A 72,089-nucleotide genomic window follows, 5' to 3' on the forward strand; every position below is an offset into this window, starting at 1 on the left:
ATGCATAAGTTACTTGTATTTTGATGGATTATAGAGGAATATGAAATATTAATGTGTGTTAAACATCATTTCCTAATTGATTTTCTTGAAAAACCCTTATAAGGACCATTTTGGAAAAGATGTAAATATGGGGTAGAAATGAGAAATTAATGGAAAATGTGGGCTACCATAAGAGAGAAAAATATTCGGCTAGGCTTGCGTGAGATAGAAATTGCATATGTTTCATTATACGAGCCTAAGGACTAAATTGCAAATATGTCAAAGGTTAGGGGCAAAACGGTCATTTGGACTGGGTAGATATTAAACTTGGAATGTATAATGTGGGGTATTAATGAGTTAATTTTGCTGATATAGACCCTGAGGAACAAATTTTGGAGGTCGATTGTGGTAAACGCAAGGTTTCAGAATAACCAAAACACATTCCCGAAAAGAGTACTAGGTAAGTTCGGATAACTTAAAGTAAACACCAAATATGCATAATTGCATGATTTATGAATGCATGATATTTTCATTTATTGATGGCATGAAAATGCATGAAATGCATATTTGATAATGAATTGTTGATAAACGTCTCGGTTGAGGTTAAAAGGGAATTCGATGGATAAATCATGTTTTACAGGTAAAACGAGATCCTGCATGTGTTGCAGTAAGGATTTATCCCGGACGGGTAATCCGTGATCTCGAGTATGGAAAAGAATCTAGCCTAGACGGGTGTTCCTTAAGTGATCAAGCCTCTTGAAGAATATGTGTGCATTGTGGATTTAGCCCGAACGAGTAATCCAATTAGGATCTGAATTTAGCATTGACTGGTAATTCAGATCCGAGCTCATTAAGGGTGTTTGTCGTTATAAGGGATTTAGTTTGGACTGGTAATCCTGACATCACCTTATGAGTTTATATAATGGGGGATTTAGCCTGGACTACTAATCTTGTCATATGATGTGAGGTTCGCAAGAGTGAATATATGGAAAGATCATTTGAATGAATTGACAGATAATGGGTATTTCATAGAGATTTCCTAGAAACTCAACGAGATTAACATGAAATACATGTACAAAATGAAATGTTGAATGATGAGCTCATGTAGTTATATTACATGATACATGATTATATGACTAACTCATTGATTGAGTGCGTGTGATAGGAAATCATTTTATATTGGATGATTTCAAGATTTAAGTATGGATGCATGCTAATTACTCGGTAAGTTTACTTTTCGGTTATTCGAGCTTACTAAGCATGAAAATGCTTACCCCTTCTCTTTTTCCCCTGTCTCGCAGAGCTTGAGGACTCATAAGGACTGGAAGACAATTGGAGAGTCAACACACTACCAACTAGACCAGCTTTGGTATAGAGACTTTGTTCATTTTGTTCAATGGCATGAATAGTCTTTTTGAGTATTTTGTTATATGTGTCATTTGATTTTCCAAATGAGGGCATGTAAAATATATTTATCTTTTTGTATATGCCATGAAAATTGGCTAAGTTGAAGTAGGCTATGACCTACAATTTATACATGGTTTTATTTACAAATGATGGGTTGCTACAAATTGAAAATGAGTCAAATGAACAAGCCAAATTTTGGATGAATTAAAATGACACAAGAACCCATAAGCATTAGATTGGAAATACCCTTTCATGTGTGAAACCAATGATATGAGGTTTCCATACACTAACTTCACCAAGACCATTTATAAGTGTATAAATATGTTTTATTTTGAATTTGGTATTTATTTAGAAAAAGAAGTAGAAATGAGTGACTAAAGGCTTGGAAAATAGCCTATTAAGGTCTACATGGTTAGACACACGGGCATGTGTCTAGGCCGTGTGTGACACACGGCTCATCCCCATGGGCATGTGGTATAGTCGTGTGTCCCCTGGACCTAAAACTTTAAGTCAGATTAGTACACGGGTAGGACACACGGGCATGTGTCTGGGCCGTGTTAATTTAACAAAATACTCAAGTTTTGGACATGGGGTGAGCCCACGAGTGTGTGCCTTGGCCGTGCCTAAAAGTCAGTATTGCCCACGGGTTAAAGGCATGGACGTGCCCTAAGTCACACGGGTGTGTGAGTCCACACGGCCTTTCTATACGGGCGTGTGACACTTCAAAGCTAGAAGATTATTAAGTTGCCCAAAGTTTATTGAATGTTTTCAGTTTTGTCCCGAACCGCCCAAACGTTGGTTATAGGCTCCGATGGCCTGTATAAGGGACGATATGCATATGTTCTAAAAGTTTTAATTTTGGACGAAATTTGGTGATCTGGTTTTGTATCTTTATGAATGTTTAAGTCTAGTAATGTCGCGAGCCCTGTTCCGGTGTTGGATACGGGTGAGGGGTGTTACAAGCCACTCATTAAAGAAACTTGAAAAGACTAAACCCTGCTGTTTTTAGCAAACTACTTGTAACACCCCAAACCCAGCCTGGATGTTATGGCTGAATCCGGCGATGTCACATGGTAGTGTTTTTGAAAATGCATTGATACCTTAACATCGTTCTAGTTATTATATTTTACTTAGTCCAAAAAAACATGTACGACTTGATTTAATTTAAGACATTTCTCTTACACGGAAGCTTTCAAAACCAAATAATTTTCGAAACCATTTTTATTTACAAAAAAATCTTAGTTTGTTTTAGAAAATTGTACTTTTTGCATTGCAGTTTATAAATCCAAAAGAAACAGTTCAAAAATTCCAAATTAAAGTCAAAGATCCGTAATGGCTTTAATTACATCAAAATTCCCCAAATAAAAATTAAAACCAAGATAAATACAAAACCGTAATTTATCGTGAGGCAGAAGCAGTGGTCACCGTCGAGTCCTTTGCAGCACCGATTGTCTACTGCTGAGGATTACTTGAACAGATTAAACAAAGAGGGTGAGTTTTCAAAAACTCAGTGTGTAATCCACCACAGAAATCACATAACAGAATACACACCAGATATCGTAAGTAAAAAATCCGGCCAAAGCCCTTTACAGAATTAGTTAGGGCCTTAGCCCATTCAGATACAGAATCAGAACAAAATAGATTATCAGTGTCCTTCCCACCAGCCTCTACACATCTACTCTATCCAACCCTACACACCATGTGGGGATAAAATTGCCCACCCATCCCAACACACCACGTTGTATCGAATGTGGCACATAATCAGATAGTTGTAGCTCTACTACCAGAGATTAGGCTTAAGAGCCTTTCAGAATACTTCCTCCAACATAACATCAACCCAACCCCGATGTAATGCAACATACATAAATGGCATGCTAAAATGCAGTTTATCAGATTATTCAAAACAATTCAGATTTACATGCTAAGTATCACACATTCAAATCATACTTGACATAATCAGATCACAAAATTAGGATCTAAGTAATGCTTATCGACCCTACAACAGGTCCCAGTCGACTTGGGCGACCCATGCAACCGTACAGAATTCTCCAAAAAACTGGACTCACACGCCTATGTGGTTTTCCCATGTATGCCCACACTCCTGTGTGGCCCACACAGCCCAAACTGGTCTTGGCTGTATGGATCACACAGCCTAGCCCAGAATTCCATACGCCTGTGTGGCCCACATGGCCCAATTGGTCAAGCCCGTGCCTCGAACATGGCCTCACTGGCCATTATACGGCCATGTCATGCACCCGTGTCATGTGCGCATAGCCTGGCTCATCGATCACACACCCATGTACTACCGCACAGCTTACCACACGGCGACCACACGTCCATGTGGCTTCGATAGAATCATTTTTTGGCTTTTGCCGATTCTCATTTTTTGTGTTTTCGGGTACACACCTAAATATGTTTGAAGCTAAACTAAACTCTGAGCACTCCAGAACCTAAATATTGAGCAATCCAATGCCACAATCAGTCTTACTTGCAATTAATCAAATTCTGAAGCTAAAATACTTATCCCTACAGCGATGAACACTTACCACAAAGTTTTGAATTGACTCGCTACGAACAAATACGAAGAAAGCCACGTTGCTCGTGATGTGCTACTACCAACAACATCAAAAACCCCCAAATCACGGTTGGAAAAACGTAAGTTAAAGAGAGCAAAACTCCTCTTACTTGAACAACGCAAAACACCAAAAGTTGAAATATCGTGATCGAGTAAGGAGATTGATCGAAAATCAGAAGTAAAAGAGAGGAATTGATGAAGGACAGAAAATGAAAAAGAAGAAGACTAATGTTAGACTTTCAATTTAACAAAGGGAGAGCTGAATTTTCCAAAAAGAGACAAAAATAAAAATAGAAATTAGGTTTGATAACTCCCCACTAACACATGACCCCTTCTTTTCTCGAGCAAACTCTCCACTTTCTGAGCCCAATCTCGGCAAAACTCTTTACTAGAACTGAGCTAAAGAATATTGACATCCCAGGGAATTGAACATAAGACCTTCAGCAGACCAATACTTCACTTAACCACCAAACCAATAGGCCGATTCTGATATAATTCTACCCATACTTAAAAATAAGTATATAAAACCAGGTTAAGGATTTATTCAGAAAAGTACCAAAATTTTCCAAAGTTAAGGCTTGAACTTGGGACCTCTCACATACAGCTAGAGTAGTTAACCACTGAACCAGATGCACAGTTGTGTCATAAATTCAAAAAAATAAAAAATATAAATTTTGGGGTATTACAACTTTACCCCCTAAAAGAAAATTTCGACGTCGAAATTTACCTGATCAGAATAGATGAGGATACTGCTGATGCATCGCATCCTCAGGCTCCCACGTAGCTTCCTCAATGCTATGTTTTCGCCATAGAACCTTCACTAATGGGATGGATTTCCTTCGAAGAACATTAACGTCGCAATCTAGGATCTATACCAGCTCCTCCTCAAACGTCAGATTTGATCTAACCTCTATTTCGTCAATAGGAACTATGTACATGGGATCAGAGCGGTAGTGCCTTAAGAGTGAGACGTTGAAAACATCATGAATGCAGTCTAACTCTGGAGGTAGCTGCAATTGATATGCGACTAGCCCCACTAGTTTCATAATACGGTACAACCCAATAAATCAAGGGCTCAACTTACCCTTACGACCAAACCTTAAAACCTTCGTCCATGGTGAGACCTTTAGAAAAAGAAAGTCCCCTACAGAATACTCAATATCCTTTCTCTTCAAATCAGTATAGGAATTTTGCCTATCAGATGTTGCCTTCAGTCGATCCTAAATTAACCGAACCTTGCCCTCAGTCTCAGAAACCAATTCCGGACCCAGTACACGTCGCTCACCCAACTCAGTCCAGCACAAGGGAGTGCGACACTGACAACTATACAAGGCCTTGTAAAGTTCCATCTAGGTGGTAGACTGGTAGCTATTATTGTAGGCGAACTCTGCCAATGGCAAGTACTCCTCCCAACTGCCTCGAAAATCGATAACACAGTTCTTAAACATGTCCTCTAGTATCTGAATCACCCTCTCCGACTGACCATCTGTCTGAGGATGGAAAGTAGTACTAGAGTCAAATCTTGAACCCAGGGGCTCATGAAGTTTCCTTCAGATTTGAGACGTGAAGTGAGGATCCTTATCAGAGATGATTGAGACAGATACCCCATGTAGCCTCCCTATTTTAGATACGTAGAGTTTAGCTAATTTTTGTAGAGAGAAGTCTGTCCTAATCGGGATGAAGTGAGCAGACTTGGTCAATCGATCCACAATGACCCAGACAGAATCCTTCTTAGTGGGTGTTAGAGGCAACCCACTAACGAAGTCTGTAACACCCCGAACCCGAGACCGTCACCGGAGTCGAACACGAGGTGTTAACAGACTTTTAAAAAAATCTCCAGACACTGCCAATCTGCGTAATAGTTGCTTTAAAAAAATCATATCTTGAGTTCAGAACCTTGGAATCCAGTTCCGTAAATTTTTCCTGAAACTAGACTCATATGCCCATCTACATAATTTTTTCTAGAATTTTTGGTAGGGCCAATTAGTACAGTTTATTAGTCAAAGTCTCCCATGTTACAGGGATCGACTACCCTGACCTTTGCGCATTACGACTTGGATATCTCCCTGTACAGGGCTCCAATACTGATGCCGTTTGTTTCTGTAGAAACTAGACTCAGATAGGAATTTATACATATATGGCTTGACTCCTAATTGTCTCTGGTTAATTTATAATGAATTTCCAAAGTCGGAACAGGAAATCCAGAAACTGTTCTGGCCCTGTCTCACAAGAACCTGAATATCTCTTAACATACTGTCCGTATGATTGTTTCGTTACTTTCCTATGAAAATAAATTCATCAAGGTTCGTTTACATAATTTATTCACTATTTAATTCCATTCCTACTATTTTTAGTGAATTTCCAAATCTACATCACTGCTGCTGTCAGCATCTGCCTTTAAGGTAGACTTTACCTATTTCATAGTTTCCATGATTCAACTAGCCCTTTTTGCATAAGTAGCACAATTTATGATAGTGATTAACCATTCCCATGGCCAATCCTTGTCAAGCCTATCCACACCTCTCAATAACCATATCCATACCAAATGATTATAACATTACACTCAAACATATATAAGCCATTTTCGCATGGCTATCCAAAATTATACAAGTCCAAAGGGTCCATGACCCACAACAAACGGGTAGTCCTATACATGCCATTTCGAAGTTCAACCAAAATTGTACCAAAAGGGGGGGCTTTGATAGTGTGGGCGACTTTGACTTCAAGATCCCGAGTCCGATAGCTGGAGAACCAAATCTATAAAACAGAGGAGCAATGAAACGGAGTAAGCAATTTATGCTTAGTAAGTTTTGAGCAAGGAATTCCAGCACAACAAAAGTATAGCATTCATATAGCTAAACGGATAATTTCATATGCACAAATTTTGGATATCATACTTGCTTCACATTACCAACCCTTATGTACATACACAAAAGATCAACTTAGCCAAAGGCCAGTAGCTCGTTTATCAACTGAGCGAATGCTTATTTGTAAGGGCTCAACTAAATTCAAGCACATACGAAACATACCTCAATGTTGGGATGTTTCTAGAGTATTAACTGAAATTTTTACAGCAAGATCATTCATTCCCAAATCACGTACCTTCGGAATTTAACCGGATATAGCTCCTCGTTCAAATGCCTTCGGGACATAGCCCGGTTATAGTAACTCGCACAAATGCCTTCGGGACTTAACCCGAATTTAGTAACTCGCACAAATGCCTTCGGGAATTAACCCGGATTTAGTAACTCGCACCAATGCCTTCGGGAATTAACCCGGATTTAGTAACTCGCACCAATGCCTTCGGGCTTAGCCCGGAATTAGTATCTCGCACAAATGCCTTCGGATCTTAGTCCGGATATGGTCACTTAGCACAAAGCCTTCGGGACTTAGCCCGGACATCATTCAAATATCCATGCACATTTAACAATAAATCATGGCACATTCGTATTTCATTTTCGTTAGCAAAACTCAAACACAAGACACTTATCATTCTTGTAATTTCGGCTCAATAGCCACACACAAAGAGCATGATTTTGATTTGCTTAAAACATGATCTAATCAAATCTTAATTTAAGCTCTCTTACTCAAGAACTTACCTCGGGTGTTGTCGAACGATTCCGATAGCTATTCGACCACTTTTTCCTTCCCTTTATCAGATTTATTTCCCCTTTGCTCTGGAGCTTAATTAAACAAATAAATTGATTTAATCATTTGAGCGTCGAAAAGAGGAACACAAGGCACTTAGCCCATATTTATACATTAGACATTAAAGTCACATATGTACGGAATCATGAATCAAACTCAACATTTTAGCTAATTTTTCCCCCCTTGGCCGAATATGCATGTCTATTTTGGGGCCGATTTCAACACTTAATACATTCTACAAGTATGGTCACTTGTATTAACTAAACACCCTTTTGTTTCAAGTTCAAAACTTGGCTAATACACACATATATACACTAGTAAAGCATCCTCTCCCTTTCCATCAATTTAACACATGCATTACTCATTAATATACAAAAATTATATTCGGCCTTAGCACACAACTTGCTAGCCGATTCTTCTCCATCTAGCAACCAATGCACATATGTGCTCACTCAAAAATGCTAAAAAGAAGATTCAAGAATCATCAATCCACCATCACATGCATCATTACAAAGCTTTACACTTAGCATGCAAATGACATCAACACAAATCCACCTTAGCCGAAACTTAACTCATCTTCATGCCTCATCACCACAACATCAAACATCAACCAAGAATGATGCATCCATGGCCGAGTGTCATTTCCATCACATAGCAAGATTTAGACCATGGGCTAGGTAGAACTCAGGCTAACAACTAAAACATGCATGCATCTCATGGAACATCATCAAACATACCTTAGCCTAGTTACATGCATGGCCGAACCTCTTCAACCTTTCTTTTTCCTTCCTCCTTAAAATTTTTGGCCAAGGATGAACCAAAGGATGAACACTTTTTTTTGTTTTTTTCTTTCTAGTTTCGGCAAAATGGGGGGACAACCACACACTTTTTTTTTTGTTTTCATCACATTCCCTTTCATTATTATGCCCATGGTCCTTATTTTATTTTTTTCCACCCATGATGCACCAACAAGACATGTCTATGACATGTCTTGCCCATCACACTTGGTCTACCATGCTTGTCATGGCCGGCCACTACTAATTAGGGGGGGAATTTGACATGCAAGTCCCCCCCTTTTTATTTCATGCACTAATAGGTCCTTATGCTTTGACCTATCACATTTCAAAATTTTCTCACATAAGTCCTATTGACTAAATTCACATGCAATCGACTAAATCGAAGCTTAAAATTTTCACACATTCATAATTACATATTCTAGACAATAAATATCACATTCAAACATTTCGGTGACTCGGTTTAGCGGTCCTGAAACCACTTCCCGACTAGGGTCAATTTTGGGCTGTCACAACTCTCCCCCACTTAAGAAATTTTCGTCCCCGAAAAGCTTACCGGTAAATAGGTTTGGGTATCGTTCTTTCATCGAGCTCTCGGTTTCCCAAGTAGCTTCCTCGATCCCGTGTTTGAGCCATAACACCTTCACTAACAGAACCCTTTTGTTTCGCAACTCCTTCACTTCACGAGCTAGGATACGCATCGGTTCTTCTTCATAACTCATATCGGCTTGAATTTCAACCTCTGATGGGCTAATTATGTGCGATGGATCAGATCGATAGCGTCGAAGCATCGAAACATGAAAGACGTCGTGAATCTTTTCAAGCTCAGGGGGCAAAATCAATCTATACGCAACCGGACCAACTCGTTCGGAGATTTCGTACGGCCCAATGAATCTCGGGCTCAACTTGCCCTTACGGCCAAACCTGAGTACCTTTTTCCAAGGCGAAACTTTAAGGAACACTTTATCTCCCACCTGATATTCAATGTCCTTTCGTTTCAAATCCGCATACGATTTCTGACGATCTGTGGCTACCTTCAGACTTTCACGGATTACCTTTACTTTCTGTTCGGCATCTTTAATCAAATCAACTTCGAAAATTTTACTTTCACCGAGCTCGGTCCAAAACAATGGTGTACGGCATTTACGACCGTACAAAGCCTCGTAAGGTGCCATCTTAATACTTGATTGAAAACTATTGTTGTAAGCGAATTCAATCAAAGGTAAATACCATTCCCATGAACTACTGAACTCGAGGATGCAACATCTCAACATATCCTCAAGTATCTGAATTATCCGCTCAGATTGACCATCGGTTTGGGGGTGAAAAGCAGTGCTAAAATGCAGCTTGGTACCCAAAGCTTCTTGCAATTTCTTCCAAAATCGTGAGGTGAATCTCGGATCTCTATCCGACACGATAGAAATAGGTACCCCGTGTAATCTCACAATCTGAGAAACGTACAATTCAGCTAGTTTATCCAATGAAAAATCCGTACGCACGGGGATAAAGTGAGCCGACTTAGTCAGCCTATCGAAAACAACCCAAATCGCATCTTTCTTACTTGCTGACAATGGCAGTCCGGACACAAAGTCCATTGTGACTCGATCCCATTTCCACTCAGGTATCATGATCGGCTGAAGTAATCCTGAAGGCACTTGATGTTCCGCTTTCACTTGTTGACATATTAAACATCTCGAAACAAAGTCGGAGATGTCTCGTTTCATACCATGCCACCAAAACCAACGTTTCAAATCGTTGTACATTTTCGTACTCCCCGGGTGAATTGACATTCGGCTACAATGGGCTTCGTTCAGAATCATCGAAATGAGTTCCGAATTCCTTGGAACACACAAACGACTTCTGAACCTCAAACAATCACCATCATCAATTTGAAACTCCGATTCCTTGTTCGGAGCACACTCAGCCCGTTTTGCAACCAATTCATCATCAACTTTCTGGGCTTCACGAATTTGATGAATCAATAATGGTTTGGCTTTTAATTCAGCTATTAACACATTGTCGGGTAGAACAGACAAGTGCACATTCATTGCTCGTAAGGCAAACAATGATTTCCGGCTTAAGGCGTCCGCAACCACATTAGCCTTTCCCGGGTGGTAATCAATGACAAGCTCGTAATCTTTCAACAACTCAAGCCAACGTCTTTGTCGCAGATTTAAGTCTCTTTGAGTCATCAAATATTTGAGACTTTTGTGATCCGAAAATACATGGCACTTTTCACCAAATAAGTAATGTCGCCATATTTTTAAAGCAAATACGATGGCAGCTAGTTCAAGATCATGGGTCGGATAATTTTTCTCATGTGGCTTTAATTGTCTCGACGCATAGGCCACCACTCAACCTTCTTGCATCAATACGCAACCCAACCCAAGTAGGGATGTGTCACTATAAATGACAAACTCTTTGCTTGATTCGGGTTGCACTAAAATTGGAGCTTCAGTCAAATGAGTTTTCAGTTGATCGAAACTTTTCTGACATTTCTCCGTCTATTCGAACTTAACATCCTTTTGAAGTAGCTTTGTCATTAGTGTGGCTATCATCGAGAAACCTTTGACAAATCGTCGGTAATAACCGGCGAGCCCCAAAAAGCTCCGAACCTCAGTAATATTTCTCAGAGGTTTCCAGTTAAGTATGGCTGAAATTTTGTTCGGGTCAACTCGAATACCCGATGCGGATACTACATGAACCAAGAAGCTAACCTCTCTTAACCAGAACTCACACTTACTGAACTTAGCATATAACTGCTTATTCCGCAAAATTTGCAACACTAGCCTCAGCTGCTCAGCATGTTCGGTCTCATCTCCTGAATAGACCAAGATGTCATCAATGAACACAACTACGAACCGATCCAAATATGGTCTGAAGATCCGATTCATCAAATCCATAAATACCGCAGGGGCATTAGTGAGCCCAAACGGCATCACTAAGAACTCGTAGTGACCATATCTCATCCTGAAGGCAGTTTTGGGTATGTCCGATTCTCGAATTCGCAACTGATAATAGCCCGATCTCAAATCTATTTTTGAGAACATTGAGGCTCCCTTCAGTTGGTCGAATAAATCATCGATACGCGGTAACGGATATTTGTTCTTTATCGTCACTTTATTCAGTTGACGATAGCCAATGCACAACCTTATGGTTTTGTCCTTCTTTTTCACGAACAATACTGGTGCACCCCAAGGTGAGAAACTTGGTCGAGCAAAACCTCTATCCGTCAATTCTTGCAACTGAGCTTTCAACTCTTTTAACTCGGTTGGTGCCATACGATACGGATCCATCGAAATCGGCGTAGTCCCAGGTACAAGCTCAATACCAAACTCTATCTCCCGAACAGGTGGTAAACCCGGTAATTCTTCAGGAAAAACATCCGGGTATTCACAAACCACCGGTACAGATTCGGGTTTCTTTTCTAATTCTTTGTCATCCAGTACATACGCAAGGTATGCTTCGCACCCTTTTCTTACATATTTCTGGGCCAACATTGAGGATATTACAGTTGGCAACCCATCCAAGTCCGTAGACTCAACTCGGATTACTTCGTTATTTGGGCACCTCAATTCAATTGTCTTGCTTTTGCAATTCACGACCGCATCATGCACGGTCAACCAATCCAACCCGAGAATAACATCAAATTCATCAAACGGCAAAAGCATCAAGTCCGTCGGAAAACAGGAACCTCGAATTACTAGGGGACATTTCTTACACACTTTGTCGACAAGCACGTAACGACCCAAGGGATTTGACACCCGAATTACGAACTCAGTAGACTCAATAGGTAAAGTCTTACTGGATGCTAAGGTTTCACATATGTAAGAATGAGTAGAACCAGGGTCAATCAAAGCAATTACATTAGTATCAAAGAGAGTGAAAGTACCGGTAATAACATCAGGCGAAGAAGCATCCTCGCAGGCACGTATAGCATAAGCTCTAGCAGGCGCACGAGCCTCGGATCTGGTCGTAGCATCTCTAGATCCTCTCTGACCACCACTAGCATTGCCCGTATTTCTAGATGGTCTACCTCGAGCAGTGGTAGCACCCGGTTTCCCACTCTGATTTACATTCTGTTCAGACAGCCTCGGGCAATCTTTAATGAACTGGTCAACTGATCCGCACTTGTAACAGGAGCGATCAGGGAATCTACAACTCCCCGAATGCCATTTACCGCAATATCGACATTTCGTTCTGTCTCGACGTTCATTCCCAACACTGGCGACCGAAGTGCCTCGTGTACCCACAGGGGGTCGATCACGATCTCGTCTAAAAAGGCCCGAAGTGCCTCTCAACCAGCCCACATCATCTCGAAATTTCTTCGATGCCCGTTGAAGAGACTTTCCCGAAGATCTTTTATGAAACTCTCCAGTTCCCACATCAACTTTTTGTTTTTCTTTTCTAAGCTCTTCGGCTTTACAAGCTCGCTCGACAAGTACTACGAACTCTCGTATTTCAAGAATGCCAATGAACATTTTTATATCTTCATTCAGCCCATCCTCGAAGCGTCTACACATGATAGCCTCGGACGAAACACATTCCCGAGCGTATCTACTAAGTCTAACAAATTTTCGCTCGTAATCAGTAACTGACATAGAACCTTGCTTAAGCTCAAGAAATTCCTTCCGTTTTTGATCAACAAATCTCTGACTGATATACTTTTTCCGAAACTCAGTTTGGAAAAACTCCCAAGTTACTTGCTCTCGGGGCACAACAGAAGTCAGAGTACTCCACCAATAGTAGGCAGAATTGCGTAGCAAGGAGATAGTACACTTTAGGCATTCATCGGGTGTACAAGATAGCTCATCGAGTACCCGGATAGTGTTGTCCAACCAAAATTCAGCTTGCTCGGCATCGTCGCTATCCGTAGCCTTAAATTCAGTAGCCCCATGTTTTCGAATTCTGTCAACTGGGGGCTTATTTGACCTTATTTGGTCAGTTACCGGAGGTATTATAGGTGCGGGGGTTGTATTAGTCGGGAATGGAGGTTGTGGGACAGCCGTATTAGTTCGAATGTATTGGTTGAACCAATCATTCATCACACTATAGAAAGCTGGTCTAGCTTCATCATTCGGGTTACTAGCATTAGGTTGAGAGTCCGTCGGCGCTGTCCCTTGTGCGGGAGCAGGCGCTACACTCTCAAGATCATCAGCTACCTCTCGGTCGGGATCGGGATCCATTACTATAAATAAACACATTTACAATTGTCAGAAATCACCACACTATCAAGTAATCACATAAAATGGCATGTATAGCTAGACCCAACGCATTACGGTAGTCCTAGAATCGACTAAACCGTAGCTCTGATACCAAATCAAATGTAACACCCCGAACCCGAGACCGTCACCGGAGTCGAACACGAGGTGTTAACAGACTTATAAAAAAATCTCCAGACACTGCCAATCTGCGTAATAGTTGCTTTAAAAAAATCATATCTTGAGTTCAGAACCTTGGAATCCAGTTCCGTAAATTTTCCCTGAAACTAGACTCATATTCCCATCTACATATTTTTTTCTAGAATTTTTGGTAGGGCCAATTAGTACAGTTTATTAGTCAAAGTCTCCCATGTTACAGGGATCGACTACCCTGACCTTTGCGCATTACGACTTGGATATCTCCCTGTACAGGGCTCCAATACTGATGCCGTTTGTTTCTATAGAAACTAGACTCAGAGAGGAATTTATACATATATTTCTTGACTCCTAATTGTCTCTGGTTAATTTATAATGAATTTCCAAAGTCGGAACAGGAAATCCAGAAACCGTTCTGGCCCTGTCTCACAAGAACCTGAATATCTCTTAACATACTGTCCGTATGATTGTTTCGTTACTTTCCTATGAAAATAGATTCATCAAGGTTCGTTTACATAATTTATTCACTATTTAATTTCATTCCTACTATTTTTAGTGAATTTCCAAATCTACATCACTGCTGCTGTCAGCATCTGCCTTTAAGGTAGACTTTACCTATTTCATAGTTTCCATGATTCAACTAGCCCTTTTTGCATAAGTAGCACAATTTATGATAGTGATTAACCATTCCCATGGCCAATCCTTGTCAAGCCTATCCACACCTCTCAATAACCATATCCATACCAAATGATTATAACATTACACTCAAACATATATAAGCCATTTTCGCATGCCTATCCAAAATTATATAAGTCCAAAGGGTCCATGACCCACAACAAACGGGTAGTCCTATACATGCCATTTCGAAGTTCAACCAAAATTGTACCAAAAGGGGGGCTTTGATAGTGTGCGCGACTTTGACTTCAAGATCCCGAGTCCGATAGCTGGAGAACCAAATCTATAAAACAGAGGAGCAATGAAACGGAGTAAGCAATTTATGCTTAGTAAGTTTTGAGCAAGGAATTCCAGCACAACAAAAGTATAGCATTCATATAGCTAAACGGATAATTTCATATGCACAAATTTTCGATATCATACTTGCTTCACATTACCAACCCTTATGTACATACACAAAAGATCAACTTAGCCAAAGGCCGGTAGCTCGTTTATCAACTGAGCGAATGCTTATTTGTAAGGGCTCAACTAAATTCAAGCACATACGAAACATACCTCAATGTTGGGATGTTTCTAGAGTATTAACTGAAATTTTTACAGCAAGATCATTCATTCCCAAATCACGTACCTTCGGAATTTAACCGGATATAGCTCCTCGTTCAAATGCCTTCAGGACATAGCCTGGTTATAGTAACTCGCACAAAAATGCCTTCGGGAATTAACCCGGATTTAGTAACTCGCACAAATGCCTTCGGGAATTAACCCGGATTTAGTAACTCGCACCAATGCCTTCGGGAATTAACCCGGATTTAGTAACTCGCACCAATGCCTTTGGGCTTAGCCCGGAATTAGTATCTCGCACAAATGCCTTCGGATCTTAGTCCGGATATGGTCACTTAGCACAAAGCATTCGGGACTTAGCCCGGACATCATTCAAATACCCATGCACATTTAACAATAAATCATGGCACATTCGTATTTCATTTTCGTTAGCAAAACTCAAACACAAGACACTTATCATTCTTGTAATTTCGGCTCAATAGCCACACACAAAGAGCATGATTTTGATTTGCTTAAAACATGATCTAATCAAATCTTAATTTAAGCTCTCTTACTCAAGAACTTACCTCGGGTGTTGTCGAACGATTCTGATAGCTATTCGACCACTTTTTCCTTCCCTTTATCGAATTTATTTCCCCTTTGCTCTGGAGCTTAATTAAACAAATAAATTGATTTAATCATTTGAGCGTCGAAAAGAGGAACACAAGGCACTTAGCCCATATTTATACATTAGACATTAAAGTCACATATGTACGGAATCATGAATCAAACTCAACATTTTAGCTAATTTTTCCCCCCTTGGCCGAATATGCATGTCTATTTTGGGGCCGATTTCAACACTTAATACATTCTACAAGTATGGTCACTTGTATTGACTAAACACCCTTTTGTTTCAAGTTCAAAACTTGGCTAATACACACATATATACACTAGTAAAGCATCCTCTCCCTTTCCATCAATTTAACACATGCATTACTCATTAATATACAAAAATTATATTCGGCCTTAGCACACAACTTGCTAGCCGATTCTTCTCCATCTAGCAACCAATGCACATATGTGCTCACTCAAAAATGCTAAAAAGAAGATTCAAGAATCATCAATCCACCATCACATGCATCATTACAAAGCTTTACACTTAGCATGCAAATGACATCAACACAAATCCACCTTAGCCGAAACTTAACTCATCTTCATGCCTCATCACCACAACATCAAACATCAACCAAGAATGATGCATCCATGGCCGAGTGTCATTTCCATCACATAGCAAGATTTAGACCATGGGCTAGGTAGAACTTAGGCTAACAACTAAAACATGCATGCATCTCATGGAACATCATCAAACATACCTTAGCCTAGTTACATGCATGGCCGAACCTCTTCAACCTTTCTTTTTCCTTCCTCCTTAAAATTTTTGGCCAAGGATGAACCAAAGGATGAACACTTTTTTTGTTTTTTTCTTTCTAGTTTCGGCAAAATGGGGGACAACCACACACTTTTTTTTTTGTTTTCATCACATTCCCTTTCATTATTATGCCCATGCTCCTTATTTTATTTTTTTCCACCCATGATGCACCAACAAGACATGTCTATGACATGTCTTGCCCATCACACTTGGTCTACCATGCTTGTCATGGCCGGCCACTACTAATTAGGGGGAATTTGACATGCAAGTCCCCCTTTTTATTTCATGCACTAATAGGTCCTTATGCTTTGACCTATCACATTTCAAAATTTTCTCACATAAGCCCTATTGACTAAATTCACATGCAATCGACTAAATCGAAGCTTGAAATTTTCACACATTCATAATTACATATTCTAGACAATAAATATCACATTCAAACATTTCGGTGACTCGGTTTAGCGGTCCCGAAACCACTTCCCAACTAGGGTCAATTTTGGGCTATCACAAAGTCCATCATTACTCGCTCCCATTTCCATATCGGTATCTTAACCGACTGCAGGAAACCAAAAGGTAACTGATGCTCAACCTTTACCTACTGGCAAGTCAAACAGAAACCAATGAAGTCAGTAACTTCACTCTTCAACGCTGGCCACCAGTAAAATTCTTGTAGATCTCAGTACATTTTATTCCTGCCAAGATGCATAGCATAAGGGCTACTATGCACCTCCTTCAGAATCGATAGTCTCAAATTTTCTTATTCGATACAAAAATTCGACCACGGTAACACAGTACCCTATCACTGTTAATCCCAAAATCATTAGTAACACTACTCTCAACCTGACGGAAACGCGACTCAAGAGACTTATCTCCCGTTTGTTTCTCCCTGATGTGATCAATCTATGTCGGTTTAACCTAACGTTCTTCCAACAGACTCCCATCATTGAAAATACTAAGTTGAGCAAACATTGCTCTCAGATCGATCATTGCCCTACGGCTCAAACTATCGGCCACCACATTGGCCTTGCCGGGGTGATACTCTATAATGCAGCCATAATCCTTAAGTAGTTCAACTTATCTACACTAGCTAATATTTAACTCCTTCTGGGTGAAGAGATACTTGAGGCTCTTGTGATCAGTGTAGATAGTACACTTTTCACCATACAAATATTGCCTCTAGATTTTCATAACAAAGACTATTGCCCTCAACTCCAAATCGTGCGTCAGATAATTAGCCTCGTGAGTCTTGAGCTGACGAGATGCATAAGCAACTACCTTTTCATCTTGCATTAGAACACAACCCAGACCCGGATGCGATGCCTCACTGTATACCACAAAGTCTTTACCAGGCTCAGGCTGTATCAGAATAGGAGCTTGAGTTAAAACGGTCTTGAGCTTATCAAAGCTCTTCTGTTGTGCATTAATCCAAATGAAAGGAACTCCCTTACGTAGAAGCTTAGTCAACAGAGCTACGGTTAAGGAGAACCCTTCTACAAAATGTTGATAATATCCCACCAGCCTCAAAAAGCTACAGATTTTAGACACATTCTTCAGTTGTTTCCAACTTAACACAGCCTTAATCTTACGAGGATCAACTGGAATCCCCTTAGCCAAAACTGCATGTCCCAAAAAGGTTACTTACCGGAGCCAAAATTCACACTTATTGAACTTCGCATACAACTATTTCTCACGAATAGTTTGTAGCGCCACTCTGAAATGCTCATCGTGCTCATCCTCGGTCTTAGAATACACCAAAATGTCGTCGATAAATACCACCACAAATTGGTCTAGATAAGGCTGAAACACACTGTTTATCAAGTCCATAAATGCTGCTGGTGCATTAGGCAAACCAAAGGGCATAACTAGAAACTTGTAATGTGTATATCGAGTCTTAAATGTCGTCTTATGCACGTCAGCCTCCTGTACTCTCAACTGATGATATCTCAATCATAGATCGATTTTAGAAAACACAGAAGCCCTTTGAATTGGTCGAATATGTCATCTATTCTAGGAAGTAGGTACTTATTCTTGATCGTTAACTTGTTCAACTGACAGTAGTCGATACATATCCTCATTGTCCTATCTTTCTTTTTCACAAATAGAACAGGTGCTCCCCATGGAGACACACTGGGACGAATTAACCCACAGTCTAACAGTTCTTGAATCTGAGCCTTAAGCTCTGTAAGCTCCTTCGGTGCCATTTGGTAAGGGGCGATAGACACCGGAGCTGTACCCGAAATCAACTCAATCCCAAACTTTACCTCATGGCTCGGAGGCAACCCTGGTAGTTCCTCAGGGAATACATCTGGAAAGTCTCTCATGGTTCTGATGTCCTTAACCGAAAAGTCCCCAGAATCAAAAACACTGATGTAGGCCAAGAATGCCTCACATCCTTTCCGAACCAACTTTTTAGCTACCAAAGCTAAGATAACATTAGTCAGGTAGTCTCGTCGTTCTCCAATCACCACTACCTCACTGTCCTCCTTTGTCCTCAAGGGAACCCTTTTCGTCACACAATCAAGACTCACTCGGTGTTTAACTAGCCAGTCCATTCCTAAAATCAAATCGAACTCCCCAAACGAAAGCTCTATTAGACCAGTCAGAAACATTGTCCCTTGGACCTCCACCGAAACGTCTCTATATAACTTAGTAACCCAGATAGTTTGCCCTAAATGGCTTAACACAGTTACATCACTATCAGTACTCTCAAGTGGAACCCCCAAAGATTCAGACACAATACTAGCTACATATGGGTGTGTAGAGCCTATCTCTATCAGTGTAAGATAAGGTACATAAAATATTAAAAATGTACCCGAAATGATGTCTGAAACATCTCGATCCTCACAGCGACGAGTAGCATAAACCAAAGCAGGCTGCCTCGCCTCAATTACTTCAGCACCTCTACCCGGTGGTCTCTGTCCTCGACCCATACCATTACCACCCCTAGCCTAACCTCGGCCCCTAGGTGACTGCTGAACAACTCTCGACTGCTATGCAGTCTCAGTAACCGGAGCTTGCATCTGACTAGTTCTCAATAGACATCCCCCAGTAGTCTTCCAACACTCGCCCGGATGGCGTCTACCACAATGCCCACAAAGTACCACCGCAGTAGGTGCAACAGAAGGCCCAACTCTCATTGGCCCATCAGATCTGGGCTTTTTCTTAAGCCTCATCCCAGAATTCGAGGGCTCTGATTCCCTCTTATTCCTTCTTTTCTCTCAATTTTGGCGCTCAGCGCCTTTAACCTCCACGGCGATCTTCTCCTTCTCAACTAAACAAAAAAATCACGCTCCCTCTGTGGAGCTTTCAAAACTCGCAAACTATCCCTAATACCATCATCGAAGCGTACACAATGCTCATACTCGGTAGCCATCATGCCTCACACATACCGGTTTAATCTCAAAAAATTGGCCTTATACTCAGCCATTGTATGGTCTCCCTAGGTGAGATTAAGGAACTCCTGTTTCCTCACGTTAATGTAATCGCCTCCACATACTTACTATGGAAAGGCGTCTTAAAGAGATCCCATGTCAGTTGGTCGGGCTTAGTGCCCTCTTTAACCATCAACCACCACTGGTACGCCCCATCACGAAGTAAAGATACAACTCCTTTAAGCTTCTGCTTAGCAGAAAAATCTTGGTCGTCCATAATTCTTTCCATGGCCTTCAACCATTATTCAGCCATGGTAGGTACGACTCTAGTGATGCCTCAAAATAGCTCAGCTCTATTAGACCGGAGTCATTTTGTAACCGACCCTCGGCCCAATGACCCTTTTTAGAATCTGTAACATGGCTTGGGACAGTGCGTTATCCCCAACTGCATGATTGATCACGTTCATTTCGTGATAACTTTTAAATATTTATAATTAATCGTTCTTGAAACTAACTATTATCACGATGTAGGCAACTGTACCTATCGAACAGTAGTACAGCTTTAGCAAGACCGGATTGTCGAACCCAAAGGAACTAAAAGTACTAGTAATGACTGTCTTTTTATTGTCTAGCCTAACAGTAAGGAGGTTTTGTTTAACTAACTAATTATCTAAACTAAGAGTTCATAGAAAGTAGAATTGGGGGAGTACTTTTGGAAAATGATTGAATTAAGGCAATACCTGAGGAAAAATCCACCTAGACTTTACTTGTTATTCTGGCTCCGAATTAGACGATTTATTCATTTAACTTGTTCCGTAGAGATCCCTAAGTTATGTTATTATCCCTATTAAAGACTAATAACGTCTAATCCCTAGGTTGAATAATTAATACCTTTCTCTAATTAACACCCTAGGGTTGCATTAACTCGATCTATGGATCCCCTTATTAGGTTCCACCCTAATCCAGCAAAATCTTGTCACCCTATCTCTAGGCGTGCAATCAACTCTGCTTAACTATGAAAGATGTATTCTTAGATAGGGTTTATTCCTCCTTTAAATAAGAGCTTATCTTGAATCAGTATCCTGGGATATCAAAACAAGAATTAAGAACACATAATTAAGAACAAGTTAAATATTTATCATACAATTCAGAAAATAATAACAAGATTCATCTTAGGTTTCATTCCCCTTAGGTATTTAGGGGATTTAGTTCATAACTAAAAGGGAGAACATCTCAGAAGAATAATGAATGCAAAACATAAAGAAAACCCAAAACTTCTGAAGGGAAATTGAGGGGAGATCTTCAGTCTTGATGATGAATCCGGCTTCTGAGATGGATCAATCAGCTTCCTTCGAGTAATTCCTTCGTTCCTCCCTCTGTAGGTGTATTTATAAGCTTTGGAATGCCTACGAGCCCTCAAAAGTGGCCTTTTCTGAATTGGACTCAACTCGGACTCGGCAGGGACACGCCCATATGACATGCCCGTGTGTGATTACTTCAGGCCATGTTTGAACCTGTTAGAATGGAACGAGCATGTGTTCTACCCGTGTGACTCATGCTTCGATTCTGCCAAATTGACACGGCCATGTGAGTTGCCCATGTGAGGAAGTTCAGGCCATGTTGATTTCGTACTTTGGCGCCCATTTTCTCTATTTTTGGCCCGTTTCTCATTCCTTTCGCTCTCCTATGCTCTCCTAAGTATAAATCATGGAATTAAGGCATTAGGAGCATCGAATTCACCAATTCTAAGGAAAATTCATCCATAAAATACGTTAAGCATGGGTTAAAAATATGTATAAATTATGGTTTATCAAATACCCCCACATTTAAGTATTTGATTGTCCTCAAGCAAAATCCTCAACTCATAATCAAAATAAATTCTTCTCAACTTATAATTCTTATAAAAAATATCTCAAAATAATCCACAGGTAATCATACATTGAGAATTCAACTAAAAGAATATCAAAGTTTCAAACATTCCAAGTTGAGAATTTTATCTTGAAAAAATAGGAGTCTCCCCTCATCTAAGTAATTACCTTTGATTCAGAATATCACAGAGTTTCACATCCTCACTAAAGATTCACTCAAATCACTCGAGGTGTTTAAGGACAATAAATAAAGCATTCAATAGTCAATAATGAAAAGTCATTACCATAGGCTTGCATGAAAATCAAATCTCCACCACTATAAATTGAGTTGACATATCAATCAAAAGGTCTTTAGAGGGTTATAGTGAGGCTTGGTTAAGGGGTGTGGTCACAAGCTGAAAGAAAAAAGTTAGAATTGAGATCGAATTGAAAAATTACCTAACTAGAAAAAGAGTTAATTATCACTTGCGTACAACAAAGCTTCTTCTCAGAATATGGAATTCAATTTCTTTGGCTAAGAAGATTGCTACTACTAATATGTATACATGTTTTTTTTAAGAACAAGTTAAACAAATATGAAATAGAATAAAACATAGCTAAGAAACTATTCCAACTTATATCTCAACAAAAATAGGGATCAATTTAATTGAGGGGATTTCAACAATAATGGGTTAAGGGTTAATATTAAGGGTAATATAAGAAATGGGTTGTTAGGCTCAATGGGGTACGCTAAGGGTCAATTGTGGAGGTAGGCTTTTCATGGCATGAGTAGGTTAATCCTAAGTGCCTTTCTCATTTTGACATATCAAATCAAATAGTGTGGTCTTGACTTGCATAATCAAGCAAGTTCTAGAATAACAATTCAATATTGACGCACTCAAAGCAATAACAAAAGTGAGCATGAAAGAATTAATAGATGCTCAAAAATCTCACAAAAATTATGGCTTTTTGATGTTTAAACTTGTGAATTCCAAATCAAGATAATACCTAGACTTGGAGAAACAACCTAAAATTTTAAATTCTTAAAAATCAACTTATCATGCTTGATTCTCTAATGTCTTAAAGTTTAAATGATCAATGCATAAATGCCTATGTTTTAATTCAAGATATACCAATCAAAATCATAAATAAATCAAAATTTATCCTAAATATGATATGAGAGCTTTTCAAGAGAATAAGGTAATCGTTTAGGGATTTTTTCTGATAATGAAATGAATACCCCCCACACTTAAGATGTACATTGCCCTCAATGTACAAAGATAGATATAGGAATATAAAAATAAGATAGGTAGAGAAGTGAAACTTCCTGAGTTAAAAATGGATGGAACTCCTGGATTAGCGAAAGCGAGTTGTTGGACATTAAGCTGAAGGACAGGAATGATTCTGAAGGACAAAAGGAGAATTAGAGGAATAATTTGATAGTAATCATAAAGATAAGCCGTGTTTAAAAACAAAAGAATCTTCAAAAATTAATAAAAGAAATATAAAATAAAATAAGATAGATAATCTAATTCTTCAAGTGGCACGGCCGGTTCACACCCCCGTTTGGTGTCCCGTCCGTGTTTGTCACGAAGTGAGATGTTGTCACACGGCCTTCGGGCACATCCGTGTGTGTAGACCGTGTGTCTACATGATCATGTTACACGACCATGTGTGATATGGTTCACCTCTCCCACGGTTGTATAGTTCTGCGCGCACCCGTGTCATTTTGACAGTGTCGTCCACGGGTGCTAGACATGGGCGTGTCGCACGCCCGTATTCATTTGGTAGATTTGCCCACAGTCAAGTCGCACACCCGTGGCCACTTATCGCATCCCATGTGGGGAAAGATAACTTTTACCATGTTTTTACACGGCCGTATCGCACGGCCGTGTTTCCGTCCGTGGTTATCACACGGCCTGAAGCACGACGTGTGATAGGCCATGTGGAGTTGGGAACCTGTGCTCAAAGACTCTGTTAGTGACCTAGGTGTTTAAAAATTAAAAATTAAATAATTTAAAATCGTTAGTACTCAGGTTGCCTCCCGAGAAGCGCTTGTTTATATTCTAAGCTCGACTGTTATCTTATTGGTTTATTCAGGGTGGTTTATGGAATCGTAGCTCCTCTGCATCGTCTTTAAAATTCTCACCATTATAAAGTTTGAGACGATGTCCATTTACTTTGAAAGTACCGTGTGATGGGTGACTTACCTCTATTGTGCCATATGGAAGAACAGATTGAATTACGAAAGGTCTTGACCATCGTGATTTAAGTTTCCTAGGAAACAATTCAAATCTTGAATTGTATAGTAAGACAAGATCTCCAACTTCAAATTGTTTTCGTTGCTTTAAATGAGTGTCATGGCACCGCTTTGTTGCTTCCTTGTATAGGTATGAGTTTTCATATGCATTGGCTCGCCACTCATTAAGCTCGTTCAACTGCATCAACCTATTTTTTCCTGCAAGTTCGAGATCAAGGTTTAGAAATTTAATAGCCCAAAAAGCTTTATGCTCTAGTTCGAATGGTAGATGACAACGTTTTCCATAAACAAGTTTGTAAGGTGATGTCCCTATGGGGGTCTTAAAAGTAGTTCTATAAGCTCATAAGGTATCATCTACTTTCATTGCCTAATCTTTTCTATTTGATTCTACTATTTTTTCAAGGATCTGTTTGATTTCTCGGTTTGCTACTTCAACTTGTCCATTAGTTTGAGGATGGTATGGGGTGGTTGTTCTATGATGAACTCTGTATTTCTTAAGAATTTTTTTTCAAATTGGGTATTACAAAAATGAGTGCCCCTGTCACTGATAATTCCACTAGGTCTTCTGAATCTTGAGAAGAGTTTCTTAAGGAAACGTACTATGACCCTAGCATCATTAGTAGGTAGAGCTTGGGCTTCCACCCATTTGGAAATATAATCAACTACTACTAAGATGTATTTATTCCCAAATGAACTGGGGAATGGGCCCATGAAATCGATACCCCAAACGTCAAATATTTCATATGGAAGCATGTAGTTTTGAGGCATTTCATCACATTTAGATATGCTACTTATTCGTTGGCATTTGTCACATGAAGTAACGTACCTATTAGCATCTTTGAATAACGAGGGCCAATAAAAACCTAATTCAAGTATTTTATGTGCGGTCTTAGTTCCACTATAGTGTCCTCCAGTTGGCCCTGAGTGGCAATGTTCCAATATTTTTTATGTTTCTGATCTTGTAACACATCTTCTAATGACTTGATCTGCACATCTATGAAAAAGAAAGGGGTCATCCCAAAAGTAGTTTTTCACATCATTAAAGAATCTCTTCTTTTGCTGGTGTTTTAACCCTTTTAGGATAATGGTAGCAGCTAAAAAATTTGCGATGTCTGCAAACCAAGGTACCTCGGAGTCAGATATAGTGAAAAATTCTTCTTCAGGGAACGAATCATTTATTCGAACTTCATCTAGTTCTCTGGTATTGGAGTTCTCAAGCCTAGACAGATGATCAGCTGCGAGATTTTTAGCTCTTTTCTTATCTTGAATTTCTAAGTCAAATTCTTGCAATAGGAGAATCCATCGAATGAGTCGGGGTTTTGCATCAGTTTTAGTTAAAAGGTAGCGAAGGGCGGAATGGTCAGTGTAAACAACAACTTTAGAAAATATGAGATATGATCGAAATTTATCAAATGCAAAAACCATATCTAGCAATTATTTTTCCGTAGTAGTATAATTCTCTTGTGCAATTGTCAAAGTTTTGCTAGCATAATAGATAGGTTGAAAATGCTTGTCTCTTCGCCGTCCCAATACTGCACCTATTGCAAAATCACTCGCATCACACATTAATTCAAATGGTAAGTTCCAATCAGGCGCAATTATGATTGGAGCATTAATAAATTTATCCTTTAAAGTATGAAATGCTTCTAAACACTTCTGACTGAAATTAAAAGGTATATCTTTTTCTAGCAATTTAGTCAAAGGCTTAGCTATTTTAGAAAAATCCTTAATAAATCTTCTATAAAAACCAGCATGTCCTAAAAACCTTTTAATAGCCTTAACTGAACTAGAAGGGGGTAAGTTTTCGATTGTTTCTATTTTAGATTTGTCCACTTCAATCCCTTTACTAGAAATTTTATGTCCTAATATGATACCTTCTTGAACCATGAAGTGACACTTCTCCCAATTAAGCACAAGGTTTGTTTCGTCACATCTTATTAAAACTTGTTTTAAATTTTTGAGGTAGAGATGGAAAGAGTTATCGAATACTGAGAAATCATCCATAAATACCTCCATGATATCTTCCACGAGTTCATCAAAGATGGCCATCATACAGCGCTGAAAAGTGGCAAGAGCATTACATAATCTGAAAGGCATTCTACGATAAGCGAACATACCATATGGGCATGTGAATGTTGTCTTTTCTTGATCTTCAGGAGCTATTGGGATTTGGAAGTAGCCAGAGAGTTCGTCTAAAAAGTAGTAGTACATGTGCCCGGATAATCTTTCCAACATTTGGTTAATGAATGGCAAGGGAAAGTGATATTTTCTTGTGGCATCGTTCAGTTTCCTATAGTCAATTCAAACTCTCCATCATGTGATTGTACTTGTTGGGATTAATTCATTCTTCTCATTGGTCACAACTGTTATGCCTCTTTTCTTAGGGATAACCTACACTAGACTTACCCAAGAACTGTCAGAAATAGGATAAATAATTCCAGCATCTAGAAGTTTAATTACCTCGGCTTTAACAACTTGCTTCATGTTGGGGTTCAGTCGTCTTTGAGCTTGCACACACGGTTTGTATTCATCTTCCATCAAAATTTTGTGGGTGCAAAAAGAAGGTCTGATTCCTTTAATGTCATAAATTTTCCAAGCTATGGCCTTTTTATGTTCTCTTGATACTTGGATTAATTCCTATTTCTCCTTCGGTTGCAAGTTAGAAGCAAAAATAACTGGTAATGTAGAATTATTTCCAAGGAATGCGTATTCCAAGTGGTTTGGTAATTGTCTAAGTTCCAGTTTGGGAGGCTCTTCGATAGAGGGTTTTTGCTTAATTTCATCATTTATCTTAATTCCCTCATATTCTACTTGTCTTGAAGAATGTTCATTAGGTTCATCATCTACCTCCTCTTTTTGAGCTAAATACAGTTTTGTCGTGTCCTTCTGTATAATTTCCTGAAAAGAGTCTTGAGTAGTATGATCAATAGAGTCAATAAAATAACATGAATCATCATGTTCTCTAGAAAATCTCATAGCATCATAAATTTTAAAGATAATCTCCTCGTCACCTACTCTAAGTATCAATTTACCGTCACCCAAATCAATTATAGCAGTGGCTAAAAATGGGAGCCCTAAGATTAAAGGCACTTCCACATCTTCGTCCATGTCAAGCACAACAAAGTCAATAGGGAATATGAATTTATCTACTTTCACAAGTACGTCTTTTATAATACCCCTAGGATATTTAACAGATCTATCGGCTAGTTGAATACTCATCCTAGTGGGTTTAGGTTCCCCAAGAGCAAGTTGTTTGAACATTTTATATGGCATCAAATTAATGCTAGCGCCTTAATTAGCTAGTGCTTTCTCAACATTCAGACTACCGATTAAGCAAGGGATAATAAAACTTCCTGGATCTTTCAGCTTGGTTGGCAGTTTGTTTTGGAGTTTGGCTGAGCACTCCTCGTTGAGTTCTACTATAGATAAGTCCTCGTACTTCCTTTTATTTGTTAGAAGCTCCTTCAAATATTTTACGTATGTAGGAATCTACAAGATCGCATCAACAAAAGGTAAGTTGACATGTAACTTCTTAAAAAGTTCAAGAAACTTACTGAATTGTGCATCAATGTGATCTTTTTTCAATTTTACTGGTACGAAACTAGTGGTTTATATTCCTTTGGCATTGGATTGTCACTATTTTTGGTTTTTTCTTCCCCCCTTTTGCTTATCACGGCTTCTTGTGTTAGCTTATTTTCAGATTCCATTAACACTTTCCCACTCCTTAGTGTAACTGCTTTTACTTGTTCTTTTGATTTGGTGTTACTAGGTAAACTTCCTAGTGGTCTTTCCAAGATTAGTTTGGACAACTGGCCTATCTGAGTTTTGAGCCCTTAGATCGATGCTTGTTGATTTTTAAGTGCTGTCTCGATATTCTAAAAACGAGTTTCTGACACCGATATGAACTTTGAGAGCATCTCTTCAAGGTTCAGCTTCTTTTCCTGTTGGTAAGGTGGTTGTTGGTAACCCAGAGGTGGTCTCTGGTTTCCTTGGCCTCCCCATGAGAAATTTGGGTGGTTTCTCCAACCTGAATTATAAGTGTTACTATATGGGTTATTTTGGGATCTACAATTATTGTTACCCATATAGTGAACTTTTTCCTCCTCGATGCTAGAGTTGAAGGGTTGATACTCTGTGCATGCTCCTCCTCCATTCATCTCGCACCTCATTACTGGATGTACCTGAGTAGAACCAAGTAAACCATCAATCTTTTTTTTTTTAAATTTCTACCTGGTTTGATAGCATGGTAACCGAATCGACGTTATAAACGCTTGTTGTTTTAGTTGGCTTAGTCCTCATGACATCCCACTCATAGTTATTCAGTGACATCTCCTCTATAAACTTATCAGCATCTTTAGGTGATTTATTATTGATTGTTCCGCCAGCAGCTGCGTCCACCATTTGCCGAGTCGAAGGATTCAGGCCATTATGGAATGTTTGAACCTAAAGCCAAAGCGGTAACCCATGGTGAGGGCACCTTCTCAAAAGGTCCTTGTATCTTTCCCACGCATCGTAGAGTGTTTTTAAATCCATCTGCACAAAAGAAGAGATATCATTACGTAATTTAGCCGTTTTAGCCGGCGAAAAATATTTTAATAGAAATTTTTCGGTCATTTATTCCCAAGTAGTGATTGACCCTAGTGGTAACGAGTTCAACCACTATTTAGCTTTGTTCCTCAATGAAAAGGGAAACAACCGAAGACTTATGGCATTATTAGAAATGCCATTGATTTTAAATGTATCGCATAGTTCCAAAAAGTTTGCTAAGTGAGCGTTGGGATCTTCGTCCTGCAAACCATCAAATTGAACAAACTATTGTATCATTTGAATTGTGTTAGGTTTCAGTTCAAAAGTATTTGCAGCTACAGTAGGTCTAACTATGCTTGATTCAGTTCCTATTAAAGAAGGTTTAGCATAATCATACATAGTGCATGGAGCAGGGTTTTGATTAACCGTAATTGCAGGAGGAGGTAGCTGCTGATTGTCTTGGTTTTCAGCCATCTATTCGGTAGGGGGTTGAGTATCGTCCTCTTGGTTTTCAGCCATCTATTCGGTAGGGGCTTGAGTATCGTCCTTTTACTTGTTCTATGTGTATCTTAAGCTTTGCCTTATTTCTCTTTGGTTTCTGCGAACTATGCGATCGATTTCTTCGTCAAAAAGTAGTGGTCCTAATAGGTTTCTTCTAGTCATAAACTATAAAAACCTGCTAAGAGAAAAAAAAGTAAATTAATAAATAAAAATTAAAATTAAAATTAACTTGCAAGAAAAATAAATGGCTAAAGTAATAAAATTGAGTGTTCCTAATATCTTAATTCCCCAGCAACGGCGCCAAAAACTTGATCGCGTTTATTTCGTGATAGGTTTTAAATATTTATAATTAATCATTCTTGAAACTAACTATTATCGCGATGTAGGCAAGTGTACCTATCAAACAGTAGTATAGCTTTAGCAAGGCCGGATTGTCGAACCCAAAGGAACTAAAAGTACTAGTAATGACTGTCTTTTTATTATCTAGCCTAACAGTAAGGAGGTTTTGTTTAACTAACTAATTATCTAAACTAAGAGTTCACAGAAAGTAAAATTGGGGGATTACTTTTGGAAAACAACTGAATTAAGGCAATAGCTAAGGAAAAATCCACTAGAGTTTACTTGTTATTCTGGCTCCGAATCAAACGATTTATTCATTTAACTTGTTCCGTAAAGATCCATAAGTTATGTTATTATACCTATTCAAGACTAATAATGTCTAATCCCTAGGTTGAATAATTGAGACCTTTCTCTAATTAACACCCTAGGGTGGCATTAACTCGATCTATGGATCCCCTTTTTAGGTTTCACCCTAATCCGACAAAATCTTGACACCCTATCTTTAAGTGCGCAATCAACTCCACTTAACTATGACAAAGGTACTCTTAGACAGGGTCTATTCCTCCTCTGAATAAGAGCTTATCTTGAATCAGTATCTTGGGATATCAAAACAAGAATTAAGAACACATAATTAAGAACAAGTTAAATATTTATCATACAATTCAGAAAATAATAACAAGATTCATCTTAGGTTTCATTCCCCTTAGGTATCTAGGGGATTTAGTTCATAACTAAAAGGGAAAACATCTCAAAAGAATAATGAATACAAAACATAAAGAAAACCCAAAACTCTTGAAGGGAAATTGAGGGGAGATCTTTAGTCTTGACGATGAATCTGGCTTCTGAGATAGATCAATTGGCTTCCTTCGAGTAATTCCTTCCTTCCTCCCTCTATTTCCATTTTATTCCTCCTCTAGGGTGTATTTATAGGCTTTGGAATGCCTACGAGCCCTCAAAAGTGGCCTTTTTCGAATTGGACTTAACTTGTGCTCGGTAGGGACAGGCCCGTGTACGATTACTTCAGGCCGTGTTCGAGCTGTTAGAATGGCAAGGGCGTGTGTTCTACCCGTGTGAGTCGTGCTTTGAATTTTCCAAATTGTCACGGCCATGTGAGCTGCCCGTGTGAGGAAGTCTAGGTTGTTTTAATTTTGTACCCATTTCCTCCGTTTTTTGCCCGTTTCTCATTCCTTTCGCTCTCCTATGCTCTCCTAAGTATAAATAATGAAATTAAGACATTAGGAGCATCGAATTCACCAATTCTAAGGAAAAATAATCCATAAAATACGTTAAGCATGGGTTAAAAATATGTATAAATTACAGTTTATCAATGATCGTGAGACCCAGTCTCCGTAGCAGGTGAGACTGGCGACTCGCTTGTATCCAAATTAGGTAGATTTACAGATGATGAAGACCCCGTTCGAGCCCCTCTACCACGGCCTCTTATATCCCCTCTCGCGAGTACCTCGTGTACTCATCGTATATTACGAATATATCTGTATTAATCGTTTTATGCATTAGTTAAAGTTTTGATATTTATTAGCAGATATTTTATGCAAGGTAGCATTAGAAGTTCAGAATTTATTATCGCGAATTGCAGTTTTACTATGGTTTTCAGTTTACACTATCTAGAGTGTTTTCAGAACAATATATTACCTATTGGCTATTTCAAGCATGCTAGTAGTATTTTTAAACAAATCTAAATAGAATTTCGTAGAACTTACAGGATTGGCACTGGAGACTCACTTGGTGTACCACCTTCCACCAGTCAAGAACATTTCAACCTATTCAAAACCATTTCTTTAAAACCAAATTTAAAACCCAATCCACGGTCGAGTTTTGCAACCTGACTCTAATACCACTAAATATAACACCCCAAACCTGGCTTGGATGTTATGGCTAAATCTGGCGATGTCACATAGCAAAGTTTTTGAAAATGTGCTGATACCTTAAAACTGTTCCAGTTATTATCTTTTACTTAGTCTGAAAAAAGTGTATGACTTTATTAGCTTTAAACCATTTCTCTTACGTGGAAGCTTTTGAAACCAAATAGTTTCTGAAACTTTTTTTATTTACAGAAATTCTTAGTTTATTTTAGAAAACTGTACTTGTTGTGTTGCGGTTTATAAATCCAAAAGAAACAGTTCAAAAGTCATAAATTAAAGTCAAAGATCCGTAATGGCCTTAATTACATCAAAATTCCCCAAATACAAATTAAAACCAAGATAAGCACAAAATCATAAATTTATCGTGACGCAGAAGCAGTGGCCACCGTCGAGTCCTCCACTACATTGATCCGTCTATTACTGGGGATTACCTGAACAAGTTAAACAGAAGAGGGTGAGCTTTCAGAAACTCAGTGTGTAATCTCCCACAGAAATCACATAACAGAATACACATCAGATATCATAAGTAAACAATTCGACTGAAGCCCTTTATAGAATCAGTTAGGGCCTTAGCCCATTCAGATACAAAATCAGAACAAAACAGATTATCAGTATCCTACCCACCAGCCTCTACACACCAACTCCGTGCAACCCTACACACCATGTGGGGATAAAATCGACCTACCCATCCCAACACACCACGCTATACTGAATGCGACACATAATTAGAAAATTACAGCTGGCTGCCAGATATCAGGATTAAGAGCCTTTCAGAATACTTCCTTCAACATAACATCAACCCAACCCCAATGTAATGCAACATACATAAATGACATGCTAAAATGCAGTTTATCAGATTATTTAAAACAGTTCAGATTTACAGGCAAAGTATCACATGCTTAAATCGTACATCACATAATCAGATCACAAAATTAAGGTCTAAGTAATGCTTATCGACCCTACAATAGGTCACAGTCGACTTGGGTGACCATTGCAACCTTATAGAATTTTCTAGAAAAATGGGCTCACATGCCCATGTGGTCTGCCCGTGTGGGCCCATACGGCCCAAATTGGCCTTGATCGTGTAGATCACATGGCCTGGCCCAGAATTCCACACGCTCGTGTGGGCCCACAAACTCATGTCGCCCACATAGCCCAATTGGTCAAGCTCGTGTCTCACACACAGCTTCACCGGCCATCACACGGTCATGTCATGCACCCGTCTCTTGTGCGCACGACCTGGCTCGTCGATCACACGCCCGTGTACTGCCACACGGCCTACCATACGATGACCATATACCTGTGTGGCGTCGATAAAATCATTTTTTGACTTTCATCGATTCTTATTTTCTATGTTTTTGGGTACACACCTTAATACGTTTGAAGCTAAACCGAACTCTGAGCACTCCAGAACCCAAATATTGACCAATCCAACATGACAATCAGTCCTACTTGTGGTTAACCAAATCTTGAAGCCAAAATACTTTTCTTGAAGCATTGAACACTTATCGCAAAGCTTCAAATCGATTCGCTATGAACCAGTAGGAAAAAAGCCTCGTTCCTTGTGATGTGCTACTGCTAACAACATCAAAAACCCCCAAATCACAGTTGGAAAAACGTAAGTTAAAGATAGCAAAACTCCTCTTACCTAAATAATATGGAACACCAAAATTCAAAATATCTTGATCGAGTAATGAGATTGATCGAAAATAGAAAGTAAAAGAGAGGAATTGACCAAGGACAGAAAATGAAGAAAAACAAGACTAACGACAGACTTTCGGTTTAACAAAGGGAGAGCCAAATTTTCCTAAAAGAGATAAAAAATAAAACAAAAATTAGGTTTGATAACTCCCCACTAACACATGACCCCTTATTCTCTCGAGCAAACTCTCTACTTCCTGAGTCCAACCTCGACACAACTCTCTACTAGAATTGAACATAAAAATATTGACATCCCAGGGAATCGAACACAAGACCCTCAGCAGACCAATACTCCACTTAACCACCAGACCAATAGGCCCATTCTGATATAATTCTACCCATATTTAAAAATAAGCCTAGGTTTGTGCAAGTGTACACAGTCGTTATCAACTAATAAGTAAGTATCGAGTTATCGTCTCCACAGGGATTGTATTTATGCTAAGTCACTTTAATTTGTAAAATTATATTAACAAAATGGTAAATAAAAACACAATATAATTGAGAAGTGAAGATTAAAACTAAATATATTAAACTAAATGCAATGATCCCTAATACAAATTATCCTAAATATGCAAACTATATGACTGAAATAGATTTTAGAAAAATTAAACACAATTTGCAACAATTATAACATAAATAAACTAGGACAATTACTTTAATTACACTCAATTTATTATCATCATGCTTAATAATATCCAAAAAAACATTCTATGGCAACTCAACTTTTCATGAGTTTGGAAACCACATTAGGTCCTTTCGAAATCCTTTACTTAGTAAATATACATTTTACTGGTCCTTATTTACTAAAGGTTTCTTAGCATTCGTGTGAGGTAACAGGGACATGTTAGGTTAGAAATAGTTTAATCACACAGATCTAAAAACTATGCAGATAACAGAGCTTGGTCAGATTTGTTATTCAACTTGAAATTTAATCGGGTTAGGATCTAAATTGAGCATGCACATTTCAATTATGTGTCCACTAGCCGTCATCTGGTTAGGATGGTTCAGCTAATTCAGGTGCATTTCACTCACGTATGAATGAAATACAGACTTGATTTTAATTGAAAACATGATCGATTGAGGCACAAATATTATAAGCATGAATAAAATAAATATTATTTAATCAAAGCAATCATCCTAGCTTAAATAAAATTAAGCTAACATTGTTGTAATTAAGAACAAAGAACATATAGCAAACATTTTCAAATTAATTCAAAGAAAGGTAAGATTAAACCCAAATCAAAGTGGTTATCACTGAAGATTCTGATCGACGAGGCTCCTTCACTCATTTGCTTTACTCTTTTGCTGACGGCACTCCAAGGTGGCTAACCAAGGGCTCTTTAAGAGGCTTAATTTTGAAAATCTCTATGAAGAGATGATGCTAAGCGTGGGAAATGGAAAGTTCCAAGAGAATTTAGAGAGAAGAGAGAATGATGAAGGATGAGGGATGATGGATTAAAGAATGAGGGGGTCTTATTTATAGGTGAAGAGAGGGGGGTAGTTTGCTAAAAATAGCGGTGTTTAATCTCTTCAAATCTCTTCAATGAGTGGCCGGCCATGCTTAGTGGCTTTTGAAATGGATTTTACTTGACTTTTAAGCAATTTAAAAGCCATGACAACTCAGGACTGAGGCCTGGTCAAATACAAATCTTCGGGCAAATCTCTAGTTTCTTCAACATTGCAAGGATCTTGTGTAATTTCACCAAAAAGTGGGTTATTGGATAGCCATGTGTAGCCAAATTTTGAGTTGACTTGGTCTTCAATTTGGACGATTTTTGTAATCCAGCAAAGCTATCAAACTTGTCCAAAATAAATCAATAAATTAAAGGACTAAAGAATAAAATTTGTCCAATTTAAATAATTAATTAAAACCCAAATTATTAATGAAATATTTTCAAATGAATTATTAAATATAATTTATATTTTCTTATTTAATTTAATCATGCATGGCCCACTTTATGTCTTAAAAATATAATATGTTCAAATTAATATAAAATAAGCCATTTATTGCATGAAAACTATATAATAAAGCATAAAATCACATTTTAATAATTTCTATGTCCTAATATCATATTTTCACATATTTCATTCATTTATTTAACAATTACTTAGTTTTAACAACGAATTTAAATAAAAAGGTGATAAATTACATAGGAAAAATCCTATATATTTCTCAGTTTACACACCTTCAAACTTAAATCATTGCTCATCTCACGTAATGTTTATGCACAACAAAATGTCTTGCTAAGGCAAAATTGCTAACTATGTAAGCAGCATCAATCTTTGTCCCATAATCATGCATTAATAACTTCATGTTCATCGATCTTCTTTATTAACAAGTAATTCATATGAGAACATTTTTAGGATTTTATACTAAGTTTCAAAATATGCCAACATGAATCATAGTTTGTATGTATGTCACAACCACAGAAAAATTCTTCATTCAACATAATTTCTTATCAACTAGGCAAACACTCATAAAGCTTATTTACGATATTCATATGTTGAACTTAGTACTTCCTCTCCACTAATGTAGGTGACACAAGCATCAAATCAATAGGCCCTTTACAAGGTTGTAATGGGGCTCGGTTAAAGGTAGGGATTTTAAGAAATGAGGCATTTCAATTTCAAAATCTTAACCTTTAATTTTGTCTTGGATTTCTCAAAATACAGCCTTTTTCTTTACGTGAACCTTTGGAACACCCCCAAACTTATTTTGAACTCATTCTCATACATTTTTCTTTTTGGAGATTGAGCAAACTTTTCTTCGCTCTTTCTTCGACTTTTTTTTTTAAGCATGGGCACATACATCGTTTTGAAAATTTCCTCAAATGTTTGATTACCAAGACAACTTTAGTTAAGATGGGTGTACAAAATTAGGATAGCTTAAAAAGATGGTAATGTGGCTTATAATATTGGTTCATTGCAATAAATAGGCCTTTAAGCTCAAAATTATAGTTTCAATGGTCTAATATCATAAGGTTGGCTCGAAAAGGCTCAAACAATCCAAAGAAATAATGCATATATTATTTTAGATTTTTATGTCTCCTAGAATTTTGCCTCAAAAAAGTTACTAAGTCAATTCTAAAGATATGAACCTTCATGCATGTCTAATCTCAAGGGAAACTAAGTTTTCCTGGCGAACATTACTAAGGCTAAGATCATACAAGCATTCCATTCTTCATGATAACATACGTTCACTTAGATAAAATCATCATTCATACCTGCATACAAACTATCTCATTAACAAAATGTCTTTAAACATTCATTTATTAAAACATACTTATAAAAGAAATTATTGAAACATGCTTGAAAAATTTTAATAATTTGAGCACTTTCATTTGCCTTCCCCCCCTTTAAAAAGAAGAAATGTCCTCATTGCAAGAACAAAGTAATGAATGAAAACTAAACACCAGGTAGGGTTGTAAAGAAAGAGAGGTGAGTCATTAAGACTGCTTAAATACTAAGTCTTTCCTAATAACCCAATCCTATACATGTTCATTCCCATTACCAGATTACTTAGTCTTTTTCTTTCTAAAGAAGTGTTCAGTTTATTCATGCTTACTATGTTTCATTCTGCATAAATTAAATCCTTTTTAGAAAAGAAATAAATTCCTAGAGACCTAAAAATAAACAAATAAATAACAAGACAAGAATCCCCGATTTTATTTTTCTGGCTATTCCCCTTGTCTTCTTTAGCTCCATCTCCGCTTGCATAATTAGTATCTTCCGGCCATGTCTCAAAGATAGCATCTGGGAATTCTGGAACAAAAGTATTAGAGATATTCTTAAAAGTATTTTGAATTGAGTCATCTCTAATTTTTGCATATTTCCAGTAAGTTTGTTGTTGATTGTGCATGAACTTGCACATATCCATCATAATTGACAAGTTTGATTTCTTTGAAGCACTTGCAGAAGTCGGCATAGGAGTTGTAAATTCAGGTTCAACATTTAGCTCGACTGGTTCTTCTTCTGGCTCAACCATTGGTTTAGGGGTTGCAGATCCTTCAACTGGTTTAGGACTGTTCGGTTCGTTATCAGATTCTTCTTCTTCAGTGTCTGTAATTGAATTAGCTTTAGTTTCAAGCTCATTGGTTGACTCCTCGGTATCTGGCTCAGTTGGCTCTTCTTACTCGCCTTGATTCAGCTCATGCACCTTCACTACTAACCTTTCAAGATCATGATTTGTAATGTGCCCTTGAACATATTTCCCCTTCAGATTTGCTTGTGTTTTAACCTAGGCCCTTAAGAAAAGTGAAGTGATTAATGATGGGAAATAAGCACTTCTTTTCTTATTTTTAGCACAATCATGAATCTCCTTGAGAATAATTCCAACATCAATGGACTTTTCTATCAAAATTGTGTATAACAAGAACATTCGTTCCATCGAGATGGTCGAACTATGTGAGATAGATATAAAACTATAGCAAACGAAATAAACCCATACCTTTGCTACTGGTTTTAGGTATTCACTTCTATAAGAATGGCTCCCAAACTTTCTTATAATCCATTGGGATCACAGATTTGTCACAACGTCAAGCACTTGTTGAAAAAAATCCCAATTGATATTGTTCATCATAGGGTAGTACTCATCTTCTTCAACATCAGGTAAATTAAACAAATCATTGATGGACTTAGAAGTAAGAGGTAACTTTTTCTTTCGAACGATGACCTCAGTAGCATCTTGCATAGTCAAACTAGCATACAATTCTCAAACTACTTCATCATCAGGAAGTGAGCGAGCATCAAAAAATCGTTCCTACTTTAGAGCGTTAATTTTCTTTCTAATCGGTATCATAACAACCATCAAATTATTACTCTTCAAGTTAAAACCTTTTTCCGGCATCATATGTTGATGCTTGAAGATTGAATCAAATCTCTTTCACTTCTTCATCGATCAAAATTAGGTTTTCAGGAGTAGTCTTTGAAGTTCTGGTTCTTTTGTGAGACATGGTAACTTTTCTTGAAAATTTGGAAAAGTTTCTGCACAAGGGGGAAAAGAGAAATCGGAAAGGTTGCTATGGGCTTGCTATGACGAAATTCTTATGATGACAAGGATGGTGCAACCACAATGATAGCATGTGACAGCAATAGCTGTGTGCAGCAGCGACGAAGGTGATGTGCGGCAGCAAAGTTGGTGCTTTGGCAATCTTCTTGCGGTGGTAATAGGTGATTTTGGCAAAAAAGAGAAGAGAACTAGGATTTGAGGCTAGCGGCACAAGAAGGAGATTTAGGGATTTTTAGGGTTAAACAAACTGCTTTGAAGGATATAAAAAATAGTAGAATGAAGAGGAGTTTGTATAGGGAAGAATTAGGGCAACATGTAGCAAAACTTTATCTACATTAGGGTTACTTGGGCGGCAAGTAATGGGAGTGGCGGCAAAGTATGGATTTTTTCCTCTTTTTTGCTATCTTGGGCCTCAAACTCAAACTGTATTTACAAACTTACTCAAGAAAAAAATTGATTAGTACTTGGGCCAAATTTGATCCCCTTTATTAACATAAGAATTTATAATTTAAACAAAACAAATGAAACTTAAAAATTTTAAATCTTAATTAGAAAATTTCTTCTTAACAAATTACATTAAATTAATTCCCAAGAAAGGTTGGAGGGGTCACAGTGGTCCCGCTTAAGTTCTAATCTCCTTACACAAATTAATTAAATGTAATAAGTTAAGAAAATAAGTTCTAGTTATTTATTTATTTACAAAACAAGTTCATGAAAAATCAAGGGTCTGTTAATTTGAACAAGAATTTAACTCGCTCAAATTCACCATCCCAGTAATGTTTGAGACATTGACTATTAACTTCAAAACGTACCTATGTAATTGACATATAATTCAATAGCTCCATAAGGATAAGCTCGATAGATGGTATAGGGTCATTTCCATCGGGATTTAAGCTTCCCAGGAAATAACTTCAACCTTGAATTAAACAACAAAACCTTCTGACTTTCTTTAAACTCGCGAAGTTGTATATGACTATTATGCCATCTCTTTGATCTTTCTTTACACATTTTGGCATTCTCATAGGAAAACAACCTTAGCTCTTCCAACTCATCAAGTTGTAACATCCTTCTCTCACTAGCTTGCTTAAGATCAAAATTCAACTACTTCAAAGCCCAGCAAGCTCTATTCTCCAACTCTAATGGCAAATTACATGCCTTTCCAAAGACTAACCGATAAGGAGTCATTCCTAATGGTGTCTTAAATGCTATTCGTAAGGCCCATAATATATCATCTAGCCTTCGAGACCAATCTTTTTTGCTAGGGCATACTACCCTTTCAAAGATACCTTTGACTTCATGGTTCACTCTTTTAACTTTCCCATTAGAGACTGGGGGTGATAGGCAGTAGCAATCTTGTGCTTCACATCATATATTTCAAGCAACCACTTAAGCCATCTGTTCACAAAGTGAGAACCTTCGTCACTAATAATAGCTCTTGGTGTTTCAAATCGTGTAACAACATGCTTATGTAAGAATTGCATGACTACCTTAGCATCATTAAGGTATGCTTCAGCTTTAACCCAGTTAGATACATAGTCCACAACAACTAAGATGTATTTGTTCCCACACGAAGAAAGAAACGGGCCTAAGAAGTCAATGCCCCATACATCGACTAATTCAATCTTCAAAATGTTTGTCAAGGGCATCCCATTCCTCCTTGATATATTTTTACTCCTTTGGCATTTATCACAATTCTTCACATAAGTATAAGCATCATTAAATAGTGTAGGCCACAAGAAACCTGCTTGCAAAATCTTTGTTGTAGTACGTGAACCACCAAAGTGTCCCCCCACTTGGAGATGAATGGCAATGATACAGGATCTCATCAATCTCACTTTCAGCTACACACTTTTGGATTATATTATCTGTACATCGTTTAAACAAAAATGGATCCTCCCAAAAATAACACCGACTATCATGAAGGATTTTTTTCCTTTATTGGTACATCATTTTTCGAGGAATTATTCCACATGCAAGATAATTGGAAAAATTAGCATACCAAGGTGATTCATGAATTCGAATTACCTCAAATAAGTGTTCATCTAGGAAATTCTCGTTGATAGGCACACATGATCGACTTACCTCATCTTTCTTCATCCTTGATAGATGATCAGCTATTTGATTTTCGACACATTTTCTGTCTTAGATCTCAAGGTCAAATTCTTGGAGTAAAAGTATCCAACGAATTAGCCTCATTTTTGCATCTTTCTTCATGAGCAAGTATTTAATGGCCACATGGTCAGTAAATACTGTAACTTCGATACCTATAAGATATGAGCAAAATTTGTTAAAAGCAAAAACTATAGCAAAGAGTTCCTTTTCAGTTACCGTATAATTGAGTTGGGCTCTCGTCAAAGTTCTACTTGCATATTAAATAGGGTGAAACACTTTGTTTCTTCTTTGACCCATCACAGCTTGGAAACACGAAAATATACACACTTTTTCATTCTCTTTTTAACTCAAATTCATACAATTCCAGTAAAATTATTTTTAAAAAATATATAATTATTATGAAATAATTATTCTAGACTTAAACTATTAATATAATTAATTTTAATTAATTTTATAATAAATTTTGATTATTTTTGATAGATTTGCATAAAGGGCGAAAAACGACTCGGCAGACACTACTAGAAGAGCAAAACCGAGTAATAATTTTAAAGCATCAAGGAGAATTAATTTTCAGCCTAAGACGGTCCAAAGTTTGTGTATTAATTCATAATATAATTAATTTTAATTTATATCCAATTTAATTTGGGTTAAATAAATTATTATTAATTAATTATGAAAAGTGGCCTAGTTGAGCTGAACCAAGAAAACCGAACCGACTGAGTACTGGGCAGCCCAAAGCCTTCCCACATGCTAACCCAATCAGCTTACTTGGATGATTAATTAGCTTGAAAAATGGCCCTTGAAGACTTGTTCAAATTGCAAACAAGCCCATCCACTATTTGTGCCTTTCTAGATTTGTCCTGGCCTTAATATAGCAAGTTTGAAAACTTCAAACTTGCCACATGTGTGGCCGGCCATCGGAGAGCTCTTTGGCAGCTGATTTTGGCTATGTTTAGCATCCCTCTCACCCTATAAAAACCCCCCTTTGGCAGCTCATTTCAACACACCACAACTTTCTCATCTCTTCTCTTCTCTCTCAACTTTCTCTCTTTATTTTTCCATTTGTTTTCCTTTGTCCTCTTTCTGATTTCACCTCTTGAAAAAGAGTCATTCATCCATCATTGGGAGCAGCATTCAAGTGTTCATAGAAGCCTTGGTTCGATAAGAACAAGTGAAGAAGAAAGAGTGGAGCAACCCAGCCAAGCCAGGGAGAAAAACCGAATTTGCTTCTTGTTCCCTATCTTTTTAAATTCAGTTGTTGTTATGATGAATATGCCTATGAATATTTATGTTGATATGACTTAATTAATTAATATGAATTAAATTTAATTCGAGTTACGGTGATTGCATTTCGTCTTCTTAATTTATTAAAATTGTGTTTGTGTTGTTGTAGACACTCAGTTTTGCCCGGGCCCAGAAATAAATCCAAAAACAAAAATAATAAACCCCAAAAAAAAACGAAGTCCAAGTTCAGTCTAGAATTACAAATATAATTTGGCCCGATCAGAATAGCCCATTATTTGAAAATATTTAAGGTCTATCTACAAGCTTGACTCATATGGAAATATAATCTTCAATGATATGCAATCTTAGATATGATACAATCTTAGATATGATTTCAATCTTAGATATGATATGCAATCTTAGAAGATATGATTTTGTAATTTTAGAGATTTAATTTGTAGATACCTTTTAATCTTAATGTTGATGTAATTAATATGTACTGTTGGATTTGAGGAGGTTCAACTATAAATAGAGGCCTCTCCCTTCATTGTAAACACACTGGAGTTTTGGGAAACAATAAAATTTTTTTAAGAGCTTTCACTGAAATTTCTCTCCCCCTTACGTTCTTATTTTCTACGGTTTTTTCTTATTTTATTCTTTGTTTATCTTCGTTGTTCAACCCTTTTTATTTTGATTTAATCTATGTGTCCCTGATTTTTTTTATATATTTTAATTTTTTAATAATTTTAGTATCATATCAAACTATTTCATTTTTTAATAATTTTTTTTAGTATTAATCTTAGTAAATTATTTTTTAAATTTTACTCAAATCATTATTTTAAAAAATGTATTTCATTTAATTTTCATATTTTATCCAAAAGTTTTTCTAAAATGAGGCAATGTTTTTCGTATTTAGGAATTCGGGAAATAGTGCCCTAACATGCTGGGTTGCGATTTCCTGCTTGTCTAAATGTCTAAAGTATCCTTCTAAATAGATTTTGTAAATCATGAGATGATTTCAGTTACGAGAGTTTAAGAATATCGTTTCCTATCATGCTAGATGTGATGTTTGTATTCTTTCGGAGCTAAAGAATCTCGATTTTTCAACTTAAATAATTTCGGTTTTAAAAAAGGGATCCTATTTTTAAATCCTTTCAAATTTTTGACATTAAGACAGAAAACTATTCAATTTGGTACCAATTTTGGGCGTTGCGAGGGTGCTAATCCTTCCTCGTACGTAACCGACTCCCGAACCTGTTTTCTTAATTTTCATAGACCAAAACATTTTATAAGGTGATCCAATCACACCTAAAAAGGTTGGTGGCGACTCCCATTTTTCATTTTTTTAAAAAAGTCAAACCCGAATTTTTTTTTTCAAACTCCTTTTAAAATGGTTTCGACAGCATGGCGACTCCACTGGGGAAAATAAGAGAGTCAAGCCAAAAAATTGATAACTTTCTGTCTTAATGCTAAAAAATTGAAAGGATTTAAAGATAAAAATCCCTTTTCATGTGTTCGCCACATATGTTTGTTATATTATCTGCACATATTGCATTTGTATGACCGTTGGTCGTACCTTTAAGTGGGAGTGAGAAGCTACGCTTTCGTGAGGTTTTCACCTCCGTATGAGCTAGTGGATTGCTTCCGGGATACTATACCTATGTCTTCGTGAGATTTTCATCTCCGTATGGCCATAGGGAAACGTGTCCCCCTGAACTGAACTTGGTCTATATGAGCCTATACTGGGTGAGGACTGAGGAATCTGCTGGTTCAGGTACCCTTGCTTTAGAACTAAAACTCATATAGTGAAATTTAAGTGCTTACCCTAGGGAAATAATGATAACCTTTAGAAAGATACCCTTGTAAGTACTTGTTTATTTTTTTTATATATGATACTGACCTATTTTATTTTGCTGTTATTGCATGTCACTCAACATTTAAAGGTGTCGATTCAAGGTTTGATTTCTAGTTTAGAAAGTTTTGTAATGAGGAACGAATATCTTAATAAAGTGGAGGACAACGCCTCTGTCTATATCTTGTCAAAGAAAACCCAGTTAGAGAAAGGAGATAGTGTCACCAAGGGATATACATCAGAGTTGTGGGACTTTACTCGTATCAGTTCGACATAGAATATTTTCGGGAGATGAAGGACATTTGGGCCCAATGGGATGACGAGGCTAGACGGCTTTTCTTTCAGACTTATGGAAATCTTTCTTATTTGCTAGACATTAAGGTAGATAAGCATCTGTTTCGAGCTAGCTATGGTACAGTTTTGGAACCCTGCTTATAGTTGTTTTACATTTGGAGAGGTAAATGTAGTGCCTACTTTGGAGGAGTATACAACCTTGCTTCGCTGTCCGAGAATTCAAGGTAACAAAGCTTATGTTAGGCCTGCTAGTCTCCTAATTTTCGTGAGGAAATTAGTGATGATCACAGGGATGAGTGAGCAGTGGGCTGTAGCTTGAGTGCAGCAAAAGGGCGGTAGTAAGTGCATTTCATGGGTTATTTTGAGGGATCTGATATTGACACACCCAGATGTGTACAAGAAGGTCAACGTTTTGGCCTTAAGTATTTACGACTTGGTGATTTTCCCGAAGGCGATAGGGCACATAGATGAGGCAGTTGTAGATTTGTTTGATCGTATTGGTAAACAGAACACACCAGTGCTAGCAATCCTAGCTGAGACGTTTAGATCCTTGAAGTACATGTCGGAGAGCCGGTGAAGTATATTCATTGGATGCGCATAGTTGTTGTTGGTATGGTTCTATAATCACTTTTGGAAGCTTGAGAAGGTTCCTTGCCGAGTGTTCTTTGAGGGTTATTCCCCCTTAAAGGAAGCAGCAACTACACCAACGAGAGACGATATTACAGAAGAAAGGTGGATGGATATTCTTCAGAATCTTCGACAGGAGGAGGTTTTGTGGAAAGCACCTTGGATGACGCCTAATGAAGTCCTTTATCGCTGCGGCAGTTTTGATTGGGTACCTCTTCCTGGGATTTGGGGAGTCGTTGGCTATGTACCGTTACTCGTTCTAAGGCAATATAAAGCGGGGTAGTTCAGATAGAGGTCGAGAGTTAGCTTTCTTATTAGGTAGGGTTAAGACTTTGGGCCTACGAACGAAAGCGTATTTATAATATGTTTTATGAAAAGACTTTTGTTCCTTAAATAACGTTTTCTAAAATGAAATTGAATCAGAATCAACACCTTTTTCCATTCATGCATTTGCATTACATTACATCAAAGAAAAGAATGTGTTGATTCGAAATTTGATTCCTAAATAGAATAGTTTGTCATAAGGAAACGAATTTCTTGATAAAGTAGATTATAGTGCGGTCGTCTGAATATAGTCCAAGTAAACATGACGAGAGAAAGCCGGTAGTCCACGGAAGAATACATGATGTAATTGCCAGAGATTCAAGACAACAAAGGTTATCCAAGAGCATGACGAGAGAAAGTCGGAAGTCTACGAAGGAATACATTACTTGATTTAATTGCCAACGAAGATTATCCAAGAGCTGGCACTTTTTGATGAGTATCATGGAGATAAGCAAGCAAGAGATCGAGGCTCAAATTAAGCAGCAAGGAGCTAGCAAAGGCATCTTTTAGAGAATTTATAGGATTCGACCATGAAGAAAAGATCAGCATTTACTTGGACTATGAAGGGCAAGACCGCATATGTAATCTATTTTCATGTAAAGAAATCTGTTTTCTAGAAAAGTTATTCTAATGGAATTGAATTCAAGATAAACATCTCGTTTTCTTTTGCATTCATGCATTTGCATTGCATCACATCACATGCTTTTAAATCCATAAAAAGACCCTAATTAGTTAAGGTTAAAAAGAGAAAGAAAGAGAGAAGAGGGTCACAGCTGAGCGAAAAGAAGACGCGCCCTTACATATCCTAGACTTTTGTATCAAGAGGGATAGCTTACCTGGAGATGGGGGTGTTTGGAAATGAAAATCATTCCATCAATGCCATACATGAAGAAGGAACTAATTAAGGAAACCTTTAGGGCATTCGCCCTTACGAACCGGGAAGCTCTCTGAACAATTGGATTGCGGAGGAACTTCCTGTAGTCTTTAGAAATTTTTTAGAGTAATTCTCGAAACATTCTTGTTACTCTAGGGCCTAGGAGTAATAGGATTACATTTGTGGAATGGGCTTACGATAATCTATTATTTTTTAAGTAAAACATAACTTTTATCAATTTAAACGAGTATTGTTTCATTTTTCTCAACCAATATTCTGTTAAACTTTTGCAATTCTTATTCTTTCATTCATAGCACATAAATAATCATTCTTAAATTCATTCATTCTTTGTATATTCTTTATACTTCACAAGTCCCTAGATATCAATGACATGAGCACTGATATTACAAATCCTGATTTCTCTTGTGAGCAAGACATGTGTTTAGAGGAATCTCAGGATTTTGAAGATGCCCAGGATTGTGATATGTCTCTGGATCTGTTGAGGATGGTAAAACAGGAGGAGAAATAAATCATGCCCCATGAGAAAGAAGCAATAGAGAATGTAGCCCTAAAGGAAGGGAAAGAGGTGAAAATCAGCATGCATATTATCGAGGACACAAGGCAAGGACTGATTGAGTTGCTACGTGAGTTCAAGGATATCTTCGTATGGTCCTATCAAGATATGCCAGGGTTAATTACCGATATTGTGGTGCATCGTCTTCCAATAGGACAGGATTGTAAGCCAGTCCAACAGAAGTTGCGAAGAATGAGACCAGATATCATGTTGAAGATAAAAGACGAAGTTAAGAAGCAGTTCGATGCAAGATTCTTACAAGAGGTGAAGTACTCTGAATGGGTAGCTAACATTGTACCAGTTGCTAAGAAGGATGGGAAGGTACGAATGTACGTTGATTACAAAGATCTGAACAAAGCTAGCCCAAAAGATAATTTCCCTCTGCCGCACATAGACACTTTGGTAGACAACACAGCAGGATATTCATTATTCTCCTTCATGGATGGTTTCTTGGGGTACAACCAGATAAAGATGCATTCGGAAGACATGGATAAAACCACTTTCATAACATTGTGGGGCACCTTTTGTTACAAAATAATGTCGTTCGGACTAAAGAATGCAGGGGCAACATACCAAAGGGCTATGGTGACTTTATTCCACGATCTGATGCACAAAGAAATTGAGGTGTATGTTGATGACATGATTGCTAAATCTCGAACAGAGAAGGAACATATTAAGGTTTTCAGGAAGTTGTTCCTGAGATTAAGGAAATTTCAATTGAAGCCTAATCTGGCAAAGTGCATCTTTGGAGCTAGGTAGGGGAAGTTATTAAGCTTTGTGGTTAGCGAAAAGGGAATAGAAGTTGACTTAGACAAAGTTAGAGCCGTACGAGAATTGCCTCCACCACGTACTCAGAAGAAAGTTCGGGGTTTTCTTGGAAGATTGAATTATATTGCTCGGTTTATTTCACAATTAACCAAGAAATGTGATCCTATATTTTGCCTCCTTAGAAAACACAACCAAGGTACTTGGGATGAGGAATGCCAAAATGCTTTTGATAAGGTTAAGCAATACTTGTTAAATGCTCCAGTGTTATCTCCGCCTAGTCTAGATAGACCATTAATTCTGTACTTATCAGTGTTTAGTAATTTTATGGGATGTGTGCTTGGCCAACATGACGAGTCAGGAAGAAAGGGGAAGGCAATATACTACCTTAGCAAGAAATTCATAGAGTGTGAGATGAGATATTCGCCAATTGAGAAATTGTGTTGTGCTTTAATCTAGACGACTTGAAGGTTGAGGCAATATATGTTATATCATACAACTTGGATAATTTCAAAATTTTATCCATTAAAGTACATGATGGAGTCAACAGCACTAAATGGAAGAATGGCAAGGTGGCAAATATTGCTTTCAGAATTTGACATAGTCTATGTGAGTCAAAAAGCTATAAAAGGGAGTACGATAGCAGAATTTCTGGCAAGCAGAGCTCTAGAAGATTATGAGCCATTAAACTTTGATTTCCCTAATGAGGAGTTGTTGTATATGGCAACTATTGAAGAACGTCCATGGAAGATGAACTTTGACTGCGCATCCAATGCAGTAGGAAATAGAATTGGGGCAGTCTTGTTATCCCCAAATGGGGATCATTATCCATTCACATGTAAATTGGATTTTGACTGTACGAACAATATGGATGAGTATGAAGCATGCATCATGCGGATCCGAGCGGCTATAGAGCGAGGAATAAGAACCTTAGAAGTATATGGAGACTCTGCGTTGGTAATTTACCAGCTTAGAGGTGAATGGGAGACAAGGGATCCTAAATTGATCAATTATCGAAAGGTAGTTTTGGGGTTACTTGAGGAATTTGATGACATCACCTTCAATTATATCCCACGACACGAAAACTAAATGGAAGATACTCTAGCAACCCTGGCTTCAATAATTAAAGTAAATAAATAGGAGGAGATGAGACCCATTTAGATGAGTATCTTTGAGGCTCCAGCTCGCTGTTGTAACATTAAGGAAGAAGAAAAGGATGATAACCCTTGGTATCAGAATATATTGCGATATGTGAGAGATTGTAAATACCCAGAACAGGCAACTGAAAATGATAAGCGAACTTTAAGGAGATTAGCCTGCGACTACGTTTTGGATGGGGACATCTTGTATAAAAGAAGAAAGGACCAAGTACTGTTGAGATGTGTTGACGCCATGGAAGCTAAGTTAATCTTGGAAGAAGTTCACGAGGGTATTTTTGGGACGCACGCTAATGGTTTCACGATGGCTAGACAAATCATGAGGTTTGGATATTATTGGTCTACTTTGGAAGGGGACTATATCAACTACGCCAAGAAATGCCATAAATGTCAGATTTATGGAGACAAGATTCATATGCCACCTTCACCTCTACATGTTATGACTTCTCCATGGCCTTTTTCTATGTGGGGCATGGATGTTATTAGGTCAATATCACCAAAAGCTTCAAATGGGCATCGTTTTATTTTTGTGGTCATTGATTACTTCACGAAGTGGGTAGAGGCTGCTTCTTATGCGAATGTTACTAAGTCGGCTGTAGGTCGATTCTTGAAGAAAGAGATCATTTGTCTGTATGGTATGCCTGAAAGGATCATATCAGACAATGCACTGAACTTGAACAACAAAACGATAGCAGCCAGTTAAAGATTAAGCATCATAACTCTTCTCCGTATTACCCAAAGATGAATGAGGCAGTGGAAGCTACTAACAAAAACATCAAGAAGATAGTGGGGAAAATGACTGAAAACTATAGAGACTGGCATGAGAAGTTACCATTTGCGCTCTTAGCTTACCGAACGTCTGTCAGAACCTCTACCAGGGCAACTCCTTTCTCGTTGGTTTATGGGATGGAAGCAGTGTTACCATTGAAGTGGAAATACCATCTCTTCGAGTCTTGTCAGAGATAAAGTTGGATGAAGCTGAATGGATACAATCGCGATATGATCAGTTGAACTTGATTGAGGAAAAGAGGCTAAGGGCCATTTGTCATAGTCAGATGTATCAAAAGCGAATGATGCGAGCTTACGACAAGAAAGTACGACCAAGAGAATTCCACGATGGGGATCTTGTGCTGAAAAATATCCTTCCTATTTAGAAGGACTTTAAAGGAAAATGGATGCCGAATTGGGAAGGGCCGTATGTCGTAAAGAAGGCCTTCTCTGGGGGTGCATTGATCTTAACGGAAATGGATGGGAAGAGCTTACCCAATCCAGTGAATTCAGACTCAGTCAAAAAGTACTTTGTCTAAAGGAGAGGAGAATCCAGGGTGAAAACCCGTAAAGGGCACCTTGAGTTTTTGAAAAAAAAAATGGAGAGGCCAAGGTGAAAACCCGCAAAGGGCGCCTTGTGACCAAAGGGGTTTTGAGTTGAAAACCCGAAAGGGCAGCTTAAATTTTGAAGAGTACATGGTAATCTTGCTATATCTGATTCAACAAAGAGCGAAGCGCATTGCATATCGGGGCATCAACAAAGTACTTTGGATCTTTTAAACACATGTTGAACTCAAGAAAGTCTTCATGGAGCTGGTGTATAGACGCTCAAGTGGCGATATCTAGGGCATCTAACTTTTGTCCTGTTTGCTATCTTTAGATTCTCTTTCTTCTCAAAGATAGGCTATCAGATTAATCTCCTTTGTATTTTTGATAAATTCATTCAAATATCATTATTCTTAAGATTGAATTCATCTTCCATTATTCTTAAAGTATGTTGCATTAAAATAATGATAGATCAACTAAATAATTTTCACAAATGAAATTTTGCTTATTACTCTGGAAATTTCTAGATAATACAAGAAACTAAAACAGAACAATTGTTTGAGGAATTCACGTAAGTAAGGTTTGAAAGAACTTGAGGAAATTCTTTCTTTAGTCCAAAATGATGATTGGACAAATCAAATGATTCGATCTTAAATGAGGATCATCTTACAGACATTTTCGATGGGTCATAACATTTGAAGAATGGTACAAACCTAGGCTGAGTAGAAATGATATTTCAAGAGAAATAAGGATGAGCTTCGAAGAAAGAATGAGTAGTGATGTCTGGAATAGGGGTCATATTCATAAACATTTTTGCATTATAATAGGTTTAATTAGGAGAATTTGACTCATTTCGATCATAGCATTCTAATCATTAGGTATAAACTCATATACATTATACAGGTTATGTCCTTCAAGGGACAATGAAGATTGATGCGCCTTAACTCCCTAAGCAGTAGGGTAATAGGCTGAAGACATAGCAGATCTAACCTTCGAATGTTTTTGCATCGAACCAGATCCTAGATGATTTGGCATCCTTGCATTTACAAGGAGCAGATTGAAGACATAGCATATTTGGCTTTCACGTGTTTACGCTGAAGCAACTCTAAGATGATTTGGCGTCTCTGTATTGTCAGAGAGTAGCTCAAAGATAGTAGATTTGGCATCTCTGTATTGTCAGAGAGCAGATCGAAGATAGTAGATTTGGTGTCTCTGTACTGTCAAAGAACAAATCGAAGAAACAGATTTGGCATCTCCATATTCGACAGAGAGCAGATCGAAGACATAGCAGATCTAACCTTCGGATGTTTTTGCATCGAAGCAGATCTAAGATGATTTGGCATCCTTGCGTTTACAAGGAGCAGATCGAAGACATAGCAGATTTGGCTTTCACGTGTTTACACTGAAGCAAATCTAAGATGATTTGACGTCTCTGTATTGTTAGAGAGCAAATCAAAGATAGCAGATTTGGCATCTCTGTATTGTCAGAGAGCAGATCGAAGATAGTAAATTTGGTGTCTCTGTACTATCAGAGAACAAATCGAAGAAACAGATTTGGCATCTCCATATTTGACGGTGAGCAGATCGAAGACATAGCAGATCTAACCTTCGGATGTTTTTGCATCGAAGCAGATCCAAGATGATTTGGCATCCTTATGTTTACAAGGAGCAGAGCAAAGATATAGCAGATTTGGCTTTCACGTGTTTACGCTGAAGCAAATCTAAGATGATTTGGCGTCTCTATATTGTCAGAGAGCAGATCAAAAATAGCAGATCGAAAATAGTAGATTTGGTGTCTCTGTATTGTCAGAGAGCAGATCGAAGATAGTAAATTTGGTGTCTCTGTACTATCAGAGAACAAATCAAAGAAACAGATTTGGCATCTCCATATTCGACGGAGAGCAGATCGAAGACATAGCAGATCTAACCTTCGGATGTTTTCACATCGAAGTAGATCCAAGATGATTTGGAATCCTTGCGTTTACAAGGAGCAGATCAAAGACATAGCAGATTTGGCTTTCACGTGTTTACGCTGAAGCAGATCTAAGATGATTTGGCATCTCTGTACTGTCAGAGAACAAATCCAAGAAACAGATTTGGTATCTCCATATTCGACGGAGAGCAAATCAAAGACATAGCAGATCAGACCTTCGTTGAAGCAGATCCAAGATGATTTGGCATCTCTGTATTAGACGGGGAGCAGATGAAAGACATAACAGATTGGACCTTCATTGAAGCAGATCTAAGATGATTTGGCATCTCTGTATTAGATTGGGAGCAGATCGAAGACATAGCAGATCTGACCTTCATGTGTTTACATCGAAGTAGATCCAAGATGACAGATTTGGCATCTCTGTATTAGACGGGGAGCAAATCGGAGATAACAGATTTGGAATCTCTGTATTAGAAAGGGAGCAGATTGAAGAAGCAGATTTGGCATCTCTGTATTAGACGGGGAGAAGATCGAGGATAACAGATTTGGGATCTCTGTATTAGACGGTGAGCAGATCAAAGATAGCAGATATTGCCTTCCTGAGTTGCAATGAAGCAGATTGAAGTCGTCAAGAGGCCATTTAAAGAAGATCAAGGATCAAGAACTCAAAACTCGGCGAGCTCGGGCAAAATTGGTCCTTTTATAGTCTTTGCTATATTCCTGTTACACAGCAATGAGCAAAGAGGGGCAGCTGTAGACACTCAATTTTGCCCGGGCCCAGAAATAAGTCCAAAAACAAAAATAATAAACCCAAAAAAAAACGAAGTCCAAGTTCAGTCCAGAATTACAAATATAATTTGGCCCAATTGGAATGACCCATTACTTGAAAAGATTTAAGGTCCATCTACAAGCTTGACTCATATGGAAATATAATCTTCAATGATATGCAATCTTAGATATGATATGCAATCTTAGATATGATACAATCTTAGATATGATTGCAATGTTAGATATGATATGCAATCTTAGAAGATATGATTTTGTAATCTCAGAGATTTAATTTGTAGATACCTTTTAATCTTAACTGTTGATGTAATTGATCTGTACCGTTGGATTTGAGGAGGTTCAACTATAAATAGAGGCATCTCCCTTCATTGTAAACACACTGGAGTTTTGGGAAACAATAAAAATTTTTTAAGAGCTTTCACTCAAATTTCTCTCCCTCTTACGTTCTTATTTTCTACGGTTTGTTCTTATTTTATTCTTTGTTCATCGTCGTTTTTCAATCCTTTTTATTTTGATTTAATCCATGTTTCCCTTTTTTTTGTATATATTTTATTTTTTTAATAATTTTAGTATCATATCAAACTATTTCATTTTTTAATAATTTTTTTAGTATTACTCTTAGTAAATTATTTTTTAAATTTTACTCAAATCATTATTTTAAAAAATGTATTTCATTTAATTTTCATATTTTATCCAAAAGTTTTTTTTAATGTTTTTCGTATTTAGGAATTAGGGAAATAGTGCCCTAACATGCTGGGTTGCGATGTCATGTTTGTATAAATGCCTAAAGTATCCTTCTAAATAGATTTTGTAAATCACGAGATGATTTCAGTTACGAGAGTTTAAGAATATCGTGTCCTATCATGCTGGATGTGATGTTTGTATTCTTTCGGAGCTAAGGAATCTCAATTTTTCAACTTAAATAATTCCGGTTTTAAAAAAGGGATCCTATTTTTAAATCCTTTCAAATTTTTGACATTAAGATAGAAAACTATTCAATTTGGTACCAATTTTGGGCGTTGCGAGGGTCCTAATCCTTCCTCGTACGTAACTGACTCCCGAACCTATTTTCCTAATTTTCGTAGACCAAAACGTTTTATAAGGTGATCCAATCACACCTAAAAAGGTTTGTGGCGACTCCCATTTTTCATTTTTTTAAAAAAAGTCGAACCCGGTTTTTTTTTCAAACTCCTTTTAAAATGGTTTCGACAGTTGTTATAGGCCTCGGTAAGATGTTTGGTTAAGTAAAATCATGACTAAGTTATTCTTGCATTAAAATTGTAAGGTAACTAATGAAATAAATTATTTAAATGGATTGAAATTGTAATTAATTGAGACGATACTTAATCAATGCATGTTTAGTCATCTAAGATAGCTAAGGGTTAAATTAGCAACAATATCGAGCGATACAATTGCCTTGCATAACTTGCAACATTATTGTGATTAAATTGTTTCAAGGTAGAAATACATTTTTACCTTAAGAAATCTTTTATGTGCTTATTTTGATTAAATTAATTGTTTGAATTGGCATAGAGATATGTACAAGAGATTATTTCAATTTCATAAGTATGTATGTGCATTAACACATTTGCTTATTAAAGTTTGTTTAATCGGATGAATTGCCATAGAGATATAGTCAAGAGATGAATGAATTTTTGTAGGTAAGTATGTTCATAAGTTAGCAAATTACCGAGTTGCTGTGAATTTATTCTTAACAACATAAACATGAGTTTAATAATTCTAAGTTAAGAAATGTAATTAATCTAACACAATTATGTCATCTTGATTAAAATAAGCTTTAGAAATCGTGCATTAGAACTTTATTTTATTTTATTTTATTTTACCTTGCTTTCTAGTTTTTAATCATTTCTCAAATCAAAATATTTTTTTTCACCAAAGTGTTTTAAATTGCATTCATAAATAATTATTTTCACAGTACCTGTGGGTATTATAACTCGACATTTACTTGTCACTTTATTACTTGCTGCGATTGTGTACAGTTGCACATTTTCGTTGTTCCACAGCTCCAATGGCATAATCACTTGCATCGCACATCAACTCAAAAGATGAGTTCCAATCAGGTGTAACGATTATTAGGGCTGAGATTAACTATTTTTTTAGATTTTCGAAAGCTTCCAAACATGCTTTGTTGAAATCAAACACTGTTTCTTTCTCTAACAACAAACACAACGGTTTAGAAATTTTTGAGAAATCTTTGATAAACCATCGGTAAAAACCGAAATGGCCTAGAAAATTTTTGACTCATTTCACATTAACTGGGGCTGGTAACCTTTCAATTATGTTCACCTTTGCTTTATCGACTTCAATTCCTCTCTCTGAGATTTTATGCCCTAAGACAATCCCTTCCTTAACCATAAAATGGCATTTTTCCCAATTAAGGACAAGATTCAGCTCTTCGCATCTCTTCAATACCTTAGCCAAATTACTCAAACAAATATCATAAGTGTTGCCAAAAATAGAAAAATCATCCATGAAAACCTCAGCAAAATTTTCAACCATATCAGTGAATATTGCCATCATGCATTGTTGAAATGTTGCAGGTGCATTGCATAAACCAAAAGGCATTTGCCTAAAAGCAAACGTACCGTATAGACAAGTAAAGGTTGTTTTATGTTGGTCATCTAGAGCTACAACTATTTGGTTATATCCCAAATAGCCATCTAAAAAGCAATAGAATTCATTACCTGCGAGTCGATCTAACATCTGATCCATAAAAAGCAACAAAAAATGGTCCTTCCAAGTGGCTTTATTCAACTTTCTGTAATTAATATAAATTCTCCAACCAGTAATAGCTCTCATTGGAATCAACTCGTTACGCTCATTTTCAACAATTGTGATTCCACCTTTCTTCGGCACACACTGCACCGGACTTACCCACGAACTATTTGCAATAGGATAGATGCACTGCAGCAAAATTGACTTTTAGCGGCGTCTTTTAAGGTCTTTAGTGGCGCTAAAACTATTTACAACGTTTTTACAAGCGCTACAAAAAATGCAGCTAAAGTTTACAGCGTTTATTTGAAAAAAACGCTGCTAAAGAACATGACCTTTAGCAGCACTTTTCCCACAAACATCGCTAAAGATCAGTACCTTTAGCGGCGCTTTCCCACAAACGCCGCTAAAGATCATGACCTTTAGTAGAATCACGACCTTTAGCGACGCTTTTCCCAAAAACACCGCTAAAAATCATAACATTTAAAAAAATATTTTATTTTAATTAAATAATATTTATTTCTATATTAAATATTATATTATGTTTAATTTTTGAAATTTAAACTTTAAACTATATACTTTAAGGATAAATAAAAAAATATTAATTAAATTAAATTTTTCATTAAAATTTAAACTTCAAAACTAAATATAAAAATTAATGAATTTAAATTTAATACATAAACATTGATTCAATATGTAATTTAATACATAAAAAAATAGCACACAAAGTATTACAATTTCTAAAACAAAATTCATCCTAATGAGAAAATAATGCCAAATCATCACCACCTCTCATTAATCAAAGGAAAAAGATCAGAAAAGAAGAAGAAACAATATACAATAGAGGGCTGGTTCAAGCTTAGATGAAGCCAAAGTATTGCAATGCCTGCATATATAACTTAGTGAAGTACTTTGATCTTGATCTTGGTTAAGACTTGTTCCAGCAATAAAAAAAATTGTTAAACGAAATCTCGGTCACCTGATTGAGCAAAACAAGGAAATTAGCTATACCATTTACTGTAATGAAAGTTAAATCAGTAAAAAGTAAACCCATAATAAAAAAAATTGATGCTAGGCTAATCGTAAATGCTAATGTCGCTGTAAATAAGTGACACGCATAAATCCAGTTTCATGTTGATGGACTTGTAAAGGCCTCAAAAAGAAAATAAGTAGCATATATGAAAAAGACAAAAAGGGTCAAATGAAGGTTAAATGAAATGTCATGACGAACCTCACCTGTTTAATGTCTATCTCCTTTCTCGATTTCATGCGACTCATAACATGTTTCACTTTTTTTATTAAGCTCACAAATATCACAGGTTTTTAGTTATCATAATCTTAATTTCTACGTCCAATAGCATTGATAAAGTAATTATTTTTCATTCAAACAAATTTGGTATTATCTTTAGTCACTTTGAAATGTCTAACTGTTAAAGATGAGCGCAAAATGTCATAGTTGCTGAAAAACAAGCTCATGCCAAAGTTCGAACTCTATACCTCTAGCATATAAGGGATCTTGAACCCAAAGTATTGAAAATGTCGATCAAAAAGAAGAGGAGATAAACTTGACAATGAAACTCTAATGGAAAGACGTTAAAATTTTGGAAGAAAAAAGCAAAAGATGTTTAAGGGACTCATGTCAAGAACTCATGTCAAAATAAAACTGGTAATGGATAAACTCGGGACTCATCAAGATTCATCAAGATAAAAAATAAAAAAGAACCTACCTCGTGCTATTGCATCCTCTTTCCTTCTCAACTCCTGCAAAATATAAAGTTAACATTCAGTTACTACAAGGACAAATTAATCTAAGAGCAAAATGAATAGCAAAGTCACCTTCCATACAACACAGTTACATATTGCATTCAAACATATAAGAACAAATTACCTGTTCACGCTTATTCAGTTCAACCTCTTTTGCTTTAAGTTCCTTCTCTCTTGCTTTTAGATCATATATATTTTAATCATATATAAGACAAAAACATCAAAAGAAGTCTATGATTTTAATCATATATTTTTTAATCATTTTGTGACCAAAGAATGGATGTTGGGTAGAAAATATATAAGAAAATGCATTGAGAATCGGACAAATGTACTTCAAAGTTAACATATAAAATTAACATAGAAAAAAATTAACTTTTATGAATGATATAACAGCATAAAAAATATCTTCTATCATATAAAAACCTCAATTATTGATGGTTTTTTACTTATTAGTTTAATCAATTATGAGGTCTCAAAACAACCACAATTGTTACTAACGCTAAAACAAGATAGTGGATGTACTTTGTGAAAAAAAACAAATTATTTCTCTTGTAATTTATATGAAAATTTAAACCATTTAAACACGAAATGCAAAGTACAAACACAGTTCCTGCTCAGAGGCCCCTCCGGGTAAACAATCAACAGGTTTCTGATTTCAAGTTAACATTTGCCCTTCCTCTTTTGGTTTAAAACTCAAAGTTTTTATGATTTTTTTTATATTTTTCTTGTCAAATTTACTATTAATATAATATTATATTTGAAGTTTGTATTTGTCTCTTTCAATAATATTACCTTCAAAATTTAAACATACATTCTCTTTTTAAAATGTAATATAGGTTATCACTTCACTCAATATTTTTTCATCTATCAATTCAAGTTTTTATGACATAGGCAGAATCAAACTAGAAATCTTCTCATAAAATTAGCTACCTATAATTGTTTCAAAGCTACAGCTTAGGGTAAGTCAATTTCCATATGACTAAATAGTAAACAGTAACAATCTGAGTTAAAATATATATATATAAGGGAAAAATAATAGATAACCAGATGAGGAGATTTATATCTACACAAACCTCCTTAATAACAACAAAATTAAAATTAAAGCAAATGAATCGTGCTCCTAAATTGAAATTAAATGAGCAAATCTAGATCCATGTTCGTGCTCCTAAAGTGAAATTAAATGAGCAAATCTAGATCCATGTTAAGATCAAGAATTTTAATAATAAAAATAAACAAATTAAAGTATAGAGACAGAATATGCTATTTAAGGGATGTAAAGCTTTTTCTTTGAAAAAAAAAACTAATAGTAAGTATAGCTTTAAATTAGGGAAGTTATAGCACTAAAATAATAAAATTTGATTGTAACGTGATTTATTCCAAAAATTTTCTCACCAAGTATTCTTTCTTAAAAGGAAAAACCCCCCAAGTGCAACAACACAATATAAAAAGCAATCTGACTAGATGCTATGCAAGCTCAAGAATTTGTTTAATCATTTATTGGATTTGGAAGTAATAAACACCTTTTTCTTGTTTTTCGGAGTGACGATGATTCTTTTCTTTATTTATGAAATATATAAAAGTTGACATGGCAAGTACTCCTTCAAGTTCCAAGCTTTTATTTTAAAGTCATAACTTGGATGATCACCGGACAACAAATAGCCCATAATACATCATCACCTTCGACATCTTTTGAGTCGAGTGGTAAAAAATTTAATGCCTTTAAGCAAGATTCTAAATTTAAGTTTTTTTAATTAGAAAAAAAATAGTACAGAAAGAGCTTGCCCTCCGTCGACTTGATTCTAGATTTAATCAAAACCCAATGTGGCAAATGGATACCAAAATGTGTCAGACCAAAAAGAACACACCACCTACATTTTTATAGATGCTAAATATTAGTGCTGAGATCTTATGAAGTGATTTTCTCTATTATATTAATTCCCTTAGCTATAATCTCTGGCCATTGCTGCTTTTATGCTACTACCACTAATACTAGTGTATTTGATTATATATCAAATCAAAATCTCCGGTTTCCTCTTTATTAATCAAGCAGTATCTCTTTAAATATTCAGAACAAATAGAACCACTGTATTCAGAATCAAATCAGCATCCATGAGATAAACATAAAACAGAAGGGGACAAATTGACTAACCAATGAACATAATGACAAACAACGGTTAGCCTGTGAGAGCTGAGTTTAGTGCGCTATGAACATCAATCCCAATCTGTGCTTCAGCTTTCTCCAATTCAGTTGTGGCTGAGCTCAGCTTCTGGGTGAAATCTTCAAGCCCTTTCTGGACAAGATTTACGTCGATCCGATCGAGTGGCACTGCCTCAATAGCAATTATATCTGCAAATGAGTTGGCATGGATAAAAACAAAACTGCTGCTGACAAAGTACTTTGTAGTTTCACTTCCTTCATGCACTGACAGCACACCACGCTTCAATTCTGCAATTGTTGCTACATGTCCTGGAAGAACACCCATCTGTCCAGTTGTGGCTGGTACTATAACCATGTCAACCTGGACACAGAGAGTTCAAGATTTAAGAGATTCATCTAAAGAGCAATATATAGTCAATGATTTCAAACATTATTATTATTTTCCCTTCATCCACCTCATTCTTTTTTCTCTTACAGAGTACATCAACACCATGAAAAGTTGCATTACTGTTCCAAATTACACAGGACTAATATTCATGGGAGAACCTACCATGCCCCTCAGCCAAACCCACACTGAAAACAAACAAGAAAAACATAAATAAAAAAAAAAACAAACATGCATTCCTCTCTTTCATTGTTTCATTTATTATCAATCAGAATGGCTTCTAGGGCAGGGACAGTTCAATATTGTAGCTTTACTTCATTATGTTTACCATTGCTCAAACTTAGCAAAAGAGCAAGAAAAACAACAGTGAACTTAGGTTGAGTCATCCAAGTTGAATGGAAGAGCCATATAAGGTCAGATTTAGTTGAAAATAGAGGAAATTCCCTTAATGGTCTTGGTGTTGGAATTTTCTGAGAGAAAATATAGATGGAAATGGAAGAAGAATGTTCAAAATACACTATCTTTCAATCACAGCAAGGATTATGATTAAAATCTAAACAATTTTAATAATAATACAATTTTAACCTCCTTACTAACGTCGTACGATTCCTCGACGCACTGTTCTTTGACTCCTACATAATCAATTGTTCCATGTTAAGATCAAGAACTAAATATTTAATTTAAAATTAAAGAAAATGAATCGTGCTACTAAAGTAAAATTAAATAAGCAAATCTAGATCTAGAAGCAAGGCATTCGAATTAATAGATTTAAGCAGCCGAAATTTCCCAGTAAAATCTCTACAAAATTAAAGAAAAAAGAAACATTTAGGCCAAATTTCTAACTTCTGAATGAAAAAAAATGCTCTAATTAAAAAGGGGGAATAAACCTGGTTGGAGGAGGTTGGAGAAAAAGAAACATGTTGGACTTCGGCGGATGAAGACGAAGTGAGACCACCGTAGATGCAACGAGCATGGTCGTAACAAGAGGTCCAGATCCCTTGATTTTGCTGATTCTTTTCTATATCCGCGATCAAAACTCAGATAAAGAGTTTTTTTTGGAAGCTCCGATGACGAATGGGTGAAATCCGACGAACTTCGCCGGTTCCCGACCTCCTTCTTTCCCTTTTTTTTCTCAGCCGAACAAATACAATAGATGTATTGACTTGGTGTTGCTGGAAATGGGAATTTTGGGGGCAAATTTTGAGAGTTATTTGGGGGATTTAGGGCGCACGACGGAGATAAGAGGAAGAGGGAGTAACGAGCGGGTAAAGGGATTTTAGCTCAATTTTTTGTGGCGTTTTGCCTAAAAATGCCTATTACTTAATTTTAAATTTTTTTTCATTTTTAACATATTTTTTTATTTTTTCTTTCAAAATTTTTGGGCTGACATTATCATTTTTTAGAATTTTTTTAAATTTTAAATATTAAACTTTTTAATTGAAATATGAACTAAAATATTAAATTTTTTATTTTTAATTTTTTTTATTTTTTATTTTTAAAATTTTTAATTTTTAATTTTAAAAATTTTTTTGAAGATTTTTATAATTTTTAAATTAACATATAAAATACAAAAAGAAACTTTAAGAGAAATAAAATGGAATCGATGAATTAAAATAATACAAAATGATACAGCAATACAAGCATTATTCTTTTAAGTATGGTCTGCATTAATTGTTTAGATTTTTATATAAATGGCATTTAATTATATGTATACACCTAAATTTTGATAGAGATACATCTCAGAATTATATATGAATTTCAGATTAATGTGTAATTGTAGACATGAAATTCTAATTGTGGTTTAAATGTATAGTTGGAACATTAATTTTGATTTAATCATACACATTTTAAAAAATAAATACATCAATATATTTTTATATTGGATAAATATAAATATTTATGTCTGCAGTATATAAATATAAAATTATGTTATATCAATAATTGTGTTAATAATTTATAAGAGCTGGATCAAATTAAAGTTCATGTATACAATTGCACACTAAACCATTGTTAGAAAAAGAAACATTTACCGGGGATTTTGGATTTCGAATTGGGGAAAAAGGGGTGATTATTTTAAGGATTCGGATTAAGGAAAAGGGGGAAATTATCTCTTACATAATTTAAACTATAATCATAATTTTAATATATTAAAATTAATATTATCTCTTTTATAATTATATAATAAATTATTCATTAATTAATCTAGGCCTTAAACCCCTAACCCCTACCCCCTAAACCCTAAATCATAAACATAATCTCTAAACCCTAAAAACCTAACACTTAACCCCTAAGCCTTAAACCCTAACCCTTAAACAATAAACCATAATCCCTAACCCCATAATCCATAAACCTTAAAACAGTAACTCATACACTTTAAACCCTAAACCATAAACCCTAAACTATAATGATAATTAATTCAATATTTTAAAATTAATACTATCTCTTTTATAATTATATAAGAAAATATTTATCATATAAATTTAAGAAACATTAATTAATCTAAACCCTAAACTCATAATGCCTAAACCCTAAACCATAAGTCTTAAAACATAAACCCTGAACCATGAACCCCTAACACCTAAACCTTAAACCCCAACCCTTAAACCACCCGTAAACCATAATCCCTAAACCCATAATCCATAAACCTTAAAATAGTAACTCATAAACATTAAATCCTTAACCATATACCATAAACCCTAAACTATAAAGATAATTAACTCAATATTTTAAAATTAAAACTATCACTTTTACAATTATATAAGAAAATATTTAACATATAAATTAAAAAACAATTAGTCATATACCAAAAATCTATAAAATTACTTTAAATAATAGTATTCTAATTTTTTCCAGTTTTTGTGGCGTTTTTCAAAAAACGTCGCTAAAGCCACTAAGAGCTCAATACAAAATGATGGTGTATTGCAAAATTCATTTATGGCGTTTTTCATTAAACGCCGCTAAAGATCGAGCATTAGTGGCATTTTTCAAAAAGCGCCGCTAAAGGTGTACATATAGCGGCGTTTCTTAAAAAGCGCCGCTAATACTTGATCTTTAGCGGTGTTTTTAAAAAGTGCCGCTAAAGCCACTAAAAGCTCAATACAAAAACAATGGAGTTTTGCAAAAAATTTTGCAGTATTTTTCAAAAAGCGTCGCTAAAGGTGTACTTATAGCGGCGTTTTTTAAAAAGAGCCGCTAATACTTTATCTTTAGTGGCATTTTTAAAAAGCGCCGCTAAAGCCACTAAAAGTTCAATACAAAATGACGGAGTTTTGCAAAATTCTTTTGAAGCGTTTTTCAAAAAACACTGCTAAAGGTGTACATATAGAGGCATTTTTAAAAAAGCACCGCTAATACTTGATCTTTAGCGGTGTTTTTTGTAAAGCGCAGTTAATGCTCATTCTTTAGCTGCATTTTTCATTAAAACGCTGCTAAAAACCTGTTTTGTTGTAGCGATGATTCCTGCTTCTAACCATTTGATCACTTCCTTTCTCACAACTTCTTTCATAAAAGGATGGAGCCTCCTTTGCCCATCAATTCGAGCTCCTTCACCTTTTTTTGAAATAATTTTATGCATGCAAAATGAAAGGCTTATACCTCAAATATTAGCTATGGTCCAACTAATTGCTTTCTTAAATTTCTTTAGAATAACAATTAGTTGTTCCTCTTGATATTTCCTCAGTTATGCTGAAATAGTCACAGGTAAAGTGGAATAGTCACCTAAATAAATGTATTTCAAATGGGAAGGAAGTACCTTTAGTTTGAGTTTAGGTGGTTATTCAATTTATAACTTGGGTTGCACAAATTCTCTGACTTCTAACTCCAATGGTTCAAACCGTGTGGATTGAATAAAATTTCTCGAATTGGCTTTGTCAAAACCATTTTTTTGAAAAGGTCGACTTTTTAAAAAAATGAAAATGGGAGTCGCCACCAATCCCTTTTTTGTGAGGTGTGATCGGATCACCTCGTAATTTAAACATTTTAATAAAAAATTTTAGATTTACTAAAACAATTATTTTGGTCTACGAAATTTGAGAAAAATGGGTTCTAGAGTCGGTTATGTGCGAGGAAGGATTAGCACCCTCGTAGCGCCTAAAATTGATACCTAGTTGATTAATTAACGTCTTAATGTCGAATATTTGAAAACTTGAAAGAAATTGCATTACGATCCATTTTTTATTATTGTTAATTTTACGAAAAATGTAACGCCTCGATTTTTGGGCCTGGAAGTAGTGGGCCTTGAGTCTGGGTTCAGGTAGGAGACGGCCCGAATAAATGGGATGGTTTAATTTTTATTATTATTTTGTATGTCTAGTGTAGTAATTAAAAAAATTACGAAGAGTTTATGGTGTGGGAAAAAGGTCCAAGAGTAAATCCAATTCGAGGCAGTTCCTGAATTTTTAATTTTGGAAAGAGACGGTTCTGGCGATATGGGCTTTTAAGATTGAGGTGGTAAAATAGGACACAAGGAAGCTTGTGGTCTAGTGGCTATGGTGTCATTAAGGTTGCAAGGGAGCCAGAGTTCAAGTCACAAGGTAAGCATGTTGTTACTTTTATTTTTTTTCTTTTTTGTGTGCATGTGCCGGGCATGTGATAGAGCTTAAGTGGAAATTCGGCTAGGGCTTTAGGAAGGTTGGGTCGTGGGCCTAATTGGCCATTAGGGCAAGCTTTATTTTCTTTTTGTTTACTGAATTAGGGTTAGCCACCTAGAGCCTTCCCTTTCATTCTATTCTCTTTTCAATATCACAAAAAGCCAAAAACGCAAAGTAGAATTTCCTGAGTGCCGAATTATTTCTTCTCTTCTCCTCTCTTCTTCTATTTTCTTTTCTCCTTCTTTTCTTCTCTAGCCGAAACATTCCTACCATTCTACTCATCTCCTCTTTCATTCCCATTTTTTTCTAAACCTCTATAGCCGATTGCCATAAAATCCGAAATCCCGAAAGTTGTTTCTTGTGCCGATTTCTTCTAGCCAATCCTCCTATTTTCTTCATCTCTTTTGGCTGATTTTCACATCCTCTAAACCTCAACCCCTGTCAGCAATACCATTGCAAAACCACCATACCAAATCATCTTCCTCTTCACAGTTCCAAAAGCCGAAAACACCATAGTTTTTAGGGACATACAGCTGAATCTTTAGATCTCTAAGATTCGATTTCTGCTAGTGTTTAAGGGCTAGGCCTACATCAGATCTGAGTAGAAACTGAAGTGGAAGCGTGTTGGTTGAAAGAACCTGTGGTAAGTACTCAGATCTTTTTTTTATTTCGGGTTTTAGAAAATGTCGAAATCCCTAAAAGCTTAGGGAGGCTGTTGATTGGAGCTTAAGGCTCTAAGAGTTGTAACAATTGATTTGTTTTTGTGTTAGTATGATCTAGAGGGTGCTGATCGAAGGCTTGGACAAGTGGAACAACTAGATCTAGATCTAGTCACTAGTTTTGGCAAAGGTAGGACCTCAAGGGCCATAGGTATTGATGGCCGACTATGGTAAGTAAGTTTATGATGGTTGCCATTGTATTTTGGATCTGATATGTCTAGTGACCGCTTGTAGGATATTGTGGGAGATTTTAGTAGTAGTTGTCACAAATCAGGTGTGTAAACGACACCTACTAGTAGACTAGATCGGCAAAAGCCGAAAAGCTGAAATGCCGAAAAGCCGGCATTTCAAGAACTTGCAAGCGTGCGAACGCTCGTGGGATTGTTTGTATTGATAATTTTGGTAACTTCAACGGTAAGATTACAAAGTGCTCAATTTCGTGCACTTCGGTATATTTGGGCTTAATGGGCCGAAATCGGGTTAATGGACCAACGGGCCCAATTCGGTAATAACATTCGGTAAGTGTTTCTGTTAATACGTTAATAACTATAATGAGCATGAAACCCTAAAAAGACTGATAAAATTACTAAAATACCTCTGTAAGGTAGAATTATCGTATTATCCCTAAAGGGGTAAGTTTACGATTACGCCTCTCGAGGGTAAATAACTGTTCTTACGCTATAATCTGACTGTCTTTCTGAAGCATGCCTTGTTAATTATATATATTCTGCATACATGTCATATTGCATGGGGTTGGGTTTTGTTATGGAGGAAGAACCCGTTCTGATGGCTGTGCCACATATTCTGATATAAGCAGCTTTGCTGCGGATTATAGTTAGTGCTGCAACCGGTGCTAACACTGTAAGTGTAGGGATGGCGTAGGTGATTTATTCCCCACAGGAAGTGTAGGGATGGACAGAGGCAAGTGCAGGGTTGGATGGGGTTATCATGCATTAATCATATGAGACTATTTTGTTATGGGCCAACTGTATTGAAATAGGCCCAACTGTGTTAATATGGGCAAGGCCCAATATATCTCGACTTGTAATAGGGCTACGGCCTAGATTAATACTGATATGGGCTAGGCCCAATATACTCTGATACTGTAAGGGGCTATGGCCCAGATTAATATTGATATGGGCTAGGCCCAATATACTCTGATACTGTAAGGGGCTATGGCCCAGATTAATATTGATATGGGCTAGGGCCCAATTAACACTGATTTCTGAATAGGGCTTAGGCCCAGTAAAGCTTGAACTGATTTGGGCTCTGCTTGGGATACTTTACACACTGAGTTTTCCAAACTCAACCCATTTTTCCCATCTTTGCAGGTGAGCCTTAGATCGGTGGACTTGGAGCTGGAGGGATTCAGAGTGGCCATGTGGATTGTTTAAAATAAGTGTTTACGCCTTCACTTTTATTTTAGATTATTTCTTTTATGTTTTCGAGTTTTTAATTTGTAATAAGGCCGTTTTAATTATTTTAGTATATTTTGTTAGCTTAGATATGATATTGTTTTAATTGTTTAAAATTGAATAGCTCTAGGGCACGGTTTAAAAAGATTGACAAAGCTTCCGCAACGAAAACATTTTAAAAAAAATTAGCAAGTGCTTTCAAAGGCTTAAAACGAAATAGTTTTTCTTGAACAATCATTCAGTTAAAGTGTGGCAATGGTTGTGTGCATGTCTAGGAGTGGATCCATGGAGAGCTTGGTATTTAAGCAGTCTAATTGACTCACCTCCTCTTTTCCGGCATCCTACCTGGTGCACAGCTTTCATTCACTTTAATCTATAACAAAAATACTCTTTAAACACTAAGAAAGATGTTAGTTAAAACATGAATTTTACAGCAACGCTTCAATGTGACACGCCGAATTTGGGCTTAACTTCTGGGCCGAGTTTGGGGTGTTACAAAAAAAATTGCTTGGATAAATCGAAACGAATGTTAAAGACCCTCTTGTCTTGAGGTAGCAAAATGTCATATCCCATAAGTTAGGACACGACACTTTGAACCTTTGAGAACAAGCTTGTCTTTATTTTTATTTTTGAAATCTCATGTGTTTTAATTTAGAAGGATATTCGATTATGTAGATCCAACAAGAAAGAATTGAGACCTCGTAAGTTAGGGCACGACTTTCTCGAGTTTCTAAATACGAAATATTTCCTTTATTTTTATTTAAAATTCATGTATTTTGAAATTTGAAGGGCTATTCGGCTATTTAAATTTAATGAGAAAATTGAGACCCTGTAATTTAGGATACGATTTCTCGAATTTACTAAATGCGTAAGATTGCTGGTTTTCAAAATTTTATTTTTTTTCAAGTTTGGGTAAAAATGTATAATGTTTAAAATGGTTTACAAATGAAATGTCATATTAGCAAAGGAAAATAATGAATATGTTAATAAAACAACATATGATAATCGTATAATGTACACTATTTTAACATCAACAAGCACCATCAAATGATAAATAAAATAAATAATGACAATTGTACAAGCCCGTTTGGCCCCTAGCCCAAAACTCATTTTCTAACGCCTAGCCCAAAACCTATCTTCTAACCCACAAAGCCCAAACCTAAAATTTTTAAACCCAAATGACCCCCAAACCCAATAACACAGCCTAATACATAAAATAAAAAGAAAAACAAAAACAAAACCTAGCCTATCTTCTGCCGTCAGCACTAGCCACCCTACCGTCCCGTCACATCGCCAATGCAAGTGGCGCCTGTCTCCACCGCCATTCGCCTGTAGCATTAAAAGAGAAGGGACAGTATGCGGAAGAAAAAAACACTTGTAAAAGAGGGGCTATAAAAAACCAGAGAGGGATCGGGTGCAAGGGGTCTCCTTTTCTCTTTTTTTGTTCTTGATTTTTATTTCTTTGAAATACAAAAGAAGATTGACATAAAAAACAGACTCAAATACACACTCAAAACTAGCAGCAAGGAATATCGAAGACCGATCTAAAGGTCTATTTACAGTTTTTATTTTTACCCTTTTTTTCTTTTTCGAATATTATTGGCACGTATCATTTCTATTTTATTAAAAACAACACACATACATTAAATAAATAGATAAAATATAAAAAAAGAGAGGAAGAAAATCACCTCTATGCTATTTCTGGCCACCGTGTACGGTGGCCGGCGCGGCAGACGGCGCGGAGGACAGTGACCGATCTGACAACGGAGACCTGGGGCTGAAGGAGAGCTGAGGGGCCTGCTTTCTATTTTTTTAAGGGAATGGAGAAAACTGATTTTTTTTTAAAAAAAATTTGAGTTTATATAGTGATACAATATGGCGACGTTTTGGGTCTCAACTCACAGCACCAAAACGACGCCGTTCAGGTGTCGACCTGAGGACCCGACGCACTCTGCAGAAGATCCGCGTGTTTTTGAAGCGGAGGGGTTATTTGCGCATTTGGCCCCTCTGCTTTTTCCTGATCTCGCAATTAAGTCTTTCTTTTATTTCAATTTCGCCTTAAAATTTATTTTCAGTTCCATTTTGGTCTCCATTCGAACGACGTTGTTTTAAGGGCTCAGGTATATTGTCCATTTGGCCCTCTACGGTCGCACGCGCATTCAAATGGGTCCCTTTTATTATATTCCTCTTTAAAATCGGCCCGAAAACTTCATATTTGTTTCAAATTTAGTCCCTTTTTTAGATTTAATGTGGTCTCTATATTATTTTACCATTTTTTATTTTAAATATTATTTATTATTCTATTTACTACTTTCGTATTATTATTATTAGCATATTTTACTATTATTTAGGCATTTTTAGTTTTAATTAATACCTACATATATTTTATATATTCATATAGTTGTTTTTTTTCCTAATATATATTTTATGTATACACTTTTAAATACTATATGCATACATACTAACATTATACCATATATATATTTTTATAAATATCATATATATATATATATATTTAATACATTGTGTACATACTTTTAATATCATCATGTTTTCATTTTAATATATATGTATATATCTATGTAATATCATTAATATTTATTTTTAAACATTATTATTATTTTTTTAGCATGTATATACTATGTAAATGGTTTAAATATTGCATTTTTATTATATATATATATATTTTAATACGGATACATTTTGTATATATTACGTGTATATATCTTTTAATATTGTATTTTTATTGTTATGGATATACCTTAATACTATATCATTTATATACTTTTATTTCTCATATTATCTTATGTTTATGTTTTTAAACTATACCATGTATATATTATTTCTATATATCTATTTATATAGTTATCGATAGTTGTTTTTAATATTATGATTATTTCTAATATGTATGTATTATGTATTTCTTCTAATACTATACATTGTATTTTCTTACTATTATCATTACTATATTTATTATTATTATTAACTTTGATCATTTGACATATTATTGTTATCGCTTTTTTTTTCTTTCTTTTTCTTTCTTACTATCATTGCATCATTATTATTATTATTATTTTTACTTATTTTCTCATTACTTAGTTATTTACGTTTCTTATTCATTCATATTTTCGTTATTATTACACTTTAGGCATTATGTTTATTCGTTTATTCATATGTGTCTCAATATATATGCAAATTTACATTATTCGTCATTATTATTGTTTATATCATCACCTCTGTTATTATTATTATGCATGTTAATCCTGCGATTTGTTTCTCATTTCACCATGTGATTATGATTATGTTGGTCCTTTACTCGACGCATATAATTGTGTTTTCTAAAATAAAACAAGTTTCGTATTTAGACAATTCGAGAAAATTGTGCCCTAATGTAACACCCTGAATTTGGGCCTAGAAGTTTTGGGCCTTGAGCATGGGAGTGGCTGAAGGCAACTTATAATATTTTGTTATGCATGTAAATTTCTTTAATGAAGGCTTGTTTTAGTGGTTAAGTGTGCTGAGAAGTGTTGGAGAAGTCCTGGGTTCAAACCTGGACTCTAGCAAAAAATTTGGTTTAAGGTGAATCAAACCCTGGGTGTAGTAGGTAGGCCTTAAGAATATTGTTGGAGAAATTGTGCCACAAAAAGCCTTGTGGTCTAGAGGCAAAGTAGCTCCACATAAGAGCAGGAAGGTGGCGTCATAGAGTTGGCAAGGAGGTCCAGGGTTCGAAACTCATGGCAATCAAAGAGCATTTATTTTGCTAACAGGGGGCGGCAAGAGTTGGTGTTGAATTTAAACTCTGATGATGGAGGGATCCCACATCGGGAAGCTAACATAAGAGTGGATGCGAAGCTGGCTTTAAATAGACAGAACCATGAGGAGAGTAAAGGTACCTTTCTTGGTTGATCCCTTTCGCTTTATGGCATGCTCGTTTGGGTTGGGCGTCGGCTAAGAGTGCTCGGAGCGCGGGTTAACTCCAGTCTCCTATCAGGTGTGTATTTCTCACTACTCTAGCTGTAGGATGGCTACTTCGGGCCGAAAGGGGCTATGTGAGCCCAATGGGCCTAGGGGCCATGTGAGCCCAATGGTCCTACGAGCCCAATTGGATAAGTTGTTTGATTGTGTAGTAAATATTGGAATAGGCTAGGTGAATCTCATATCTGTAGGCTAGAATTACCGAAATACCCCTATAGGGTAGAATTACCGAAATACCCCTGTAGGGTAGAATTATCGAAATACCCCTGTAAGGTAGAATTACCGAAATGCCCTGTAGGGTAGAATTATCGAAATACCCTTGTAGGGTAGAATTATCGAAATACCCCTGTAGGGTAGAATTACCGAAATACCCCTGTAGGGTAGAATTACCGAAATACCCCTGTAGGGTAGAACTACCGAAATACCTCTGTAGGGTGGAACTACCGAAATACCCCTGTAGGGTGGAACTACCGAAATACCCCAGAAGGGTAGAATTACCGAAATACCCCTGTAAGGTATAATTACCGAAATACCCCTATAGGGTACAATTACCGAAATACCCCTGTAGGGTAGAATTACCGAAATACCCCTATAGGGTAGTATTACAGAAATACCCCTGTAGGATAGAATTATCGAAATACCCCTGTAGGGTAGAATTACCGAAATACCCCTATAGGGTAGAATTACTGAAATACCCCTGTAGGGTAGAGTTACCGAGATACCCTTGTGGGGTTAAAATTACCATTTTTCCCCTAAGGTGTTAAATGACAGTTTTGCCCTTGTGGGCAAGTGACTGACCTGGACTGTGTGGTTGACGGATTAAATTGTGAATATATGTTGGTGATATGAATGACTTGACTGTGATTGTTTGATTCAAATATCGGTATGATATTCTGATTCTATATGTTGTATGCCATGACATGTATATCTGTTGCATGGGATTTCGGTTATATTGATGGAGGAAGTGTTCCGGTGGCTATGCCACAAATATCTGTTTCTGTTGGCTATGCCACAAATATCTGTTCTGGTGGCTCTGCCACAATATTTGTTTCTGGTGACTCTGTCACAATATTTGTTGACCGATCGATGGCTGAGTGTCGATCATGTTACCGAAGGCTGTGTGCCATTATTGTGGGCTTCGTACCGATTATAGACCCGTTATCGATGGCTGAGTGCCGATCATGTTACCGAAGGCTGTGTACCGTTATTGTGGGCTTCGTGCCGATTATAGACCTGTTATCGATGGCTTTGTGCCACGTATTCTGTTAAGTGGCTTTGCCACATTATCTAATTCTAGTGGCTCTGCCACAATATCTGTATTTGGTGACTCTGTCACAATATCTATTCTGGCAGCCATGCTGCAAATTTTGTGGTGTGTAGTGGATGGGTGGGTCGAGTTGTCTCCCCCACATGGTGTAAGGTTGGTACGGGGGTGTATACGGATGGATTGGGTTGGGTTTGCATTCACATTCTGATTCTGATTCTGTTACCTGATACTGATTCTGATTCTGTCACCTCATTCTGATTCTGATTCTTTCACCGGATTCTGATTCTGATTCTCATTTTGATTCTAGTTCTGATAATGTTTCTTATTCTGTAATGGGCTAAAGCCCATCTGGTACTGTCTGTTATAATGGGCTAAGGCCCAATTGATACTGAAACTGTAAGTAGGGCTGGGGCCAAACTTTTAATTCTTTTATATGACTGACTGTTCCTTTTATACAATAGGGGATTTCACACTGAGTTTTCGTAAACTCACCCCGTTTATTAACCTTTCAAGTAATTTCCAGCCTTAGACGGATCGGAGCTGCGAGGGGCTTGGAGGAAGCCACACACACTGTTTATGTTATAGTTTTGATTATTACTTTTAAATGTTTTATGTGGGTTGTAGTAAAGCCGTTGTAATTTTCTAGATTTCAAATTTGGAATTTTATTTATTGTTCTTATAATTACTAGTATTAGAACACGGTTTTCCAAAGCAACTACTGTTGTTCAAAACATCACGTATCCGCAATTGTTTTTAAATTAAGCTTCCGCAACTGCCAAGATTTTTACAAAGTTGTTAAGAATGTTATTCAGCTGAGGTTTTCTAACAAGGTTTAAAAAGGGTTTTTAATGGAAACATGGTTTTCGAAAAACACTTTAATGTGACACGCCAGATTCGAGCCAAACTTCCAGGCCGGGTTTGGGGTGTTACATTTAGTGGTATCAGAGCCTGGGTTGCAACAACTCGGCTGTGGATTGGGTTTTCAAAGGTTGAATTTTAGAAAATTATTTTCAACCACGTGATCTGTTTGAAGTGTTTCTCTTAAAAAGTGTGGCACACCAAGTCTCTGGCGCCGAATCCGTAAGTCTTCTGAATACTGTTGTCTGTTTAGAAATTGAAATACAATAGAATCCTTAGATATTGGTCTGAATTTAAATTTGGTATTTATTTTACGTGGATGTGATGTTTGGATATAGAAATTGTATATATGTGTGATAAATATGTGTCTGCTTCAGTGAATAACAGTTGTATGTATGAGATGTTTCAAGTTCTAGTTGAAGTGTGATAGTGATAGTAGGATCAGAGTGCGCAGTAGTAGCGTAGTGGGGTAGATGTTACATGACTACCCTGTTAGATGGAAATTTCGGGGACGAAATTTCTTTAAGGGAGGTAGAGTTGTAACACCCT

The 72,089-nt window shown here is 36.7% G+C and overlaps 1 protein-coding gene and 1 non-coding gene across 2 annotated transcripts in view; one reads left to right on the forward strand and one right to left on the reverse strand.

The window, feature by feature from the left end:
• The first annotated feature begins 28,341 nt into the window (after positions 1-28,341).
• Positions 28,342-28,448, forward strand: LOC121210172 (small nucleolar RNA R71). Its single transcript, XR_005905300.1, has one exon. It is a non-coding gene; the product is annotated as a small nucleolar RNA R71 (small nucleolar RNA).
• A 26,611-nt stretch (positions 28,449-55,059) lies between these two features.
• LOC107891478 (uncharacterized) overlaps positions 55,060-72,089 on the reverse strand; it is a 23,528-nt gene continuing 6,498 nt past the window's right edge. Inside the window, exons 3-8 of the mRNA XM_016816303.2 lie at positions 66,682-66,769; positions 59,605-59,997; positions 59,303-59,349; positions 58,324-58,693; positions 56,138-56,171; positions 55,060-55,389 (exon numbers count right to left, since the gene is read on the reverse strand). Coding sequence (XP_016671792.2) covers positions 58,349-58,693; positions 59,303-59,349; positions 59,605-59,997; positions 66,682-66,769 — 873 coding nt within the window. The 3' untranslated portion in view covers positions 55,060-55,389; positions 56,138-56,171; positions 58,324-58,348. The remainder of the gene's footprint in view (positions 55,390-56,137; positions 56,172-58,323; positions 58,694-59,302; positions 59,350-59,604; positions 59,998-66,681; positions 66,770-72,089) is intronic.

The sequence above is a fragment of the Gossypium hirsutum genome, chromosome A11 (genome assembly GCF_007990345.1).
Source record: "Gossypium hirsutum isolate 1008001.06 chromosome A11, Gossypium_hirsutum_v2.1, whole genome shotgun sequence".
Classification (NCBI taxonomy): domain Eukaryota; kingdom Viridiplantae; phylum Streptophyta; class Magnoliopsida; order Malvales; family Malvaceae; genus Gossypium; species Gossypium hirsutum.